The sequence below is a fragment of the Cetorhinus maximus genome, chromosome 2 (genome assembly GCF_964194155.1).
Source record: "Cetorhinus maximus chromosome 2, sCetMax3.hap1.1, whole genome shotgun sequence".
Taxonomy (NCBI): domain Eukaryota; kingdom Metazoa; phylum Chordata; class Chondrichthyes; order Lamniformes; family Cetorhinidae; genus Cetorhinus; species Cetorhinus maximus.
This window is the reverse complement of record NC_135880.1, coordinates 105309837-105381925: the sequence shown is the minus strand read 5'-3', so window position 1 is coordinate 105381925 and position 72089 is coordinate 105309837. Positions and strand designations below refer to the sequence as shown.

The window sequence follows — 72089 nt, the reverse complement described above, 5'->3', positions numbered from 1 at the left end:
CTTCTCTCTCCCCTTGTCCAGTCCCTTCCCACCTACATCCATGATTCCTCTGACACCTTACGTCACATCAACAATTTCCAGTTCCCTGGCCCCAACCGCCTCCTCTTCACCATGGACGTCCAATCCCTCTACACCTCCATCCCCCACCGGGATGGTCTGAGGGCTCTCAGCTTCTTCCTCGAACAGAGGCCCGAACAATCCCCATCCACCACTACTCTCCTGCATCTGGCTGAACTTGTTCTCACACTGAACAATTTCTCCTTTAACTCCTCTCACTTCCTCCAAATAAAAGGTGTGGCTATGGGTACCCGCATGGGCCCCAGCTATGCCTGTCTCTTTATGGGGTATGTGGAACATTCCTTGTTCCAATCTTACTCCAGCCCCCTCCCACAACTCTTTCTCCGGTGATTACTTCGGTGCTGCTTCATGCTCTCATCGGGACCTGGAAAAATTTATTAATTTTGCTTCAAATCTCCATCCCGCCATCATTTTCACATGGTCCATCTCTGACACTTCTCTTCCCTTCCTTTACTTGACTTCTCTGTCTCAATTTCTGGTGATAGACTGTCCACCAATATCCATTACAAGCCTACCGATTCCCACAGCTACCTCGACTACAGCTCCTCACACTCCGCTTCCTGTAAGGACTCCATCCCATTCTCTCAGTTCCTTCGCCTCCATTATTAAATCATAATGTGGTCAAGCAGAGTCAATATGTCTTTGTGAAAGGGAAATCATGTTTAACTAATTTATTACAGTTTTGAAGAAGTAACAAGCGAAGTGAATAAAGGGGAGCCTGCAGATGTGGCATACACGGATTTCCAAAAGCATTCAAAAAGGTGCCACATCACAGGTTACTGCACTCGTGGTGTAGGGGGTAATGATATTAACATGGATAGAGAATTGGTTAGCTAACAGAGAGAAAGGATAAATGGGTCATTTTTGGGTTGCAAACTATTACTTTTGGAGTACCACAATGATCTTTGCTGGGTCCTCAGCTATTTACAATCTATATTAATTACTTGGATGAAGGGGCTGAAGGTATGGTAGCTAAATTTGCTGATGACACAAAGATAGGTAGGAAAGTGAGCCGTCAAGAGGACATAAAGAGTTAACAAAGGAATTTAGATAGGTTAAGTGAGCAGGCAAAATATTGGTAGATGGAGTATAATGTGGGAAAATGTGAAATTGTTCACTTTGGTAGGAAAAATAGGAAAGCAGTGTTTTACTGGAATGGAAAGATACTGCAGAACTCAATGATACAGTGGCATTTGGGTGTCCTGGTGAAATACAAAAGTTGGTATGCAGCCACAGCAAATGATTAGGTAGGCAAATGGAATATTAGTGTTTAATGCAAGGGGAATCAAGAATAAAATTAGGGGATTTATGCTACATTTGTACAGGATGCTGGTGATACCACATCTGGAGTACTATGTATAGTTTTGGTCTCCTTACTTAAGAAACTGCATTAGCAGTTCAGAGAAGGTTCCCTTGACTGATTCCTGGGATGCATGTGTTATCTTATTAGAAAACTTTGAGTGGGTTAGGCCTATACCCATTGAAGTTTAGAAGAATGAGGTGATCTTATCGCAACATAAAAGATCCTAAGAGGACCTGACAGGGTGGATACTCTGAGAATGTTTCCCCTTGTGGTGGAGTCTAGAACCAAAGGACACAGTTTTAAAACAATTTTAAAACATTTAAGACTGAGATAAGGAGAAATATTTTCTCTGAGGTTCATTAGTCTGTAGAATTCTCTTCCCCAGAGAGCAGTGAGGTTAGGTCATTGAATATGCTCAAGACGGAGTTAGATAGACTTTTGCTCAGCAAGGGAGTTAAGGGTTATGGGGAGCAGACAAAAGTGGAGTGGAGGCCATGATCAGATCAGACATGACCTTATAAAATGGCAGAGCAGGCTAGAGGAGCCAATTGCCTACTCCTGCTCTTAATTCTTCTTTTCTTTATGTTCTTGCGAAAACTCAAAACACATATTCCATAAAAGTTGCATGCCTGTTGGTTTCCACTAGGTATGGTAATTACACTGCAAGTATAGTGACATCATTGAGCTAAGTCAAATAAGAACTTCTCTTTCTCTACCACACACACGATCAGAATAGCAGCCAACCCCATTCACATCATCGGCCTCTCAAGCACGCTGAGAATTTTAAAATGTAAGAAATCATCCTTTAGACTTTCCTCCCTTGTTTTTCTCTTGAGACATGCCTAGTAATAACAAGTGACAATCAGCTATTATGCATATGAGAATTTAACAGTTCCTACTGTTCTAACTTTCAGCTTCAGCTCACATTTCAATAGCCACTGTTACTGGGAAGTATTGTGAAATTATTTATCTCAGCTCAGCCTGCCACCTTAAAATACTGATTAAGCTACACTCAATCATTTCTGTAGGAGTGTTTTTATTGAAGCCACATTGGTTCTAGCTATATATTGCTGGTGGGTCCTGCTTAGGGTCTGTGCATTATTTGTTCCTGTATTTCTAGAAAATGTACCTTTATCATACAAATGTGTCAAATTAATTTGTTTTGTAATTTCAATATGTGTGTTTTTTATGATAATGTGCTGCATATATTTGTTTATTTTCTCTTGTTTTGCACACCTGCACCCATTGAAGGTGCCAATCCCTGCTGAGGTACAATTCGAACCCACCTAATATCTCACCCAAATCTACTATTAAACATCTAAACATGGACTGCAGGAGCCTGGAGTGGAAATCCTTGCCAAGTTCTGCCCTCACTAGTCCATTGGGTCCAAAGTTATCCTGGTGAAATCACCTAACTCAGCACAGATCAGGATTATACCTTAAAGCTTCCTGACCTGTATGGCCCTATGTAGGTGATTTTACCTCTTTCTTAGATTCAGAAACAATTGTCACAATCCCATACTAATCCAACATTTTTATTGACAATTCTAAAAAAAACCATTTCAATTAAATCATACAGTTACCCCTCAGTGGTCAATCTGAGAGGACTGTAGTTGTTCCTTGAACAGGAGCCCAAACAATCCCTATCCATCACCACTCTCCTCCACCTGGCTTAACTTGTTCTCTCACTGAACAATTTCTCCTTACATTTGTCTCACTTCCTCCAAATAAAAGGTTTGGCTATGGGTACCTGCCTGGGTCCCAGTGATGCCTGTCTCTTTATGGGATATGTGGAACATTCCTTGTTCCAGTCCTACTCAAGCCCCCTCCCGCAACACTTTCTTCTTACATCAAAGACTATTTTGGTGCCGCATCATGCTCTCACCTGGGCCTGGAAAAATTTAACAATTTTGCTTCAAGTTTCCATCCCTCTATCACCTTCACGTGACCCATCTCCGACACTTCCCTTCCCTTCCTTCTCCTCTCTGTCTCAATTTCTGGTGATAGACTGTCCACCAATATTCATCACAAGCCCACCAACTCTCACAGCTACCTCGACTCCAGCTCCTCACACCCCGCTTCCTGTAAGGACTCCATCCCATTCTCTCAGTTCATTTGCCTCCGTCGCATCTGTTCCAATGATACCACTTTCCAAAACAGCGCTTCTGACATTTCTTCCTTAACCGAGGCTTCCCATTCACTGTGCTGACAAGTCCCTTAACCGTGTCTGACCCATCTCCACGCCGCTTCCCTCACACCTTCCCCTCCCTCCCTCCCAGAGCCATGTTAGGGTTTGCACTTGCACCTCCTTCAATTTGGTCTACTGCATTTGCTGCTCCCAATACAGTCTCCTCTACATTGGGGACGCCAAATGCAGACTGCTTTGCAGAACACCTTCGGTCAGTCTACAAGCATGACCCAGACCTCCCTGTCGCTTGCCATTTCAACACAACATCCTGCTGTCATGCCCACATGTCCATCCTTGGCCTGCTGCAATATTCCAATGAAGCCCAACGCAAACTCATCTTGCAATTAGGAACTTCACAGCCTTCTGGACTTAGCATAGAGTTCAACAACTTCAGACCATGAATTCTCTCCTCTATCTTCACCCCTTTTTAAATCTTTATTTCTATCCACTTATTTTCATTTTTATTCATTGTTTTATCCTTTTTTATCCTTACCGCCCCCCCCAACCACTGCCCCCACCCCATCCCAAAAGGGTCATCTGTTACTTGTTCCATGTTATTCTTTCACAGAGTGCTTAGCCTTGTTCTGCTATTAACACATTCTGCTTTCTTACCTTTTTACCACTATCAACACCTCCTTCAGCCCTTACCACTACCATTAACACTCCCTTTGTCTTTTTGTCCACGACATCTTTGTCAACCTCTCCTTAGCCCCCACCCATCACTGGCCTTCTATCCAGCTTCACCTACTCCACCCCCCTCCCTTCAGCTCTGAAGAAGGGTCATACAGACTCAAAACATTAACTCTGTTTCTCTCTCCAGAGATGTTGTCAGACCTGTTGAGTTTTTCCAGCATTTTCTGTTTTTATTCACTTAGGAGTGATGTTTGACTGAAATCTTCCTGCTTGGTTCACCAAGGCTCTTCCCTTCAACTCATTTCTTCTGTCTTCTTTCTACAGCTGCTCACCTTGGGTGCATTTTTCAGGTGTTTATAGGCAGAATAGTTTTAGAAAAACTCATACACAATATCTTCTGCGTGGGATTGGTTAGTTGGATGCAAGATCGGCTGTTGGTTGGTTAGCACATTTCCAAGTTAATTTCTATTGGCTCAGCCATGTAAGGACTTCTTCCTGTTCCACTGTGATTACCTGTCTGGCTTCGATCAGTTTGCTGTGATTATCTCAATGTAAATTGTCCTATTCTCTTCAGCATTGTCACTGCCATTAATAAGCATCAACGTAATTAGCAAGTATTGCACCCATCTAATTTAAGTCAGTTTGCTGTGATGGTCTGTGCTATTTCAATGTGAATGATTCTATTCCATTCAGTAGTATCACTCACATTAACAGATATCAATGTAATTAGCACCTTTTGCACCCACCCCATTTCCATTGCTCTGAACTCATTAACCCTTTCCTTTTAACACTTATCACCCAACCAGCCTCCGCATTCAAAGGATCATCCTCCGCCATTTCTGCCAACTCCAGCATGATGCCACCACCAAACACATCTTCCCTTCACCCTCCCTGGTGGCATTCCGTAGGGATCGTTCCCTCCGTGACACCCTGGTCCACTCCTCCATCACCCCTACTCCTCAACCCCCACCTATGGCACCACCCCATGCAAACGCAAAATATGCAACACCTGCCCCTTCACTTCCTCTCTCCTCACCGTCCAAGGGCCCAAACACTCCTTTCAAGTGAAGCAGCATTTCACTTGCATTTCCCCCAACTTAGTCTACTGCATTCATTGCTCCCAATGCGGTTTCCTCTACATTGGAGAGACCAAACGCAGACTGGGCGACCGCTTTGCAGAACATCTTCGGTCTGTCCGCAAGAATGACCCAGACCTCCCTGTCGTTTGCCATTTCAACACTGCACCCTGCTTTCTGGCCCACATGTCTGTCCTTGGCTTGCTGCATTGTTTCAGTGAAGCTCAATGCAAACTGGAGGAAGAGCACCTCATCTTCCGACTAGGCACTTTACAGCCTTCTGGACTGAATATTGAATTCAACAACTTTAGATCTTGAACTCCCTCCTCCATCCCCACCCTCTTTCCGTTTCTTCCCCCTCCCTTTTGTTTTTTCCAATAATTTATATAGATTTTTCTTTTCCCACCTATTTCCATTATTTTTAAGTGTATTCCACCCATGGTTTATTTCACCCCACCCCCACTAGAGCTACCTTGCTTGTCCTGCTCTCCAATCTTAATTAGCACATTCTTTTAGATAATATCACCACCTTCAACACCTCTTTGTTCTTTTGTCTGTGACATATTTTGGTTATCTGCTCCTATCACTGCTTGCTTGTCCCAACAAACCCCCCCCACCTTCTTCTCCCCCCCTCCCCGCTCCCCCTTAAATCAGCTTATATTTCACCCCTTTCCTATTTCTACTTAGTTCTATTGAAGGGTCATGAGGACTCGAAGACAACTTTGTTCTTCTCCGCCGATGCTGCCAGACCTGCTGAGTTTTTCCAGGTATTTCTATTTTTGTTTTGGATTTCCAGCATCCGCAGTTTTTTGTTTTTAACCCTTTCCTTACATCTGTTTCACATTGGGCAGTGCTTTTACAAACTGAACCATAAGGCTTTTATATTTTTCAACTTCCTTCTCAAAGATAACAGAATAATTTTTTGGAAATTTAGTAAGGAAGAGAACACTATAAATAAGCAAAAGTGTAAAAGAAAGTATTAAATCATCTCACAAACACCATTATAAAAGGTTTATATTATTTATTTCTTCGATTTTATCTCAGAAGTATTATAATTAAATTAATGAAGGTTACTAATATTAAAAAAGATGACCACAGTACTAAATATGAAATCCTGAATTTTTCCCTCTAATTTTCTGCCAATTTTCTCCCACTCTCTCTTCTCTTGAAAATATTCACCGCTTATAGGATGTGATCCCATGAGTACAGGTCATCCTGCAACATTTCACCCAAGCAGCCATCATTCTATTTTGATCCTAAGGAGCGAGTACAAATAGGCAATTCAATCACTCAGTCTTCACTGTTAAGTAGAATCCTGTCTTTCCCCTTACATCATACTTGTGCATTGCCTCAAAGGATTGCTGTCCAGCAATCAAGGAGGAGGAATCTGAATTGATATTTTTCTTCCCTGACATCTGAGGTCATTGGTGACACTAACTTCTACCCTAAACTGTGCTGAAATCAGCTACCTCAGAATTCAGGCACTTCAATCTGTGCTGAAATTGAGCTTTAAACTCCTTCAAGGGTTTAGTGTATAATTGATAATGTGGAGTAATTGTCACCTATGTAAACCAGAAGGTTCCAGCTTCAATTCCTGGATTGTGCTATGTTAGCTGATCTGAACTACAGCAGCATTATTGATACTGCGGTTGACCTTGATTCACCAAGGGTTGGGTGGGGAAAAACACAGCAAGTGACGGCACACAAAAAATAAACATAAAAAAACTGCAGCCCCTTTAAAAGCACCTTAATGTATATTTATGCCTTCTGCAACTGGAAATGCAGAGCAAAACTGTGAATCTCTCCTGTTCCAACAAAATTCAGGTCTGCCCTAATTAATCTCTATGATCAAATTCCCCAATGGTCTCTCCCATAAATGAACCAATGTCTCTTATGATAAGAAGTGTACTTAATTTCTAGATGCAGAATAGCATGACTCAATAGTATGAGATCCACTTGCTAGATACCACTTGGTAGTAGTAAGAGCTAGATACCATAATCATCCAAACATGTATGTACTTCTTCAGTCAGTGAGTGAATGTACCGAGTAAAAGTTACAGAAAGTTTCAACATTCATCAACTTATTTTCAGTCGCTCCTCATAATGAAGATGATAAATCATGTCATGCTGTCCCTTTAACAAGCTAAGTAACACTTTCTTTTGCTCAACCATATCATAGAATAAGACCAAAACTCTCTTCTAAAGGACAACCCCTTACCTGTCTCTTGGCAGAATTTATGGATTGACATCTAACAAGTGTCTCCCCAGCTTGTTTGTATTCTCCCGAGACAGGAAGTTGAGGGCTTGCTATTTGTTTCATTAACTATCCATGGGTTGGCTGGTAAAGTAGTCAATCAACCTGTCCACCACCCATCCAAGTTGAAGGCCTCTAGCACTCCTGAAGTTATTTAAAATTAATAGAACTAATGCAAAGCAATATGTCTGGCTGATTCACAAAGAAGACTTAAAAATCCTTATTTGCTCAGAAGGGAGCCCAGCCCCTCTGGTTTTAATACATATCAACCACCATCCCACACCCCTCTACAAGTTCAAATTAAAAGTAACACCAACTTGAATAATACCTATATCTTTGTTAAAATGGTTGAATATCCTGAAATATAACATCTATATTTATATTTTAATGTTTAAATAGAGCACTTTAAGTGAACCTAAAACGCCAACTTTAAAATTACATGCTGTGGTCAGCGAGCCGGGATCTGAAAAATGGGATTCTCTATCTGATTCCCTAGTATTCACTTGTACTTTTGTATGCTGCAGACTTAAAACTGCTGGCCAGAAATTCTTTTATTAAAAGAACAGTCAAACTGTTAAGTGAAAGTAAAATGAGAGTAATCTGTGAATCATTGTTACCGGTAGAAAGATTAATTAATTATATCACAAAATTGTGGTAAAGAAGCAATCATCTTAGGACATTAACAAGAGCCAAGCAACAAGACATGTATACAGCAGAAATATGCTAACATACCACAGACACGTGACATTCACAAAGCTCATTTGTCCACATCCCTTATTTGCAAACTGCACCTCATCCTGGAGCTTACTTCATAGGTAACAATATCTTGTTCTCAATGTTTCCATCTTGGTTTCCCGAGCTTTAAGCCACTCCTCACAACAACAAGGGGAAAAGAAAATGAGTGTCACTTGAAATGGGGCTAGAAGCATTTTGACTGAAATAAAGGGATCACCAAAAAGGTCTCAACTGACAAAGATGTTGGAAATATCACAATATCAGACTGGAAATGGACTGTTTCAGGAGAAAAAAAACTCAAGAAAATAATGAAAGAAAATCTGTCCTCTAAACATAACTAGTCTATCTCAGAAAATACTTTCCAACAAGTCATGTGTAGTGTCAACCATCCCAGAGTGTAAATGAAGCAAGCAATCTACACAATTCTTCCATTACTGGTAATCATCAAGCCCATTCAGTCCTCTGTTTTAAGAATTTTAATTTCAACCCCATTCCTATTCAAGGAAGGTTTAATCTAGTGCTGAGATGAACATCATGTTATGGAACACATTGTTTTTGAGTTGGTACAGCTCGCAAAATATCAGTCGCAACAGTAGAATCTCCCCTGGTATAGTCAGCTTCTTCATGATTGGAGTCATATCTAGCACAAAGGAAGATGGTTGTGATTGTTGGAGGTCAATCATCTCAGTTCCAGGACATCACTGCAAGAGTTCCCCAGGGTAGTGTCCAAGGCTCAACGATCTTCAGCTGCTTCATCAATGACTTTCCTTCCATCATAAGGTCAGAAGTGGGGATGTTCGCTGATGATTGCACAATGTTCAGCACCATTCACGACTCCTCAGATACTGGAGCAGTCCATGTCCAAATGCAGCAAGACCTGGGCAATATTCAGGCTTGGGCTAACAAGTGGCAAAAAATATTCACACCACACAAGTACCAGACAATGACTAGTTCCAACAAGAGAGAATCTAACAATTGCCCCTTGACATTCAATGGCACTACCATCACTGAATTCCCCACTATAAACATCCTAGACCAGAAACTGAACTGGACCAGCCATATAAATACTGTAGCTACAAGAGAAGGTCAGAGGCTTGGAATCCTGCATTGAGTAATTCACCTCCTGACTCCCCAAAGCCTGTCCACCATCTTCAAGGCACAAGTCAGGAGTGTGATGGAATACTCTCCACTTGCCTGGATGAGTGCAGCTCCAACAACACTCAAGAAGCTTGACACCTTCCAGGTCAATGCAGCCAGCCCACTAGATTGGCAGCCCTTCCACAAACATTCATTCCTTCCAGGGTTGGTGGGGAGGGACTTGGGGGGTCAGGGGGTGGGGGCAGTTGGGGGATCTGGAGAGATCTGAGGGTGGGGGGGCGTGTGGGGGTCTGGAGGTCGGGGGTGGGGGGAGATGATGGGGGTCGGGAGATCTGGGGGGGAGGAGCAGAGGTCGGGGGTCCGGAGGTCAGGGTGTCCGGATGTCGGGGTGAGGGGGGTTGGGGGTTGAACGGGGGGGTCCAGAGGTCAGGGGTGGGGTGTCCGGAAATCGGGGTGGGGGGGTTCACAGGTCGGGGGTGGGGGGAGTCCACAGGTTGGGAGTTCTGAGGTTGTGGTGGGGGGGTCTGGAGGTCGTCGGGGAAGTCTGGAGGTTGAGGGGGGTGTGGGGGTCCAGAGGCCGGGGGGGTGTTCCGGAGGTCGGGAGTCTGAGTTCTGGGGGGAGTGGTCCGAGGTCGAGGGGCTGGGGAGGTCCAAGGTCACGGGGGGAGAGGGGGGGGGGCGTTCGAGGTCCAGGATGGGGGGTCCGAGGTCAGGTGAGGGGTCGGGTCCGAGGTCGGTGGAGCAGAGGTAGGGTTGTCGGAAGTCGAGGGGGATGGGGGGAGTCCCGTGGGGTCAATCTAGGTCTTTACAATAATTACCAAGAATTTACAGGTCTATGGGAAACTAATGGAATATTTTGTTCAAAGAGCAAACACAGGCAGGAGGAGTCAAATAACCTCCTTCTCTGCTGTACAATTCAATGAATGGTACTGAATTTCGGGACTACTAATTAAGTTTTCTTAAGTCCGGTTTTCTTTGGTAGGACAATCACTTACCTTAACAAAAGCTCTATCATGAGTACAGGATAGTCTTAGGAATAAGCAGGGTATAAGAGTAAAAATAAAATACTGCGGATGACGGAAATCTGAAACAAAAACAGAAAATGCTGGAAAAACCCAGCAGGTCTAACCACATCTGTGGAGAAAAAAAAGAGCTAACGTTTCAAGTCCACATGACTCTTCTGTTTTTTTTCTGAGCATCTGAAGAAGAGACATAAGGACTTGAAATGTTAACTCTGTTTTTTACTTTCTGCACAGTCAGCATTTTCTGTTTATGTTTCAGGGTATAAGTGTGATTGGCATAAAACTGGCAGAGGCAAGAAAAAACAAGGCATCAGCCAAAGTGGCATCAATCATGTAGGATGAGAAGAATTAACATAGGACTTGTAGTCAGGAACAAAACTGAATGAACCCAAAAGAAATCAAGTTCTGAGTAAAACATACTGCAAGACACCATCAAAGTTAGAAACGCTAGAGGATCTCCTAATAAATAACACAGGCCAGAATGTCACAGGTTTTATTCTTAGTCTGTGTTAAATCAGCTAATAATAGCCAGAACAATAGTTGAGCACCACAATAGACTTAACAACCCTAAAGTAAAGGGAGAAAATTAACCAAAGTTCCTCTCCTAACCATTATTCAGTAAATATTGCAGATAGTGCATTGTGTGGATGCCAGGAGAGAATTGATTCAAGCTTTGCCTTTATGATCTCTTAAAATGAAAGATAAAAGCAAAAAACATACGGACTTGAAACATTAACTGTGTTCCTCTCCGCAGATGCTGCCAGACTTGCTGAGTTTTTCCAGGTATTTTTATTTTTGTCTTAAAATCAAACCCCATTCTCGTACTCAATGTCTAGACTCACATGAAGAATGGCCTCTCAGCTGAGGTACAGGGATTACTGAAACGCACAGAGCCAGAATGGGTTATTTTGATGAAAGGGCAGATACAGGCATTAAATGGGTGCAGTGCTAATCACAGCAGTTTAAAAGTCTGATATTAGCATGCAATTTTGGTCCTAATTGATGATTACCATAATTTGAACTTGCCTGGTGCTACTGAATTAAAAATGGGCAGTTTTCACACTCAAATACTGATTAGGTACACACGTCGCCACTGATATGAAAGGTGTGAAATGGGGTGGCTGTGGGACCAGGTGAGAGGGTGCACAGGTTCTTTGATGTAGCACTGAAAATCCTGGTGGAAGAGGTCCACAGGAGGGATGGCCTGTACCCACAGGAAGTAGCGGGGTGGGGTAAGATGTCCAGCTTGCTCTCATGTCTCTCTTCTGCAGTAACTAGTGTTTCACTGTCTGGTCTCATGTCCTCCTCCCATTCCTCCTGCAGACCAAGGAGGGCCCCTAGCATGATACTGATGACCAATCTCTCCCTTTCTCTTGGTAACTCTTAGAGGGTCTTCAATAAGATATAGTTGCATAGCACTCACCTATTTTAGGTGAAGTTCTCAGAGAATTTTCAGAATGAATGACAGTGTGTTGGTGAAGTCTTGACAAAGTGCCCCATTGTTTTCAAAAGCACACTTCAAACCTCCAGCAGTAAACAAACAGTAAGAGGTGATATGCCATGAAGTAGTGCGCAAAATCCTCTGCAATAACATGTTTACTCTCAATCAACTGGTCCCTTTTAGAAGAGGGTGTCTGGTCAAGCACTATCTTAACACATACTCTGCAGCCCCCTTAATATCACTAGCAGGCAATTTAAGTAGCAGTCATTATCTTGACAATCCTCCTGGTGCAAGCTTCAATTCCTTGAACAAAATGGTGTCTTATGTTAAATGCAAGCTCAAACCCCAATGTGACCACCTGGCAGGCTCTTTAGCACCTAAAATATCCAGGGGAAATTGCCCCCAGTATCTCTAAACAGGTGAAAAATTAGAAGGGCCACAAAATGATTTTGCAAGAAGGTGTTGGGGTTATAAAGTCTCCAAATTGTAAAAAGGAGGGAAGACTACTATACTATAATTGTGCCCAAACATGCTGCTCCTCCAAACCCACCATCTTTAGAACCGTCAACCACACCTAATCACCTTTAATTATTCAGTTCTCTTCTTACTAACCTCTCAAGCACCTGTTGTGAAACCATGCTTTTATCAAAAATGACTTTATTTATTGAGTGCACTAAAACCATAGGATAAGTTTTTAAAATACTGACAACAGTACTTTTAAGTGGCCTAAACAGGCAGTTCTTAAAGTGGCGAACATATACACGACTTCGCCTTGCAAATTACAAAGCTACCAGAAATGAGATGTGCTGTCTGGAAGTGCACCACCAGAACAATCAGCTTAAACAAGGGTGAATGGCCCATCCCCTGAAATACTCATAGACATTCAGACAAGATCTGTTTATTTAGATGGGTATGAACCGATCAGTTAAACTCATCGCTTTAGACAATGGACCCTGACTGAGGAGGGTCTCCAGCTCAGAGCATTCAGACAACCCACTACCATAAACAATTGACACATAAACGATGGACCTGAACGAGGGTCTCCCAGCTTGCTGTGACCATATTTAGTAGCTAGCTAGATTGTGAAGAGATCACATGTTAGCAAGCTACCCCTTTGTGTTAAAAAGAAACAGCTTTTCCAAAGTGAGTCAGTCACAGACAGTGGGTTAGTGGGTAACAATGAGAAGAGAACTCGTGGTCCCCCCCTCTCTCTCCAGCCTTCAGCAAGCGTATCTGACCAGCTAAACTCCACAGGCAGCATCTTCAATGTAAACCAAATAGTTGCTGACTTCAGAGCAAAAGACAAAGGTTGTCCATCAAGACTTTAAATTGTCTCTACGCAAAACCCAGGAAAAATCACTGAACAGGACCTAAAACCATCCAACATCAACCTACAAGATCCGTACATGATTGACTTTCTTTTGGGCACTCTTAAACAATTTAAACTACCCTCCCTCCTTGTAAGCTACTTCTGCCTGTGTGGAAGTCCCTTGGGTGCATGTGTGAGTGTGAAGTTGGGCATTTATATTATTTTTTATTTTTTGGGTATTGAGAACAATAAACACTATTTCCTTTTCTTTTAAAACTTACAGGAAAACCTGTCTGTGTGTCTTTTACAGTCACAGCACTTAAACAGTTAAATATTCACCAAATTGACAAGAAAATTCTTTTAAAAATACTGTTGCAGTCAACAAAGAGGTGGAAAGGGAGGGGATCCATTCTGACACTTCTCATCTGGCTGTAATACACCATCTTATGCAGGGTCTTGCTGGTTACAAGTTATTGCCATGTTTCCCAATATAACAAATGAGTAACTTCAACATACTTCATTGACTATCAAGTGTTTTACATCATGCTGAGGTTATGAATGGCACTATATAAAGGCAAGTTCTTTCTTACTTGTATCCACTTCATAGAGTTCACATACGTAACAATAGAAGGCACTATGAATGAGAAAGGATTCATAGCAGCACCACTAAATCAAATCCTCAATAACCCCATGAATATAGTTTTCACTTAAGTCAGTATTTAGAATACATTTTATCATTTTACTTAACGAATATGGTATAAACAGAGCACTCATTACCTAACAGGATATGACATATATTTCATCTGTGGTATTTACCAAAAGTCACAAAGCTTTATTGCTTGCAGAATATATGTTAATTGGGACTACTGTTTAAGACTGATGGCATTAATCTGTGCTGAATAAATGTTCATTATCTTTTTCCATTGCAACAAACAATTGATATAAATTGAATTAATCAATGCCTATTGTTCAATGATAGTTCAATGATATTTAATAATTTCTTTAGAAAGGATTTTGATAGATTATCTTACACTGTACCTAATTTTCCAAAGAATGCATCAGTAATTTCTGATAAACATCTTTGCCTGTGAAGGCCTTGATTTTTGTCATGTCATGCTGCTGTTGCTACTTGTAGCTACTCCTATCAGGGGGTCTGCTTCCATGGAATGTCACGCTCGCCTGACTTGCACCAGCCTCACACATGCACTGTAGCTCATCTGAAACCGCTCTGTGACATATATCATCCAACTATGCCTAGGTCAACCCCTCTTTCTGCTGTCCTCCACTTTGCCCTCCAGAAGACATCTCTTTAGGTATTTAATCATTTATTTAAATTTGTATTTCTGGATGTCACTTTTTAAGTGTTCTTTATCTTCTTACAACTTCAAGCACCCCTTCCGGGTCTTATGGCCTGTTATGGATTTTTTTGCATACGTCTAAGCACCCACATTTCAAAGGCCTCTATTTTCTTCCACAGATCTTTATTTATTGTCCAGCTTTCTGAGGCATACAGGAAAGTGGATAGAATGTAGCATCTTATGAGTTTTTTCCTTGTTACAAGCTTGAGTTTTCTTGTTGTAAACACATTCTTCATCACAAAATCACTTTTGGCTAACTCTATCCTCCTAATTTTGTCATCGCATCTGCTATTGTCTGTTATCACTTGTCCTAAGAAGACAAACAGTGTAACACAATCCACTTCAATTTTCATTCTAGTTTCTTCTAATATATTCCTTCTGACTATGATTGTTTTTGTCCTTTTGATGTTCATACTCAATCCATATTCTAAACTTCTAGATTTTACTTGATCTACAATATCGTATAGGACCTCTTCTGCTACTGCAAGTAGCGCTGCGTCGTCAGCAAGTTTGTTGTCTTCTTGCCTCCAATTTTTATACTTGGAAGTACATCTAATTCTCTGAATATTTGTTCTGTATACAGATTGAATAATTTTGGTGACAATACACAGCCGTGTTGTACTCCTCTCTTCTCTTGAAACATGTCGTCATATAAAGGCTGAAAGTCATAATTCATAATCAGTGTACAAATTTTGAAATAAAATTGAATGATACTACTCGGTGGAGCAAACCATCGGGAAGCTGAAGATGAGGTTCCAGTGCCTAGATCGGTCTGGTGGAGCCCTGCAATATAGCCCACAGAGGGTGTCACGCATCGTCGTCGCCTTTACAACCTGGTGCTGCAACGGGAAGAGGAGCTGGCTGAGGAGGAGCTGGAGGTTTGCTCCGATGAGGAGGACATTGATGGGGATGAGGGTGAGGAGATCCTCAAAGGCGAGGATGACCTCGATGAAGTCATCGCACTGGCCAGACAAGGCAGGCAAATTCGGGAAGTCCTCGTAAGTTCTAGATTTGTGGAGGACGATCACGACATGCAGTGAGGAGACCCCATAGATCCTCACATTGCATCTGTGAACATTTGGCTCCAGTCTGGCTTATGGCAGCACACATATCCTCTGTGATAAGGCTCCAGTCATGGGGATGCAGCGGAGGCCCTAATAGGTACTCGATTCCAGGAGAATGATGACAACATGCAGTGAGGACACTCCATAGATCTTCACATAGCCTGTCTGAATGTCTGACTCCTGTCTGGCCGAGGGCAACTCACTTGCGCTCTGTGATCAGGGTCATATCATAGAGATGCAGCCGTGAAACTTTAAATGTCCCTGATCCTTTGTCAGCCTTCAGCACCTGACCTCTTCAGGAGCACAGCGTCATTGGTCACAGATGCTGAAGAGATGGGGGCCAGCCCCACCTCAAAGGTGCTGAAAGCACACAGAGAGAATGATGGAACTCTATGACGCCTGCCCACGACATTCAGGCAGCAATGACAAGCACCACTGAGGTGCAGACATCACTAATGTGCCCAGGGAGTGTGAGGCTGGACCATCACTTTAGTCTGAAGGCTGCAGAAAGCACAGGGAAGAGGCCCTGGACTGAGACACCTGTCTTTATCTTATGCAAGAACCAAGGTTTCATATCTGAGTGACACGAACACTGCTCATCATAACAAGGAGTCGTAGGCAGGGAGACATTCCTGGGAGTTTATTTACACTATTGAACATTAAGTACAAGCGATTAGCACCCATGCCCAGGCTGTGTAACTAAATCTTCTTAACTTTCCTAACTCTGCCGCTATGTCTTGGTGCTCCTCGGACATCCACAGCGAAGCTGGAGGCAGCCTGCTGACTGTGATAACCTTGGCAGGGGTCCTTTGGAAGGCCGAGACCTGGAGGACCCTGGACTGCTTTCAGGGTACTGCTGTGTGGCGGTGGCACCTTCCTCGGCCTGTGAAGCTGGAGCTGCTGGGGTCACAGGAAGAGTGGATTTGGATGGGCCACACACTCCCGGAGTCATCTGGGTGGATAGCCTCGGGATGGGCACCTGATGATCCTCCTCCCTATGGGTGCCCATGGGCCCTGGCTGACACCTTGAGGAGAGATGGCATGGTGGCGCTATCTCCTCAGACTGAAGGCATACGGACTCCTCCATCATGTCTTGCAATCTGAGGAGTGCAGCGGAATCACTTCCTGATGTTCCTGAGCTTGCCTTGGAGCTATAAAGGCAAGTCCAGAGGTTTGACATATGACTCGGACTCAGCAAGGTTCTGGCCTCCATAATCCTCCGACTTCTAGAGGCCTGGGAAGTCCCTGTCGCCCCCTGCTGTGGATCAGACAGTGCAATGTGTTCACCAGATTGTGATCCAGAGGCTACGCTAAAGCTAGGTCTCACCAAGGTGTGTGTCTCTGCGCTGGTGGAGGGTATGGGTGAGCGCTGTGACGGGACTTCAATGAAGGTGCCTTCAGATTCCTCTTCAGAGTTTTCTTCGGGGCTGGATTGGAGGCCCTGGGCCATGGACTCCATCGTTTGTTTCCAAAATGTGCCTGCAAAAGCACGGAGAGTTAATTAGTGATGGCAGGGGACCGCGGAACAGGACATGTCACTCACAGCGTGGTTGTCTAGTGGATGTTGCACTGCTGGATCCACACTTGGCTGAGCACCACTGACCTCACCATCAGCACAGGACCAGTCCAGATCCTCACCAGCCAGCTAGATGGTTCTATTTTCAAAGTCCATGACGACCCTGATTTCAGGCATTCCTTCACCGGTCTGCAACCTCTCCCTCTTGTTTTGTGCCAGCTTGTCCTACATGAATAGAGATGGAGAGAGTGTAAACAGGACGCTTGCCAGGCCAGATGATAAATGTGCCTGGCATGTGTGAGTGGTGAGTGGTCCGAGGGACAGGATGAGGACAATGAAGGTGTGTGTGAGAGAGTGAATGGTAATGTCCCTTGAACTGGCAATGAGTGAGATCCCTGTGAATGTGTGATGGGTTTGTAAGTGTGTGAGTTGAGAGTGATAAGAAGAATGACTTACCCTGGTGGAACCAAGGAGATCATTCCTCCTCTTGCAGCATTGGGTGGCTGTCCTCTTTTGTAGGGCGTTGACACTGACCACCATTGCCACCACCTCCCATGCTGGATTAGTGATGTTGCTGCCCCTCCTGTGGCCAGACTGGGGGTACAGGACATCGCGGTGGGCCTCCACTGTGTCCAAAAGGCACTCGAGGGATGCATCATTAAACCGGAGGGCTGCAGTCCTCTTGCTTTTCGTGGCCATGTCTTCTTTGCGGCAGTCCTGGGCTGGAAGCATTGAGAGGTGTGCGCACGGCTGCACTTTAAATATGGCGCCTGGTGTGATGAAATGAGGTGATGGCATGGCAACCAAATGAGAACCTGCACGTTATCAAAATGGCGTGTTTCCCAGGAATGCATAATTAATGAGGTGGGAATGGGACATTATGGTGTGAAAAGCCGCCAATGCAGCCGGTGGGTGAAACTTCCTTTTTCCCACCCACTACTTTACTTAGTGCAAATCTGGGACAATTACACCCACTGAATGTTCAGCTGGTGTGAAACCACCACAAAACGCATCCTACAGGTCTGCACACGATTCCCATGGAGCGTCCACAACTCCTACATCCTTAGCAGGTCTCAGATCCCTAACAGATTCCAGGATCCAGAGGGGCTGCAGAGTTGGCTCCTCAAGGACAAGGGCTACCCACAGAGGGTGTGGCTGATGATGCCCGTGTGGCGACCTCAGACTGCAGCAGAGAGACGCTATAACGAGGCTCATGCCACGACCTGGACTTTGTTAGAGCAAATGATAGGCAGCTTGGAAATGTGGTTCCCGTACCTCGAAAGGTCAGGTGGAGCACTGCGATAGAGTGGTTGACAGGGCCCTTAACCGTGTCCGGCCCATCTCCCGCGCATCCACCCTCACACCTTCTTCTCCCTCCCAGAAACATGATAGGGTCCTCACTTATCACCCCACCAGCCTCCGCATTCAAAGGATCATCCTCCGCCATTTCCGCCTACTCCAGCATGATGCCACCACCAAATACATCTTCCCTTCACCCCCCATAGTGGTATTCTGTAGGGATCGTTCCCTCCGGGACACCCTGGTCCACTCCTCCATCACCCCCTACACCTCAACCCCCTCTCACAGCACCTTCCCATGCAACCGCAGAAGGTGCAAAACCTGCCCCTTTACTTCCCCTCCCCTCACTGCCAAGGGCCCAAACACTCCTTTCAAGTGAAGCAGCATTTCACTTGCACTTCCCTCAATTTAGTCTACTGCATTCGTTGCTCCCAATGCGGTTTCCTCTGCATTGGAGAGGCCAAACGCAGACTGGGTGACTGCTTTGCAGAACACCGTCGGTCTGTCCACAAGTATGACCCAGACCTCCCTGTCGCTTCAACACTCCACCCTGCTCTCTTGCCCACATGTCTGTCCTTGGCTTGCTGCATTTTTCCAGTGAAGCTCAACGCAAACTGGAGGAACAGCACCTCATCTTCCGACTAGGCACTTTACAGCCTTCCGGACTGAATATTGAGTTCAACAATTTTAGATCATGAACTCTCTCCTTCATCCCCACCCCCTTTCTGATTCCACCACCCCCCCCCAGCCTTTTTTTCTTTTTTTAATTTTTTTTTTCCAATAATTTATATTGATTTTTCTTTTCCCACCTATTTCCATTATTTTTAAATGTATTTCCATCTATTGTTTTATCTCTACCTTTTAGCCTTTTTTGATTCCTTCCCCCCACCACACCCCACCCCCACTAGGGCTCTCTGTACATTGCTTGTCCTGCTTTCTATCCTTAATTAGCACATTCCTTAGATAATATCACCAACTTCAACACCTCTTTGTCCTATTGTCTGTGACATCTTTTGGTTATCTCCACCTATCACTGGCCCTCTATCCAGTTCTACTTGTCCCACCACCCCCCCCTTAAACTAGCTTATATTTCACCTTTCTTCTATTTTTACTTAGTTCTGTTGAAGGGTCATTCGGACTCGAAACGTTAAGTGTATTCCTCTCCATAGATACTGCCAGACCTGCTGAGTTTTTCCAGGTATTTTTGTTTTTGCTACCACACTTAACCTGGGATGATTCCACCCTAACAGAGACCTAACCAGTGTTTTGTAAAGGTTTAACTTAACTTCCTTACTTTTATAAAGAATTGGAAAATGTTGAAAATACTAAGCAAGTCAGGCAGCATCTGTGTAAAGAGAAACAGAGTTAACATTTTGGGTTGCTGACCTTTCATCAGAACTGGGAAAAGTTAGAAATATTATTTGTTTGAAGCAAATGAAAGGGAAAGAGTGTGATAGGATGGAAGACAGGAGAGATGAAATGACAAAAATTTTTATGGCTGTAAGTCATAATGGAGTGGTAATGGGATAAGTAACGAAAGATGTCTCTAGAGGAAGTGTGAATGGCAGAAGGATGAACAGCTGCCATCCTAAAGCAAAACTAGGGGAAAAAATGAAAGCAAAGCCAGGCTGAATTTTCCCAGAAATGCACTAAGTGCGGTAGTGGGCAGGTAAAATGGAGCCCTACCCACCGATGAAAATGGCGGGTTTTCATGCTGGATCTTCCCAAGCCCACCTCATTATATATTCACTCCCGCGAGACACACCGTTTCCATGGCAGGCGGGCTCGCATTCACCCGCTCGCCATCACCCGCTGTTTCATCACGTTGGCCGCCATCTTTAAAAGGCAGCTGCCAGCAAAGTGCTCATCACCACCAGCTCACCACCGCTGCCTAGGAAACATAGCCAGCAAAGGCAAAAAGACTGCAACCCCCCCCCCCCCCCCGCTTCAACGACGGGTCCCTTGAGTGACTGCTGGATGCCGTGGAAGCCCGCCGGGATGTGCTCTACCCGCAGGATGGGTAGCAATGTCACCAACCCGGCTTGGGAGGCGATGGCAGCGGTGGTCAGCGCCAACTCCCTTCAGAAGAGGGCAACCACCCAGTGCCACAAAAGGATGAATGATCTCCTCCGTTCTGCCAGGGTAAGTCACTCTTTTCATCACTCCCAACTCACACACTCGCAAACCCATGACACATCCACAGGGCCCTCACTCACTGCCAGTGCAAGGGACACCACTATTCACACTCTCACACTCACCATCCTTGTCCTCATCCCGTCTATGGGACCACTCACCACACACACAGGACAGGCGTACTTATCATCTGGCCTGGCAGGGGTCCTGATACACTCTCCCCATCTCTATCCATGCAGGACAAACTGGCTCACAACAGGAGGGAAAGGTCACAGACAGGCGTAGGGATGCCGGAATTCAAAGTTCTCACAGAATTTGAAAACAGAGCCATCCAGCTGGCCTGCGATGACCGGGACTGGTCCTGTGCTGACAGTGAGGTCGACGCCGCTCTACCAAGGGAGGATCCAGCAGTGCAACATCCATCAGATAACCATGCCTTGATTGATGTGTCCTGTTTCACAGGTCACTGCCATGCACTAATTATCTCCCCTTGCAGGCACATCCAGGAAGCAGTAGATGGAGTACGTGACCCAGAGCCTCCAAGCAAGCTCCAAAGAAACCTCCAAAGAGGAATCTGAAGGCACCCTCCCTGAAGCCCCGTCACAGTGCTCACCCACACCCTCCATCAGCACAGAGACGCACACCTCGGTGGGACCTAGCTTTAGAGTAACCTCGGGACCACGATCTGGTGAGCACTTTTTGATCCGCAGCGGGCGGAGGCAGGGACTTCCCAAGTCCCCGGCACTTGGAGGACTGCTGGAGGCCAGAACGTTGCTGAGTCCGAGTCAGATGACGAGCCTCTGGATTCAGTCATGTCATAGTTGCTGGAGCTGCAAAGGGAGCTCAGGAACATCAGGGAGGGATGTCTACTGCACTCCTCAGATTGCAAGGCATGATGAAGGAGTTTGTCTGTCTTCAGGCTGAGATGATAGTGCCGGCATTGCAACGCACCGAGGTCAACACTGGCAGGGTGGCTGCTGCCATGGAGACCTTGGTCCAGGATGTTACTCCTGCACTGCTACACAAACTCAACCCCATCCCTGATGCCATAGTTGGCCTCCAACAGTGTGTGCGCAAGAGGGGTGCTGGGCAGCTCGATCTCACTCCAGCTACCCCTTCCGCTCACAGAGTCAGCCAGGGCCCCTCAGGGACCCACAGGGAGGAGGATCAGCAGGTGCATCCACCCAGGTGACTCTGGGAGTTACCGGCCCATCTGACTCCCCTCTTCATGTGACATCCACAGATCCAGCTTCACAGGCTGAGGAAGGTGCCACTGCCACACAGCAGGACCCTGAAAGCAGGCCGGGGCCCTCCAAACCTCAGCCCTCCAGAGGACGCCTGCCAAAGTCATCACAGACAGAGCATCACAGTCAGCAGGCTGCCTCCACCTCCGCTGTGGATGTCCAGGGAGCACCAAGACGTAGCGGCAGGGTTAGGACAGTTAAGGAGAATTAGTTGCACAGCCTGGGCACAGGTGTTAATCACTTGTACATAATGTTCACTGTTGTCAATAAACTCCCAAAAATGTCTCCCTGCCTATGGCTCTTTGTTCTGATAAGCAGTGTTCTTGTCACTCAGATGTGAAACCTTTCTGCAAAAAATAAAAGGCAGATGTCTCAGTCCAGGACCTTTTCCCTGTGCTCTATACAGCCTTCAGACCACAGTGACGGTCCAGCCTCATACTCCCTGGAAACATTACTGATTCCGGCACCTCGGCAGTGCTGGTCATTGCTGCCAGAATGTAATGGGCAGGCGCCACAGGGTTCTCTCATACTCTCTCTGTGTGCTCTCAGGACCTTTAAGGTGGGGCGGGCCCCCATCACACCAGCAGAGGGAACGGTCCCTCCGGAATGCTGGAAGGGGGGTGGAAGACGTGTTTGGTGATGCAACATGCTGGAGGTGGCTGAAATTATAGCAGATGATCCATTTCATGCAGAGGTTGATAGGGTGGAAGGATAAGGGAATTCTATTGTGATTCTGAGGGAGGGGAAAGGGTGAGGGCAAAAGTGCTGGAAATGGGATGGACATGGTCAAGGGCCCTGTCAACTAGGGTGGGGGTGGGGAATCCTCAATTGAGGAAAAAGGAAAAAATATCTGAAACACTGGTGTGGATGGTTGCATCGTCATAACAGATGAGATAGCAAAACTGACAGAATGGAATGCAGTCCTTACAGGAAGCAGAGTGTGAGGTTGCACATTCATTGCTTTTAAACTTTGTTCCTCAACTAATATAGCCAAGGATCCCATATGCTTCAACAGGCTTCTCAACTTTTCCTGTCAACATCAAAGATGTGTGTCCATACAGCCTAGGTCTCTCTTCCTATACCCCTTTAAAATTGGAGTTCATATGGCTTCTCCTTACTATTCCTAATAAAATTGAACACTTCACACTTCTCCAAGTTAAATTTCATCCACCACGTCTGCCCATTTATATTCTTCTGTAGTCTGTTACTATTATTTCTGAATTTTTGAACGCCTGCAAACTCTGAAATTATGTCCTCGAATGGCCGCCTTCTGCGCTGTAACAATTCTGTGATTCTGTGACTTCAATTTTGCTAGGGCTCCTTGATACCACAGTCAAATGCTGCCTTAATGTCAAGGCCAAACATTCTCACCTCACCTCTTGAGTACAGTCATATCTTTTGTCCATGTTTGGATCAAGGCTATAGTGAAGTCAGAAGCTGATGGCTCTGACAGAACCCAAATTAAGTGTCAGTGAGTAGGTAATTGTTGTGTAGATGCTGCTCGTAGACTGATGGGCTGGCAATTGGTGGTTTTGTCTTGCCTTTTTGTGCACAGGACATCTTTGGGCAATCTTCTACATTGTCACGTAGATGCCAGTGTTGTAGCTTCGCACCCTGGATCTTTGAAGCACAAACCCAGCCTTTCCAGGTCCCACTCCTGTCTGTCTTTTGCTGCCCATTTTATGCCACAACTCGATGCCAGGCCTAGGTGAAACTTATAACACACAGGGGCAGGTTTAACATGACATCATACAAATGAGGGAAATGCATCAACAACTACATCATTGGGTCAAAATCCTGGAACTCCCTCCCTAATAGCACATTGGGTGGACCTACATCACATAGACTGCAGTGTTTCAAGAAAGCAGCTCACCACCACCTTCTCAAGGGCAATTAGGTATAGGCAATAAATGCTGGCCTAGCCAGCGATGCCCACATCCCATGAATGAATTTTAAAAAACTACTGCCTGCCATGCTCCAGTCTGGAAGAAAGAGGGAATTTAAAATGTAAAATGTTTATTTTGGAATCATTGTATTGTGAAACTATCAATTGCATTATAAAGACTCAATCAATATGAAACTGACAATTAACCAGTACAGCCCACTCGCCCTGCAACAGAAGAACACAACAATTCCACCCCGACTCAATAACTTGTCAGACATCCCAGCAGTACTGCAAATAGCCCCCGTATCTTCCTGAAATATTTAAATAACCTAACTCCAGGAAATGGGTCAGTCCATGTCCAAATGCAGCAAGACCTGGACAATATCCAGACTTGGGCTGACAAGCGGCAAGTAACATTCGTGCCATACAAGTGCCAGGCAATGACCATCTCCAACAAGAGAGAATCTAACCATCGCCTTTGACATTCAATGGCATTACCATCACTGAGACCCCACTATCAACATCCTGGGAGTTACCATTGACCAGAAACTGAACCGGACTAGCCATAAAAATACTGTAGCGTCAAGAGCAGATTAGAGACTAGGAATCCTGCTTGTCAACATCCAGGACAAAGCAGCCTGCTTGATTGGCACCACATCCACAAACATTCACTCCATCCACCACTGACACACAATAGCAGCAGTGTGTACCATCTACAAGATGCAATGCAGGAATTTACCAAGGCTCCTTAGACAGCACCTTCTAAAACCACAATCACTGCCACCTAGAAGGACAACGGCAGCAGGTAGATTGGAACACGACCACCTGGAAGTTCCCCTCTCATCATCCTGACTTGGAAATATATTGCCATTCCTTCACTGTCACTGGGTCAAAATCCTGGAACTCCCTTCCTAACAGCACTGTGGGAGTACCTACACCACATGGACTGCAGCAGTTCAAGAAGGCAGCTCACTACCACATTCTCAAGGGCAACTAAGGATGGGCATTAATTGCGGGCCCAGCCATAAAACCCACATCCCGTGAATGAATTTTTAAAAAACTACAGGTAGGGAGCAAATGGAAGCCCACTCACCTTCTCTTCCCATCAAGCAGACTTGCTGCAATTGTAGCAGTTGGGTCCACTGTATCTAATTTTGGGCACCCCTCCCTTTGGGAAGGCTGGCAAGGTTATGCAAAGGATATAAAACAGACATGGTAAGAAAATACCAGTGAGGAGAGGCTAGAAAAATTAGATGCTTTCCATTAGAAGCTATGTTAAAAGGAGATTTGATTGAGGTGACTAGGGAAACAGGGTAAATCTAACTCCACTGGTTAGTGAATGGATAACTGAAGAGCCTGAATTTAAGATCACCAAAAGAATAAAAAGAAAGATAAGGAGAATTTTGAGAGGGAATGCCCAATCAAAATAATAGCTTTAAAGAGGTTAATAATAGATGTTATTGTTTAAAAAAAAGGATAGGGTAAGGGCGAGGAAATAGGTTTAAATAGATAGATCAATCACTCAGAGTCTGCATAGGTACAACAGGCAAAATGCTAAATTATATGATTCTAGTGCCCTCATGTCTGTTGAGTCGTTAAAAGAATCTCATACCTACAGGATGAATTCTAGCCTGTTTGAAATTTAACAATGAAAAAATTAGAAACATTTAAAAAGTTGTTTATTTTTAAGAAGTCAAATTTCATAAGTTAAAGTCAGCATGTATTTTTAATATGATTAAAATCACCTTCCAAATCTGTAATGCAAGGGCACATGCCAAAAGTCTCAAACTCCACTTGCTTAATTATTTAAGCACAGTCCTTTTGTCACGTACACGACGTTCTAAATGCTGAAGATCTTCTAGACTTACTTCGTGGAGAGCCAGAACTCTAGCGGTAGTTACGTTTGGGTTAAATTCAATAGTCATTAGACAACAGAGGTCTACCAACTCCCGTTGGCATTTTTGCAACCCTGAAGTTACCTTTTGCTGTTGGTTTGGACATTTTATTGAAAGTCTCATTTCAGCCACTGAGAAGCCAATTAAGCTTCTCAAAATATCATCGCCAAGTTCTACATCCATGTAGGCAGTACCATCTGATATTCTAACTTTAATACTCCACAGACCACCATCACTTGTGAGTTTATTTAGTAAAGTAACAATGAAGCCTTTGATTTGTACCACAGTTATTACATCAGGTTTCTCATCTAAAAGAATATTTAGGTACGTAAATGGTGCAGAGTTCAATCTTACAGATCCACTGTTGGACTTTCTTCCATTCATACTGCTTCTTCTGACACAGTCTTGATGAAAACTGCCAACATTGCTGGAGGAACCTGAAATTACCTCAGACATGGTGCACAGATTTTCAGGATTAGTATCATGCTTCAGTCTACTGTCAAAGGACAGTACTGAAGATTTAAGCTGCTTATTTTCCAGTTCCAGACTGAGAATGTTTGTATTATTTCTTCTTTCCACGGGGCTGATGCCTTTCTTTTTCAGGTAATTGAGAGATTCTTGAACATTTGGGTAACTTTGCATGGAACTTGGCCCAGTATTTTCAGTATATATGCCACTTCCAAGAAGTTTAACTTGGCTTTGTAATCTATAGCCAGCAGTATTATCAGCAGTTTTTACATTTTGCTCTTGACATGGATTGGATCTACTGGTTGTCGATTCTGCATCTTGCTTTGTATTACTTCCCTGCAGTTCCTCTAAGGATTTGAGAGATTTTGGGGACTGGATCATTGCTCCATCAGGCTCAATTTCTGCATTCATTTCACCCTGCAAGAACAAATCATCATCCAGTTCATCCAAGGGAAACTCGTCAAAGTCCTCATCTTTATAATCGAATAATTCTCTATTTTCACTTTGAAATTCTCTAGAAATTTCTGGAGTCTGGGGCTCCATACTTTGCCATCTGCTATCTAATGCACTTGTTGGAGGCTGTGTGTAATTTGAAATACTGAGCGAAGTGCCAGTTTTACTACAATACCCGCTTTCAGAATCCATCCCGGACTCTAAAACTAGATCATCTTCATCAAAACCAGCCAGCAGCTCATCATCTGAAGGTCCCAAAAGCTGGGGCATTCCATCAGCCCTTTCAACTCCATTTTGATTATTATTATTCACTCTAGTTACAGCAGTTTCATATGGTTCCCCAATTAACCTTGCAAGTATTCGCTCTTGGGAGTTTTCTTCGACGAGAGACTCCACTTCACCTCCCAGCAACCTCACATTTTCAGGTTTAAGAAGCAGAAGTCCTAATCGGCAGGTGATATTACCCAGCAACAAGACTTTTGTGCCTGGTGAAAGGCTGCTATTGAGAGCAGGAATAGACTGGTACTCCATACCTTGGAGCTCCTGAACTCCATCTGTTAATTGTAGCATCAACATTCGGGTTGGTTTTGCTTCCCAAGATCTCTGGGATATCTGTGTTGATGTCACTTGTTCATTAGTGGTGTCCTTCTCCCTGATTTTTTGCAGCTGGCTGTATGCAGCTTGACTGACATCAACTAAGGAATCAATCTGCAAGCAGTGAAATCCACTGAGCTCACATTTCTGCATTTCCGAGATTCCATCTGGTAAAACGGGGTGCTCCAGATCTCGGAGATCAGTAAGAAGCCATTGCTCAAAAACTTGTTTGTTGATTTGGGCCTGTGTTAAAGCGGCACCTTGGTTCTCCTGTTGAATCCACTCTACACATGCTTGAAGCCAATGTGAAGGAACTTTGAGGTGCCATGTTGCTTCTAGCCAAGTTTCAATTCTTGAAGAAATCATTTTAGTTTTCTAAATTTCATTTAATGGTCTTAAATTCCATAATGAAACCTAAAAAATAAAATCACAAAACAAGATATTTGCACTTATTTTTAATTATTAGTTGCTGCATTTTACTGTCCTATTGTAGCTACTTGGTCGTTAATCTAGCACTCAACAACATCTTCCAAACCCGTGACCTGACCTCTACTGCCCAGAATAAGGGCAGCAGCTGCAAGGACAGAAGGCACAGCTCCGCCTGCAACTTCCCCTCCAAGTCACACATATATTACCATTCCTTAATCATTGCTGGGTCAAAACCCTGGAATTCTCACCTTACAGTGCTGTGGGTGTAACCTAACCCACACAGATAGCAATGATTCAAGAGGCAGCTCACCACCAATTTCTCAAGGGCAATTAGGGAAGTGTAATACATATGATCATGCCAGTAACATCCAATCCCATGAAAAAATAAAAAAACTGCTTTCTAAAGCCAATGCTCATATTCGCCGAGAGAGCCCCATACCTTGCAATAACATCTATTTGGCAGCATGAAATAGAGACACACTCAAAATTCAGCAGTCCATATCCTGTATCCATACTAAACATTACACTTCAAAAGCAATTAATTGGCTATTAAGGATTTTGGGCCATCCGAAAAACAAGAGAAGGTGCTATATAAATGCAAGTACTTTTTCTCTTTTAAATTTAATTTGCACCATCCTTGTTTAATTATTATAGTTATATGTTCCCACCACATTGAGTTTAAATGCTTTGGCCTCACTCAAACCATTCCAATTTCGCACCATAAGCTTTGTAATTTCTCCAAGTTAAAAATCTCATCCTTTTAAATTAAGTTTTCAGACACCTCTCCCTCTGTGTCCCTTTATTGTATTTTGTCATTTTATTTTCTTATATTTTTCTTGTAAGGCACCTTCGGATATTTTCTGTACATCTTGTGTTACAGGTGTGCTAATTATAAATAAACTTTTGCCAGCTTCACACCAAAACTTTACAATGATGAGATATTCCCAACTTTAACATATCCAGTGTCGTGATGGGCCACTACAGAATAATTCTGCTGCACATATTCTGACCCATCCCACATTAAGTACCAGTCACCCACTACTCTTGCCCTTACTAGCCTGAGATATATTTTCCTTTTTTGTTAACTCTTTGGGCATTAAGCATTGCCTGGGCAGAAAGGAAAATCTCATGGGTGATGGCAGGAACACACATTCCTTTCAGAACCTATTCAAATTTCAAATTAAGGAAAACCAAATATTACCAAACTACAATGCCCCTGGCATGAATTTCCCTTCAGCTTTCTGAATATGCAGTACTTGATGTAAGGCAGTAAAGATGAACTGTAACCCATGGCACCTCCGAGTCCTTTGTTGCACTCAATTCAAAATTCCTATACTCCAGTCTAAGACCCTCCATGATCTTGTCCCACATCTGATGCTGCAAACTTCTCCAGATTCATACGACCTCCAGCTGTGACCAGTGACATTTAAATTGACAACCAACACTTGGAAAAGTTCAGGTTGTGTACTTTTTTGAAGCAAGTTGATTAACCATTTCACATGAAGCAAAAATATTATTTATAAATATTTATAAAACAGGCAAATCTTGATAAACATTATAAAACGTACCGTTACGAGAAGGAATGAAAGCAAAACACTGCAGATGCTGGAAACTTGAAGTGAATACAGAAAAGGCTGGAAATACTCAGCAAGTCAGGCAGCATCTGTGGAGAGAGAAACAAAATTAACATTTCAGGCTAAAACTTTCTCTCTCCACAGATGTTGTCTGACGTGCTTAGTGTTTCTTGCATTTTCTGTTTTTACTTCAGGAAGCTCGGTTCAGACAGAAGATAATTAAGAAAATGCACTTTTTAAAAGATGTGGTAGTAGTTGATAACCGTATAATAAAGTGAGTAATATGCTGCATGTTTAGAATCACTGGCACTATTAATGTGTTGAAACCCACAATGTGAGCTAATCGACTGGAACTCAAATCCATTAAAGGCCCACTGAGTGAAGCTTCCAGTACATAATCAACAGGTCCAACGTACACCCCAACGAGCTTTCTTTGCTAATTCCATCCCCCCAAACAATTAAGGACTAGAACACTCTTCCAAAAACCTTAAACTCCGTGCCCTCTAAGGACTCATTTAAGGAAAAACTTTGAACTTTTTAAATTAATGTGATCATGGGCTGCACTCCCTGTCCATGTAAAAATTCCCAGGCGGAAAACTACAGAAACCTTACCAAGCATTATAGCAAAACCACAGTTGCGCAGTATGTTCCCACCCTGCTTTAACAATCAATATTAAACATATACTAAGATCTCCACAATATAAGTGAGTGTACATTACATTACACGGTTCGCCGTCCCCAGTTGCAGCATCTACATTTTTCCAGAAGCTGAGGAATTTGCCCGCCACCCGCCCGCGCAGCCAAATATCGCGACATCTCACGGTTCTTCACCGTTTGGTCGTCGTTTAATTGTTTGTTCACCACAAAAAAAATATAAAATAAAAACTACTAGGAGACGATATTTCTTAATGCGGCCATGATAATATACAGTTTTAAAGAGTAATCACTCAAAGAGTCTCAGTAGGAACCATGTATATTATGTATTTGATTTAATTTCATAAGAAGACGGACGAAAGGGCGGCCTCTGACGTATTGATTGACAGGCGTATTGACCAATCGTAATGAGACGTGTCTTAGCTTACGTCACCGGTTTGCTGGACGGTGTTGGTTCTGCGCCAATCAACGCAGGGTCTGGGGGAGTTAGGCGGGGTCTGCACACGCTGGTGCTTGTGGGTAAAGCAGTCGCTGCCACACCAGAGCGATCCATTTTGCTTCGCTTGTCTTGAAAGCTAAGCTCGGATCCTTTTCGCAGCCATTAGCTTCGGTAAGGAATTAGCCTTGTGGCATACTGTACTCAAATTGTTTCTGTTTTTAAAAATATATTGTGCGTTTGCGAAAGGAGAGGGGGAAGACTAGGTTTTTTTTTTAATGCTATTATTGAGAGGCGCACGTTTCGTCGTTAGTGTGGAAGTTGGGGGTGGATGAGGAAGACATTTTACTCGGTCGACCTCTTGTTTTTTCGGATATTTACAAGGTCGTATGATAATAAAAATGTTTTTTTTTCTAACTAAATCGAATTAACCCCTGTTCTTGATCTCCGACCAACACAATAAGCACCACCCGGCAATGCGGGCCTAGTTGATGTCGACTGGGTGATTGTGGCCTTGCTCTAAAATCCTGGTGTCGTCGTTTGTACACTCTTGATTCTTTGTCGAGTCACGAGATAAATGGCGGCGGGTTTTATCCGCCCTCCCCTCCCCCCCCGGACTGCAAAAGGAAGAGGCAATCGATCGCGAGTCTACTGGCGTGCGAACCGCGCCGCCGCCATTTTAGAGACGGTTGTTGTCCGAATGGCGGCTGGATTCTGGAAGTGCTTCAGTTCCTTCCTCTTCCCACCGAGGGAGGGAGAGAGTGGGGGAACCGGAGCGGCAGGCAGGGGAAGGCGGCTCGGGCCGCAGCGGATGTTAATCTCCCTCTTCGGCACGTTTCGCTGTCTCATTGCATCGGCCATTTTAAGGTGCTCTATTGCAGTCGGCAGCAGTGGGGTTATTTAGCGCATATTCGCAAACGCCGTTCACCCGCTTCCAGCCCGACACAGGGCCCGAAATGGCGGAGGCGCAGCATCTCCCTGTGGCATTTTTTCGTCAGCCTCGTGCTAAAGTGCCTTTCTCGCTGGGGTCGTTAATTTGCCGCTGTTCTGATTAATAATTGCGATCATTATATGTTACAGGTTCTGAGGTATTCCCGCTCCATTTGCTTCATGGTGGCGCTCCAGTGGCCGGGTTTCATCCGACACGCGCTTCTCGCTTTTTGTTTCGCCCACGTGTTGCTTTGTGTTTCGGGGGAGGGGGGGTTCGAATTTACCTCGATCTCTTAATACCCATTATGACCAATACATCTGATATATTTTGGAGATGCTGAAATACAGCTCTAAGGCGCACATTATCCAAAGAGCGAATTTAGCACCAGAGGTTTAGTGACACCCGGTGTTAGCTCTTAGCTGAGCTTCTGGATGTTACCTAAGCCCCTTCGTTTTTATTTTTAAGTGTCCCAATCCTTTGAAGGTAAACTGGATGCTAAGCCAAAGGAAGAAATTTTAAGAGGAAAGGGATTGAGTGGCGGCGAAGCAAACTGGGTTATGCAAGTAATTAGTCTGGTCTCAGAAGCTACCTGATATGACTTAACCTGTAGACGTCGTCTCAAACGGAAATTATACTAAAAACTAAATATGAAAACATCCTAGCTGTATCACTATTTATAATCGGTAGGCTTTTTTGATCAAATCAGCACACGAGTAAGGGAGTGAAAATACAAGGGGTAGTATCAATAGAATCACCAGTAATCTATTTAATGTTTGAGAAAAAATCACCTGGATGGAAGCAGTAAATGACATTGGTAACATGAATTGCTATGACAGCCTCAGTTGAAACCTGTCATAAAAGCATCCACTGGCTTTTAAACGCAACACTTGTGTTGAAAGTTTCTATCCCTGAGGTGGTTGTGCTTCCACTTGCTGCTTTTGAGTGGGGATGGTGTTTCAACCAGAGAATTGCACTGTAAATGTAATTTCACTGCAAATTGTAAAGCAAGTGAATTGCTTGCGCTTTTGTGTGCAGTTAGATATGTAGACAAGTGGAAAATCACTGAGCGGTGATAGGGACTAATTATAGTTTAAGATTCAGCTGATATTTGCTGGGAATGAGTTAAGGCTGAGGGTTTGAACAGGATATGCCCTGCTTTCATTGCCCATAGGTGTGTGTGGCTGTGCTAGATAAATGCAAAACCTCCACAGTTGAGGTTATTGGAACAAAAATATTTGATATAGGAAATGCTTCAGGAGAGTCCCCTGTTGTACTTGTGGCATTGCCACCTCATTCTTCTAAACAAATTTTAGTTTGCCAGTTAATGACTGAATAAAATGCATGCTGCAATATTTTAGACTTTCATCTTGTTCTTAATGCCTCTGTCCTCAATCAGCATGGTTTGAGGGCCCTCCACTACTCCCTTGAACAGTTGCCCAGTCCCCATCCACCACCCTCTGCTTGGCTGAACTTGTTCTGAGTTTTCTCTCAAGTTCTCATTTCGTGGGGGTGGGCACAAAGTGCTGCCATGGGTAACCACATGGGACCTAGTTGTCTTTTTTGTTGGGTGTGTGGAACATTCCATGTTCCAGTCCTAAGTACCCATTCTTGCAACTCTTTCTAGTATTCTGGTGACTGTATCAGTGCTGTACCACCTTTCTCTCACCTTCAGAATGTCCACCTGACACTTCCTTCCTCTACTTCTGTCTGCATTTCTAGGGGTGAGCTGTTCAATAACCATTATAGCCTGACTCCCACAAACGTTGATTGTACGCCCTCACACTCTGCATCCTGTATGGACTCCCATTTTCTCCATTCTGATGATGCAACCCTCCACAATAATGCTTTGTCTACCTTTTTCTTCTGTTAGACCCTCTGTGGTTGACAGCTCTCCAGTGTGTCAAATCCATTTCCTACATTTCTGCTGTTGCCCCTTTTCACTTCACTGGCCTCTACGTTCAAAGGATCAGACTCTGCCACCTCCTGCACGATGCCACCAATCTTACCCATTTCTCTCTCTTCTCCACCCCCCCAAGCATTTCAGAGGCCATTCCTCCATGATACCCTGGTCCACTCCTCATCCCAATGCCTTGTCCCCTTTCTGCAGTACTTTTCCATGCAATCACAGGAGGTATAGCACCTCCCTTTCACCTCACTGTCCCAAGGCCCCAACCCGGTTGAAGCAGTGTACTTGTACTACTTGCTCCATTTTGCTTTTTTGCCATGTGCTTGTTTAAATCTCAATCTCTACCCTAGCCCAGATTACCCTTTTGTTCTTCCTCCCTCTCCCCTGTTTTGCTGGCAAATAAGCCATCTTCTAATTCTGAAGTCATTCAACTTGAGACTTTCTCCAGATCAACTGAGTTTTTCCAGTATTTGTTTCTTTCATGTCTATTGCCAATCGTTAAACTTAGATGCAAGTGTATTTAATTTGCACAAATTATCCAATAACAGTACTTTGGGTGTGACTGCAGCAGTTGAAGGCAGCTCACTGCCACCTTCTCAAGGGCGGTTAGGGAATGGAAATAAATGCAGGCCTAGCCAGCGATGCCCACATTGCATAAATGAATAAAATAAATTAAGCAACTGAAGTTGAAGCAGGACTCAATTGCTAAAGTGAATAACACAAATTGAGCATCTTAAATTCTGCCATTGGCCAGATGTTTATAACAAATGTACAGTGGCAGAAATTGTATTTCTCAAGTTGCTGGAGCATTAGCGCAGATGGCTATTGCCACATACAATGATTGAACTCCTAGTTTACTTCAGCTCATGCCACTTATCATTGATATTAGTTAGGGCTCAGCTGTGTTTTTAAGCAGTTTCAGTGAAATTGGTACTTGAAGATTGGGTATCTTGCAAATGGAGGAACAAATGATTTGGACTGATGGAGCTAATATTTTCACTCTCCCTTGTAAAAGACTGGTTTGAATTGAGCGTCTTAATTCATACTGAATATGCTACCTAACCTGCATGTGGAGTACAAATTTTTAACAATTTATTACTGAATTGCAATTAAGACCAATGAATACATTTTATGTAAATTGCCACAAATTAGTCAATATTAATTGAGTGGCTGTATTAAGGGCACAAGCGTACTTATTGGGGGATTAACCCACCAGGTTTATATCAAGTGAGTATTTAATAATTTGAAAAAAAACTACTTCTGTCTTACAGACTAGCTGCATAACAAGTTTTGCATATTCGCCATTCTTGACACCTAAAATGGAGACTGATCAGCAAGACATCAAATATAACAGCCCAGAGACCAACGGTAGTAGTCTTAGCCCTGGTTCTTGTATGTTTTGCTTTTTTTTTGCATTTCTTGTATTGTGATATGTAACTGCCACAGAGTATTAGTTTTCTAGCAGCCCTCTTGTTTTGTTTCCTCAGAAATTATAATGCCATGAACTGTGATCTCCAGATTTCTTTTTTAATTGTGTTTTTTTCCTTCAGAATCAGTGTTTTACAGAACAGTCTTGACTGAAAACACTTAACTGGTTTGTCAACAAAGGCTGGGAATATTGCCTCCATGCTCCATGTGTATAGGAGAGAAAATTGGGTAGTGCAAACCTTTTATTGGATGGGCTAGAGACCAGCGCATGGTAACAAGTTGTTTTCCTCATAGTCACTAGAGGCCATTTCATCTCCCCCTTTCACTTTAGCTTCTTACCTCATGTCATTGCTAACTATCCATCTTGTCTCCAAGGCCCTCAACTGTATATCTCCCAGGTCTATAGCCTTCTATCCTGCAACTCCTTTTGCATCCTCCAATAAATTTTCTGCTCCCCTGGCAGCAGCAAATTATCAAGGTTGACTATCCTGTTGCCCTCTGCAACCCCCACTCCATGAATTTTCTTCACTTGATTTGACCAGTCTACCAGTTGTAACTAGAATATATTTTTCATGCACACTATAGTTTTCTGAAATCCAAGTTTCCATATATTTACATTAGTAATGTTATCTAAAGGCATGTGGTTTAAGATCTCCTATGTCTGCTCCATTTGTCACTGACATCTTTGTCTTTAAATTCCATCCCATCCAAGTAGCCATCTCCCTGTCTTCAAATCATCCTAGGATTGCTGATCCTCTTAAGAAGTAGAAAGTTTTTAGCCAGCTCTCCTTTGGTTGATCATTTTCAAGGTTAAACTGTTTAGTCTTGTGTGGTTTTAAGTGAAATACTGCAGATGTGGCACCAGTGAATACAACAGCCCATTTAATTTCTTGTACATAAGGTTATGCATTCAAAATATAACTTCTGTTCTATCCTCAACCAGATAACTGGTGTCCAGTGTTTTCTGTTGTTTTACACTATAAAATCTGAATTATCCAATAGCTAAAACTGCATGTAAATAAATGTGGAAACTTTAGCCTTTAAAATAACCAGTAAAGCTTAAAGCAACTTTGCCTAGTTTCAAGGGAGAATTTGGTAACAATTGTAAGCAGTAAGAACAAATTGCATGTGGTGCTGGATATGCATTCCTCAGATTGGATTATTGAACATAGTTTTTATGATGCACAGAAGGTAAGTGGGGGTAAGAAGAGTTGCTTGAATAGTTACTGTAAATTTTGTCTTGAGTTGCTTTTAATTAAATGTTACCAGATTTTGCCAACCAGGGTATGAATGAAGCCCTGAATTGTCAACTGTTGCTCTAGGGAGAATATTCTGAAAGTAGACTTAGTGTGCCAAAAGTATATATGAAGCTTGATATTTTAAAAAAAACACGCAAAACTTTCAGGCAAACGTCCTGCTGAGGACCATGATGGAGAACAAGCCTTTAAGAGGTCTCGGAATAACGACCAGTGTGTGGAACTACGGCTTCTGTTGCAGAGTAAGGTGAGAATCCTTTTCCTCATCTCAAATAATGGGTGACTAGAATCAGACTTAAAAGGGGTACATTCTATTTTTGCTTGGAAATGCATTTGTAAAAATCTGAATATGATTTAGTGAAGGTTGCTTAGAGATTGACTTTATGATTTGTTTTTAAGAATGCTGGTGCAGTAATTGGAAAAGGTGGCAAAAATATCAAGTCATTGCGTACAGACGTGAGTATACATCTATAGTGTAGGTTAAGATTTATTTAGATCTAGCACTTTGTTCAGTAAGTTGGTAATTGTCATGTTAACGAAGTCTACAAAATTCCAGTAATGTTGTGAATGTTTTGCTAGATAGTCAGTGAAACTGGACATATTTTAAAATTAGTTAATTATACTGTTCTGGGAGGACAGAGCCATTTGTAATATTGTGTAATCTATTTTTCTACCATTTATGACTGGGCTGGATCTGAGGAGATGTCATTAAACACTTTTAAACTAGGATTCAGTTTTAAATTTATCATAGTTGAGTGTCTTTGTAAGGTGTCCATAACTGTAACAATCCTTAATTGCAGCATATCCTATTTTGTGAACTACAATATTAAATGGAGAAACATTGCAGGTGGCTAGTGTAATCCAGAGTTTCCCAGAGTAGAACTTAATTTTTTTTTTTTAAAGATGTCCATCTGTTCTTACTTCAACAGCTATACAGATGTACGTGAAGGACAAAGACTGCTTTATGTAAAGAAGAATGCTTGATATGAAATTGGGTATAGAACAGTGTTAACTATGTTTCCATAGATGGGAGGCAATGTTTTGAGAAAAATAAAGCTGAAGATAATTGTAATTTTTATATTAGCCAGCATAAATAGATGCCCTGTAGCAGTTTAGGTTAATGTTAATATCATTTAGAAGTGATTATTTGTAGTTATTTCCCTTGTTATAAGGTGAAATACTGTTTTAAATTAACTACTGTTGTTTGTTCTAAAAATGTAGTTATGAAGTGCCTCCATTGTTGTATAGAGTCTTCAGAAGTCTTTACAGAGGATATATAGAGTGATGAGAATAGATTTTATAATATCATTCAATTAAAATTTACTCCTTTTCCCCCCTCTTCCCTCTCCTTGTTTTTTTGGCCATTTATCTCCGTTGCCCTTGTACTGGATCGACATGTTCCCTGCGTTGCCCATCATGACGTTGACCCATCTGCCCCTTGAACGCCCATCTGAATACCCTGGTTGGCTATGCCCATAATGTGCTCAAATGCCAATGGGCACCAATACCTGAACTTCACTGAATGCCCTTGCCCAATGCCAACAACCACGAACGCCTTTGTGACCAATGCAGTACAATGCCAGTGTATCAGTCCCAGACAGCAGTGGCCCCGAGCGGTATGTCCCAACAGTTTATGACTCACTGCCTGATTAGAACGAGGAATTGTATCTATATAACCTGAATTTGTTGTTATTAATTAGTCCCTTATAGAAAGTGTACTGTTTTCAAGTTATTTTCTGTCTATTTTCCCCATTAAGTCTTTTGTGGCTGGTCTTTATTATGTGAGTTGCCCACCCAGAGCAATCCACTAATTCATTTTAATGGAAGGAGCACAGCTTCAAGTGTTGCATATTTGCTGCATTTTAAATCATTTGTTAAATCTGTCTTTCTTGCACTATCCTTGTGGCCCACCTTGCTCCCCACATTTGCCTATTCATAGTCTTACAAGCTAACTTTTTGTCACCCTTCACTTTCATTTGTTCTGTCTCATTGTTTTTTTTTCCTTTTTGTTTTGTATTTGGTTTCCTGCAGGGGCATAGTAGTGCTGTTTCCACAACTAGTTTCTTAACCTTTCTCCAAATTTGTCAACACCTTTTTTAATACTATTCTCCATGATACTCACATACTTCTGCTTTTGCCTATGAGAAGGTGTGCCAAAATTGCTAATATATTTCCAGGGGTTTCTCAAATTACTGGTGGTGGGGACGAATGATTTTTCCACTTTTCTGCTCTCAGCTGTACGTCGTTTTTCTTGCCCACTTAATCTGAGCCCTTCCAGTTACCCATTTTTCCAGAGCTGTCTTAATTTGAAATGTTAATTCGTTAAATTGCATGTTTATTAGTAAATTTTTATAATGGGGGTTTACTAAATACTTGTGTAAAATTTAATTTTAAAATGTATGTACTGAGTTGATGCTTTGTTTCAAAATGCTATGAATGGCTTACTCACTGATTTTTGTTTCCTTTCTCCTTTAAATTGTCAATGGTTTAAAAAAAATTGGCAGCATATTGAGTATAAATGCGGATATTGAAACAATTGGTGATATATTATCGAAGATCATCCCAACTTTGGAAGAGGTGAGTTGTGTTCTTTTTTCAATTTGGTTGCAATACTCTGCATGAGGTGTGGCCTTGTGAACACTTGAGCTTTATAACCAGCCTATAACTCAACATTTTCTTCCAAGTTATATAGGAAATAAGTGATGCAGTTCAAGAATTTTATGCTTCTGTTGTTCAACTTTTGACCTTACAGTATCAACACTATAAAGGAAAGGATTTTGATTGTGAACTGAGAATGCTGGTTCATCAGAGCCAGGCTGGAAGCATCATTGGTGTCAAGGGAGTAAAGATAAAGGAGCTGAGAGAAGTAAGTTCAATTTGCCTGTCTTGCGTGAAAATTTGGTTCTAATTACTCCAGTGAAGTGAATATTTCGTAACTGGTCAGATTATTCGATCCATGTTCACCTGGAACCCACTGCTGTTTAAAACATAATTAAATCCCTGTCTGGAGTGCATCCTCCTGGGTTCACTGAAATACGCATTGGTTTTAAAGCTCCCTTGGTAAGGGTGATGGCTTGGTGGTATTGTCACTGGAATGGTAATCCAGAGACCCAGGGTTGAATCCCACCACAGCAGGTGGTGGCATTTGAATTCAATAAAGACCTGGAATTAAGTCTCTAATGATGACTATGAAACCATTCTCAAATGTCTTTTTTTTAAATGCCGTCCCCACCTGGTCTAGCCTACATGGGACTCCAAATCTGCAGTAATGTGGTTGGCTGAAATGACCTAGCAAGCTACTCAGTTAATTCAAACCACTAAAAAGGAATGAGACCCAAACAGCCCACCCAGCATCTGCCTAGGCACCAGAAATGACAACTGTACACCCAGTCCTGTCGACCCTGGAAAGTGCTGCTTGCTAACATCTGGGAGTTTGTGCCAAAATTGGGAGAGCTGTCTCAGACTAGTCGAGCAACAGTCTGACATAGTAGTACTCATGGAATCATACCTTGCACATCATGTCCCAGACACCACCATCCCTTGGTATGTCCTGTCCCACCCACAGTGGTACACAGTGGAAATGGAGTTGTTCTGGGAGTCCTCAACATCAACTGTCCCCCATGAAGACTCAGGCGTCAGGTTAAACATGCTGATGACTATATACTGCTTTTTCTCCCTCTCTTCTCCCCCCCCCCCCCCTTTCAGTATTCCAAGTTAAACACCACTTGGAGGAAGCAGAAGGTGGCAAAGACACAAAGTACCCTGGGTGGGGGACTTCAATGTCCATCACCGAGTGGCTCGGTAGCACCACCACAGATGGGGCATAACTGCTAGATTAGGTCTGCAGCAGGTGGCGGGGGAACCAACAAGGGAAAAACATGCTTGACCTCATCCTCACCAACCTGCCTACTGTGGGTGCATCTGTCCATCACAGCATCAGGAGTGACCATTGCGCAGCCTTGTCTTCACATTGAGGATGTCCTCCATTATGTTGTGTGACACTACCAATGTACTAGATGGGATAGATCTAGCAACTTAAGACTGGGCCTCCATGAGGCGCTGTGGGCCATCAGCAGCAGAACTGTGCTCAACTACAATCTGTAAGCTCATGGCCTGGCATATCCCCCATTCTGTCACTATCAAACCAGGGCATCAATCCTGGCTCAATGAAGATTGCAGGAGTGGCTCAATGAAGATTGCAGGAGTGCATGCCAGGACCAGCATCAGGCATACCTAAAAATGAGGTTTCAACCTGGTGAAGCCAACACAGGACTACTTGCATGATAAACAGCATAAGCAGCAAGTGATAGAGCTAAGCAATTCCACAACCAACAGATCAGGTCTAAGCTCTATAGTCCTGCCACATTCACTCATGAATGGAGGTGGCTCCTCAAATGTCTCCATCCTCAATAGAGGCCCAGCACATCAGTACAAAAGATAAGGCTGAAGCATTCACAACAATCTTCAGCCAGAAGTACTGAGTTAAAGTCCCCAGCATCAGATGGCAGTCTTCAGCCAATTTGATTCACTCCACATGATATCAAGAAATGGCTGAATGCACTGGACACTGCAAAGGCTATGGACCCTGACAACATTCTGGCAATAGTACTGCAAGACTTGTGATGCAGAACTTGCTGTGCCCCTAGCTGAGCTCTTGCAGTACAGTTACAATACTGGCACCTACTTGCCAATGTGGAACATTGCCCAGGTATGTCCATTAAACAGCAGGACAAATCCAACCTGGCCGATTACTGCCCCGTCAGTCTACAATCTCCGTCAGTGTAGTGATTGGAAGGGGTCACCAACAGTGCTGTTGTGTGGCACTTGCTTAGCAATAACATGTTCGCTGATGCAAAGTTTGGGTTCCACCAGGGTCACTCAAGCTTGTGACCTCACTTGGTTCAAACTCTCCTTGATATCAAGGAGCCCTGTCAAACCTGGAGTAAGTGGCAATTGCAGGGGAGAAAGCTCTCTGGTTGGAGTCATACCTAGCACAAGGAGGTTGTTGGAGGCCAATCACCTCAGTTCCAGGACATCACTAGGAGTTCCTCAGGGTAGTGTCCTAGGCCCAACCATCTTCAGCTGCTTCATCAGTGACCTTCCTTACATCATAAGGTCAGAAATGGGGATGTTTGCTGATTGCATGTTGTTCACCCTTCATGGCTCCTCAGATACTGAAGTGGTCCATGTCCAAATGCAGCAGGACCTGGACAGTACCCAGACTTGGGTTGACAAGTGGTAAGTAACATTCACACCCCACAAGTGTCAGGCAATGACCATCTCCAACAAGAGAATCCAACCATCACCCCATGACATTTAGTAGCATTACCATTCCTGAATTCCCCCACTATCAACATTCTCGGGGTTACCATAGATCAGAAACAACTGGTCTAGATATATAAAATACTATGGCTACAAGAGCAGGTCAGAGGCTAGGAATCCTGCAGTGAGTAACACTCCTGACTCCCCAAAGCTTGTCCACCAGCTACAAGGAGTGTGATGGAATGCTCCTCTCATGCCTGGGTGAGTGCAGCTCCAACAACGCAAGAAGCTTGACATCATCCAGAACACAGCAGCCTGCTTGATTGGCACCCTTTCCACAAACATTCACTCCCTCCACTGCTGGCAAACTGGCAGAAATGTGTAGTGTCTACAAGATGCACTGCAGAAACTCACCAAGCCTCCTTGAGAAAGCAGCTTCCAAACCCATGACTCCTACCATCTAGAAGGACAAGGGGCCGCAGCCACGTGAGAGCACCCAACACCTGGAAGTTACCCTCCAAGCCATTCTCCATCCTGACCTGGAAATATATAGCCATACCTTCACTGTCAAAATCCTGGAACACACTCCCTGACAGCACTGTGTGTGTACTTATGCCACGTGAACTGCTGCAATTCACTAAGGCAGCTCACCACCACCTTGAGGGTGATTAGCAATGGGTGATTAATTGCTAGCCTAGCCTGCACACCACATCCATAAATGAATAAAAAGTCTCTGATCCTTTAGTTGTCATGAGTGCTAGCTAACTTTCTCTATGGTTAGACATAGAATTAATGGGTATTGCTTTATTTCTAGTTCTCCAATTTTCTGAAATTCTGCCATGCGTAAAGTAGTAAGCAAATTAATACCCAACTGTCTAAAGCTTTGTTTTCAAAAGTAATTTTGGTATTGATGAAAAGTAGAGTAAATTAATCGTTTCCTCCTTGATTCCAGAGCACACAAACAACTATTAAGCTGTTCCAGGAATGTTGTCCTCATTCAACTGATAGAGTAGTTCTGCTTGGTGGTAAGCCTGACCGGGTGGTTGAGTGCATCAAGATTATCCTAGGACTATTGGCAGAGGTTAGTACTATTTATCCTTCAAGTGTCACTGGCCTTTAGTGTACCTGAAGCTTGAAATGAGGGAAGATTTTGGCTCTTTGAGTTAATTTCTGATATATGGGGCTTGGCTGCTTACTAAGGGCTTTATTGACTTTGCTTGCTTGGATCAGAAACTGTTCATTTTAAGGTCAACATCAAAGGCTATCTTGAGTTTTACTAACAACTTGAGTAACAATGTATCTTTTTTGTCTTAAGTCTCCTGTCAAAGGACGTGCACAGCCCTATGACCCAAATTTCTATGATGAAACCTACGATTATGGTGGCTTTACAATGATGTTTGATGATAGAGGAAGACGTCCTGTTCCCTTTCAAATGCGTGGCAGAGGTGGACCCCATCCTCCATCACCTGGATATGAGCGCAGGGGTCCCATGGGAATTTCAGGCAGAGGCCGTCCCATGCCCCCACCCAGAAGAGATGCTTATGATGACATGAGCCCACCAACCCGTAGGGGTCCACCTCCTCTGCCTCGTGCTGGAAGAGGTGGCAGAGGCCGTATCCTCCCTCCCCCACCTCCACCCAGAGGGTGAGTTTACTGAAGTGTTGCAATCGATAACAATCTGAGAAGCAGCCCTTCAGGATTAAGATCCATGTATTTACTAGTGTATTATGGTATTCTATCAATTATTAATGGTTCTAATAATTTAAATTTGTAATTGTCTTTGTACTTTGTGAATTATTTGGATATTCATGGTTTTAAATGTACAATTCAAAGCAGTAGTACAAAGGGCTTCTGTACAAAGTAGAATTGCAATTAACAAACAGTGTTAAAAGGATGCATTGTATCACTTGATACAGTATCAGTATGCTCTAGAATCTTTGTCCAGAACAAAAGTGTGACTGGGAGGGGTTGAATTTAAATGGATAGAATTGCTTATCTTTCTCTCTGGTTTAGCTTCAAGAGTTAAGTTTTACTCAAACATTTAGTAAGGATAATTGACTGGAAGGAATTTAAATTAGAAGTAAAATTAGTCCATAATCTTTGCTGTATTATTTGGACAACAGGCTGTACCATCCTGACTTGCCAAAGTAGTCTGGATTTGGGGCAGTTGCTGTGTTTACAAATAGCTCCTATTTCATTGTAGTGACCGTACTCTCTATGGCAGGAACAGAATGAATGACCGCTATGATGGAATGGTAAGTCTGATTACAGTTTTCCTTTAAACATTTTTTCCTTACTAACCTTAAGTGCACCAGTTCATATACTTTCCATGTTGGGAGAGGGTGGAAATTTTAAACCTGAGATGGTTATTCCAATGTGCAAGTAGCTGTAGAATTAGGATCCATCACATTTGAGAAACTTTTCTGGGAAGTGGGAAGTGCAATTGGACTGCTAGAAGCTGCCTTTCTTTCTTCAAATGTGCTATCTAAACTAACCATGCAAGTAAATGGAGTGCTGCCTTATCTTGATGCTTTATCATCTTCGCTGCTTTATTGACATTCTTGTACCTTGTGATTTGGAAGGCTTGATATCCTGTTTGATTATATAATTAGACTGAGGTGATAAGCTGATGATTCAAGATTTTTGTTCTAACATTAACATCTGCTTTCTTTTGTCCTTTCCTCCCCACCCCCAACACTTGTGAGCAGGGTGCATCTGGATATGGTAAGTTTGTCTTGTTCAGTTCTTGAAGTAATCCAGTTAAGAAAATTAGCGAAGCTACTTATTGAGTAAGTTGTATATTTTGGTTTTCAGGCAGCCGTGGTGGATATGGAGATTTGGGAGGCCCAATCATTACTACACAAGTCACAATCCCCAAAGATGTAAGCTTGTTTTGTTGTTTTTTTGGTCTAATATTTAAACTACCCAAAAGCATGGTATTGAGATTCTGCCTAGACTAAATAAATTCCCAGTATTAGGTAGAATTGTAATTTTAATGTGTCAGTCTCACTTGAATTGATTTTTATCGGAAGTACTAATTTATTCTTCCGTACATGCTGACATGGAAATTCTGGTTATATATCCCTCTCTGCTAGGTAGTTCTTGCATCTCCTAAGAGCACAGGAAGTTGTTCAAGGGCATTCCACCATGGGAATGCACTTAAAGTTGGGCAAAGGTTTCTTCCATTGTATTTCTTTTTAACCGGCATCATTTGGCTTGGTCATTACACAAGATCAGTTCTGGGTCATGTCTGTAGCACTCCTTTTCAGTACTTTATGCTGGCTTTGTAAATCTAAGTGCTGGTCCAAGTCATTTTAGATCAATATTGGATTATGCTGTGCTAATTGAGAAATGAGTTTCACATTGCACTACATGCATCAACCTTAGTTTATTTTTTACAACAGCTGGCTGGTTCTATAATTGGTAAAGGAGGTCAGAGAATTAAGCAAATCCGCCATGAATCTGGAGCGTCCATTAAGATTGATGAACCCCTTGAAGGCTCTGAGGATCGTATAATCACCATTACAGGCACACAGGACCAGATCCAGAATGCACAGTATCTGCTGCAGAACAGGCAAGTAGTAATAATGGATGTTTCAACCTGTTTGTATAGCAACTAAACTGACTTTCCTCTTTCTTGTCCTTCTATCTGCTGGACTGTGATAAGATTAAGCATCCTTCATTTAAATTTTCAAATGTTCTGAAATTAGATTTTTAATGTAATTAAACTTTGTTCCTCTGGCAACTAATTCCACAAATGGTATCTGCTGTTTAAATGTTTGTTTAAAAAATGCACTTCATGAATAATAACTGATTTTGCTTGTACAATAAAACTTCATTAATTCTAATGTTAATGTGAAGTATAGAAGATCTGTCAACTTGGATTGTGGTCTGGTTCTGTGTGGAAGACTAGTGATTTTGTTGTTTTTGACAGTTGGATTGACAACAAATCACAGTCTGCCATATAGCGCAGATCATATCTCTCCCGAAAGTTCTGTTCAATCTTTCAATAAAATTTTTAATCTCCAAGTTCTGCAACAGCAAACTACCATTCTGTTACCTTTAAAATACAATTCTGTGCTGTCTGTTGTATACACAAGTTTTGGTTAATTTGAAATTTTAGTGCTGGGTCGAATTGATCTGCACTCGCACCCGAACATTCATTTGAAAAAAAAAATGTTTGGTCAAATTAGTTTATTTTTTTTTACCTGGTTTCTCCCCAGTGCAGCTACAGCAGCCGCTTTGCGCCCTTAAGCTGACCCGTGCGTTCAGATACCGCAGCTCCACACGAGAAAAGGTCAGTTTGGTAGTGGGAACGTTTTTGTTTTGGTGGTGGAAAGGGTCAGTGGGGAATTGAATTTATACACAATTGGGTGTGCAATATCGCTGATAACTTCTGAAGGCAAAGATTTCCTTTAGACGTTCAGAATATCAAACTTTCGACCCAGCACTAGTGAATTGCTCTAATTGCATGTATTGAAAGCACAGTTTTTTATATATATATATTAAATGGTGTTGGAAAATGTTCATACCAAATCTAGGTAACCAGAACTAATATATTTTGCAAACCTGTTGCAGTAAAATTCTTCAGTTTGTAAAACGTAAACTTAAGGGTTGGAGGCTTGATTTTTTTTTGGTACATTATTAATCAGGAAGTGGTTTGGGTCAAAGTAAGCGGAGGGACTTATTTTATTGTCTGCTGTTTTTTTTTAAATGTGCCTTAGGTTTTCAAAAAAAATCTTAATTCTTTGCTTTCCTTTCACAGTGTGAGGCAGTACTCTGGGCACTTCTTGTAAAACAAAAAAGCGGAGAAGATTGAAGGAATACATCAATGCTTTTTTGTCACTGCTTTTGTTTGAAGAGCCAACATTCCTCTGCTTACATAGATCACACTGGGAGCATAGATCATATTCTGCTTTTCATCATTTGTCATGTTTTAATTAGTGAACCTTAGCACAGCTTAGACAGTTTAAAATTTTCCAACAGTGACAGTGGATTCTGGGTTTTATGTTTTGTTCTAAATGTTTCAGTGGTTTATTGTATTTTCCTGTAATATGGTAACATTAAGATGTACACTGTTTATGGACAATAGTACTGGTAGTTTAAATGTGCCAGATCCATTCAGTAAATGTGCAGAATGCAATCTTGTTTTGTAAGGAACATTTTATGGTTTTTAAAATAAACTAGGTAAACTAAACTTGTGTATTTGCTTGAGGATCACTTGTTCCTCATACTTTTGCTAGCTGAGAAGAACAACAGTGAGCAAAAGTTGACTCAGCAACACAACTGGATGGATCCCTTTTCCCTACTTAGCCATTTTTTATTTGGAATGATAGCTAGAATTGCTTCTGCTCACAAGAATTGTCTTCCACTCATTGCTCTAATATTAAATGTTATCCTAGTTTGCTCAGAACTATTAAAATGTCTCCACTGAGATCCTTTAAGCATTTCACTGTCTAGAGTAATTGAATAGCTGAACCTTCAAGTGAATTAGATTGATCTAATACAGAAACTTAGTCCAGTGTTGTGATTGATTAAACTTTCAGGTGTAAAGTGGGATTTGTAACTTTTAAGTCACTTGTATTAATGAAGGTAAAATCCTGATAGTTGTAATTAAAGGGAATGTACGAGGGCTGCAGCTGTCCCAAAGAGAGATCTCTTTGGATCTTGACCCTGGATCTATACCAATGACCCTTTGTTCAATTTGAAATTTAGCACAATTTAAACTAGGGTTGAAACAGTGTGTACACCCTCAAAGTTGACCATCTGGGCATTAATTCCTTGCCCAGGAAGGATTTTTGATACCAGGAACATGGAATACCTGCCGAAGTGCCAGAACATCTTTGCCATGAATACATCAACCTCTGGAGTGTCTTGCACCCTCACCAGAACCACCACCTGCCAATAGTGGGAAGAGAATCTAGAAGGATACTCCAAGCTGAAAGCTGCCTGCCTCAGGTGGGTGTGTGGGAGGGATAACCTGTGAAGCAAAGGCCTAGGTTTTCTACTGGGCTTGGGGAAAAACTAACATTATGAAATGCACACTCCCATGTGTGACTGCCTGGGATTTTTTGTCTTCACATGGGTTGAAAGTAGTGGGCTGGTTTAAAAAGCCCACCTTAGTTCTCCAGCTCCCTAAACTTTTATCCCCATGCCAGCTCTCATGTCCCCTTAACCATTCCCATGCCACTTCAGATTGCCTATGTTCCCACCTAAACCCCCCTGTAGTTTCCCCACACCTCCATGTATCTTCCAAAGCCACTTGCCCTGTACCCACCATGTACAGCCCTTATGAGCCATGCAATAGCAGTGGGAATTTTTTTTAAAACACCAATTTCAAAAACACATTGATACTGGCCAGGAAAAAAAATGTTTTTTTTTAAAAAAACCTTTAAGTGCTTATGTTTGTAAACAAGAATCCACATCAGAGATATTCTTACAATAGTGTCAACTGTTCTAGAATCAATAAACTGAAGCCATTAGTAGCTTTTGAAATAGCTATGCATTCATAATGGGCATAGCCAAAACTTCCAGCTACAAACCCCAAAACCTAACATCACAGAATAGTGTCCAATTTCAAAGCAGTGCACCGGTCACTTAATGGAGGAGAACAGGTGCAGAGATTTTCAACTTTCAAAAGCCATTTTTTGAAATAGCCAGAGCTGTCACTCCATTCAAATCACAGCATAAAACATGATATAGAGCCTGATGGGACATTTTTTAAAATTTAATTCATTGTGGCACTTGATAATTGTAAAGTACTGCAAGGGATGATGACAATTATACAATGGTCAATGTTAGAGTCAACTTGCCTTTCTAGGACAAATCCCTGCATTAAAGCACAACTACATTACAATGTGGCATCTATTAGTGACATTTGAAGCTGTGAAAACATTTCACACTTGTTAATGTTCCTGACTTCTCAGCAGGCTTCCTCCCCCAGTGATCTAAACCCCTCAAGGTTTTTTTTTTCAGGGCTTCCAAAAACCTGTACACATCTTGAAAATGGTTTGGAAAGAAATAACATTTTCCTGAGATCCTCATTGGGGATCCCACGGTCAAGAGTGTGTTTTGTACACCAGGCCTTTCCAACCCACAAAGAAGCCAAACAAAAATGACATGGTGTGGGTTTGGGAATGCAGAGGAAATTTTTCCTCTGAAAAGGATCAAAGTACAGTGTTTTGTACTCTCATATCAGCCAAGAAGAGCTATAAGAATTGCAGAAAACAAGCAAAGAGGACCTTCACAAAGGTAATTATATTCTATAATATCACTCTGCTTACATGATTATGGCCTGGCTCAACCATATGGTGCAACTACAACAATCCTCTACTGCTTTCCAAACTTCCAATATGGCACTATTTTAAGGCTTGAAAGTTAAAATGGCCACTGGCACCAGCATAATAAAAACAGCAATAAAGCACTAACATTCACTATACAATTATTGAAGTTCACATATTATAGATAACATAAATATCTAATATAAATATAAATCTTTTTCATGTACTTTGTAAAATGTTATTTTATGTACTCACCATCCCATCTTGGGACCTTGGCCAGGAAGCAGTGGACAATATTGATCACATTTGCATTCAGAATTACTAATCTATAGTAACATCACACCAATGTTCCCAAAAGGCCATCCTGACATATTGATTTTAATGAGATATTTTGAATAAATTTAATTTTCTTTTCAGGATTTCAAATGACACCAAATGTTTGTTGCCCATGAGGCTGCAGTTTCACTGGATTCTGCTACACAAAATGTAGCTTTAAAATAAAATGAGATTTAACTTATCTGAATTGGGGGGGCTGTGCTCCTCCCAACCTAGGGAAGGTGGAATTATTCTGGGACATACATTTAATATAATGTGCGACATACTGGGCACAAGTTTCACCCAAGTTCTCATTTTCCTCAGCAACAACAGTGAAGATCCCATCCCTACACCCCCTCTCACTACCACACCCCCCCTCTGCCCCACAGACTAATCAGCCCCTCTACCATCCCCCCCAACCCTGCTCACCCACATAAGCACAGGTCAGTCAGATAGTGGTGGCCACAGGGAGATGCAGCAGCTCTGACAGCCTGAGCCCAGGTGTATGGCTGGGGCCGTACAGGTGCCATTTTAAATGGTCTTGAGAAAAAATAAAAAATACCAACACCAAGAGATGCCTGGGCCCCAGTGCAGATCGCGACCCACAGCTTGGGAATAGCCACACTAAACCCTCTTAGTCTGCTTACTTGATACTGGATTATATTACACATTGCAGAGATTTGAAACACTAGAGCAGACCCGGTCAAATTACATGTTCCAGATAAACTGGTGTGTCTTGTCGTCCTAGGGAATCAACCAGAAATCTGCTGTAACCCACTTATATTGCAAATAAACGACCAAAAAAAATTAATATTGTTTTATGGATGATGTCCCATTTACAAGTTCAATATGCAGGTGAGCCAGGTATCTGGATGTTATCATGTGACCAGGAGCCATGGTGTTTCTGCATTGTAGTACCCTAGACCAGGATGTGTCTAGAGATTGCTCTACTGCTTGTACCGATTTAGCTGTAAATAAACCTCAGAAGAGATCCTCAAGCAAACAGAATCCACGTACCTCATTTGTGTTATACATAGATAGCACAAGGATATCACCACATGGTGTACAGCGATGATTATTCTCTTTGAAATGAAAAAGCAGAACAAAGGGTACAAGCTGGAAGACCAAGGGAAGAAACAGCAGACAAAGTTAAAAAGCACTGCAGAAATTCCCACAGTACAGAAAACAGACAAAAACAAGCACCGAAAACAGAAGAAACAAGGCTCACTTCACAAACCGTGAGCACCTTTGGACTGGGAAAATCCAGACAGCTATTTTAGGATCGTGCTACTTAAAGTAAAGGGCAGTCAGAAAGGAGCTGAGGGCACAGAGTTAAATACAAAACACAATATAGAAATGGCACACCAAATACAGTGCCAAAGGCACACAAGTAATGCAAAAAATAAATTATAAAGCTAGAGAAAAAGCACAGCAGGAACATTACTGGAGGCACATACAACGTTCTTGCACATCAATGGTGTCTGAAAAGGCTAAATAACAGCAGAAGGATGGATACCAAACCCCCCCAGCATGAATTGGAAGGCCACCAATGTCCTATCGAAATTCAAACTTTTTGAACAAGGAATGCAGCTGTGCTTCATGGATGGAGCAGTTGCAGAACCGGATAAAAAAGCCATGAAAATACTTAGCGCAATTGGTAATGAGGGATTATACAGAGTCAAGATCCACAAAGATATGGAAAGTGCTAGAGAATCAGCTTCCGGTAAGAGTAAATTTTAGAATTCATCGCCTAGAATTGATGTCCTACAGGCAACAGCCACAGGAATCAATAGACCAATTCATCAGCAGATGCCATAGCAAGGGCAACGAATGCAACTTTTCAGAGACCAAATTGTCAGAGTGAATAAAGGAGCTCTTGGAAAAAAAGAAAGGCCACAGCATTGATGCGCTGCTAGAAGATGACAGGAAATATTAAGTCAGTGGAGCCGGACAACAGCTTCTGCAAGCACTAGGTGCAGCTAACAGTATTGGCACAATAGACAGGCCACAAAAAGCAAGCAGGCTCTGTGGTAAGTGTGTTTTGTTGCACTCACCGTGAAGCTGCCGTGCATTCCAAGATCTGTGCAAGGTGTGCAGTGCAAAAGGACAATGGGCCCACCTATGCAAGAAATTTGGCTCCAGAAATACAGCCAGTGGGCACAATAGGACACAAGCAAACAGAAGACAGGCACAGCAGCATGGCAACAGCAGCAAGGAGAGCACTAGAGGCCTGCACAAACGCAAGTTGATACACAAAGTTCAAAGCAAGACAGATCCAAGTCAAGACCCAGAGTGGAACAGCTTTTGACCAGAGGACAAACAGACTTTCCACATTGTGAATGTAACACATTGCATGGGTGAAGTCAGGCTACTGGGAGCTTTTGCCGCTTTCAATGGCATATGCCCAAAGAAAGTTGGCAAACATAAACTCAAGACCAAGATTGACACGGGAGCTGGTGCAAATATCCCACCAGTCTGAATCCTGAAGAACATGTACCTGGACCGTTGGAAATCAATGGTGCAACCGACACTTGCTACATTGACTGTTTGCAATGGCTCACCAATATCCTGCATTGGTTCGCTAAAAATGCAATGCAGTTATGGCAATTTGTCATAAATATTTTACCGGGTAAACACGAGCGGACCAGTAGTGGCAGACTACCAGCATGTATGGATCCCAACATTGTCACAATCCACAAGAGTACCCTCAAGTATTCCATGAGTCCATCTGAGAAACAGTGCCAGAGTCATTGATTGTTTCATGGATCAGTGCTGAGAAACCAACTGTATGAACCGGACACCATTTCAAGAACTCCACCATCTATCCTTTGCCTCTGAACTATTGACATTTAACCTTTGGCTGAATTCCTCCATTTCTACTGTGTGTGTGAATTAGGATATCTCGAAAGAGTATTTAGTATAATTTCATATTCCATACTGTCTGTTGATAAGCTTTGCCTTTCTACTTGACAAGACTGGTTTTGTAATAAACTAATAAGTTTGTTGTTTATTGAAAGAAGCCTGGTTAAAGTCTCTTTACTTCTGAGTACCAGTAGTGAAGGTAAACATTTGGCCACATTGGTGAGTAACTTAAAGTTTTAAACTAATGGTACGACCTGTGGAGTAGTGGGGCTAGATCAACTGCACACTCCTCCCATCCCATTCATAACATAGTTTAGGGGCTGTTGCAGGATTTGAAAAGCGGACACTGGGTGATTGGATGCAGAATAATAATAATTGGAAGGATAAGAGGACGGAGACCAGGTTCCTTATACATTAGTAAACTTTAGCTTTGGAAGTTGCTAAGACTTTTCAAGAGATAGAGGATTTAACCCTGACTGGTTTACATAAAGTAACCAAGGCTAAGCTAATGGAATTGGCGGATAAGCATGAATTAGAATTAACCATAGAGGTGAGGAAAGTGGACGTAGTTGAGGTCATAGTGCAGCATTTGGACATGTCAGGAAAAATCCATCCCGGCCAATTACTGACCCATCAGTCTACCCTTGTTCATCAGTAAAGTGATGGAAGGGGTCACCAACAGTGCTATCAGGTGGCACTTGCTTAACCATAACCTGCTCACTGACACTCAGTTTGGGTTCCGCCTGGGTCACTCAGCTCCTAACCTCATTACAGCCTTCGTTCAAACATGGACGAAAGAGCTGAACTCCAGAGGTGAGGTGAGAATGACTGCCCTTGACATCAAGGCCGGATTTGACCGAGTGTGGCCTCAAGGAGCCCTAGCAAAACTGGAGTCAATGGGAATTAGGTGAAAATTCTCCACTGGTTGGAGTCACACCTAGCACAAAGGAAGATGGTTGTGGTTGTTGGAGGTCAATCATCTCAGTTCCAGGACATCACTGCAGGAGTTCCTCAGGGTATTGTTCTCGGCCCAACCATCTTCAGCTGCTCCATCAATGACCTTCCTTCCATCATAAGGTCAGAAGTGGGGATGTTCGCTGATGATTGCACAATGTTCAGCTCCATTCACGATTCCTCAGATACTGAAGCAGTCCACATCCAAATGCAGCAAGACCTGGACAATATCCAGGCTTGAGTTGACAAGTGGCAAGTAACATTCGTGCCACACAAGTGCCAGGCAATGACCATCTCCAATGAGAGGGAATCTAACCATCACCCCTTGACATTCAATGGCATTACCACTGCTGAATCTCCCACTATCTACATCCTGGGGTTACCATGACCACAAACTGAACTGGACTAACCAGATACAAGAGCAGGTCAGATGCTAGGAATAATGCAGCAAGTAACTCACCTCCTTACTCCCCAAAGCCTGTCCACCATCTATAAGGCACAAGTCAGGAGTGTGATGGAATACTCTCCACTTGTCTGGATGAGTGCAGCTCCAGCAACACTCATGAAGCTTGACACCATCCAGGACAAAGCAACGTACTTTATTGGCACCCAATCCACAAACATCCACTCCCTCCACCACCGATGCACATTGGCAGCAGTGTGTACCATCCACAAGATGCACTGCAGGAACTCACCAAGGCTCCTCACACAGCACCTTCTAAACCCACAACTGTTACCATCTAGAGGGACAAGTGTAGCAGACACATGGGAGCACCACCACCTGGATGTTCCCCTCCAAGCCACTCACCATCCTGACTTGGAAGTATATCACCGTTCTTTCACTGTTGCTGGGTTGAAATCCTGGAACTCCCTCCCTAATAGCACCTGTGGGTGTACCTACACCACAGGGACTGCAACAGTTCAAGAAAGCAACTCCCCATCACCTTCTCAAGGGCAATTAGGGATGGGTAAAAATGCTGGCCTAGCCAGCGATGCCCATATCCCATGAATGAATAAAAGAAAATTGAAATTGGAAGGGATACAATAGAGACCACATTCTCCAAGGGGTGAGTCAATTGAGTTAGCAAGGATTCAGTTGCAAATGAAGCAGCTTGAACAGGAAAAGGAACTGAAAAAACTTGAATTGGAGGCAAAATACAAAGAAAAGAAAAAAGAAAGAGATGAAAATATTTAAATTTAAAAAGGGAAGAGAATTGGAGATGATAAAACTTGACCTCCAGAAAGAGAAGTTAACAAGGGAGGAAAGAGAGATGAAATGAGACAGGGAATTCCAGCTTAAAAGACTTGAATTAAAAAGCGAGGTCTCAGATGCTGAGGTAGGTTCTGATGATGAAAAAGCCATCTCCAAACCAAAGCCCAGTGGGGAGATGTTTAAATTTGTACAAGCCTTCCCGAAGTTTGAGGAAAGGGATGTAGAGGAATTCTTTATTTCGTTTGAAAATACTCGTCTTCAGAGCACTGAAGAAGAGTCATACAGACTCGAAATGTTACCTCTGTTTCTCTCTCCACAGATGCTACCAGACCTGCTGAGTTTTTCCAGCATTTTCTGTTTTTATTTCAGATTTCCAGCATCCGCGGTATTTTGCTTTAATCTTAGACCTAATTTGAATTTGAGAGGGTAAAGCAAAGTAATTTTGACCATTGGATACGGGCATTAAAGGTAGAGACAACGTATGAAGCTCTTAGGGAAATAATTCTCCTGGAAGAATTTAAAAATGTACTTCCTCCAGCTGTTAGAACCCATGTTGAAGACCAAAGGGTTGCAGCAGCTAGACAGGCAGCGAAGATGGCTGACAATAATGAGCCCGCCCATAAATCTAAACCCTTTCTCTGTTCCCCCACAAACCCGAGAAGGATAGAAGGTGGGAAAGTGAAAGGAAAGCGAGTAGTCATGGAAGAGAAAGGACAGCTGGGAATAACCGAGAAACCTCTACTCTGTCCAGAAAGGAAGGTGCTGAGGGTGGAAGTGATGTTCAAAGGCCCAAGTGTTTTCATTGTAACAAAGTGGGTCATGTTCATGCAGATTGCTGGAAGCTGTGCAGAAATCCATGGGACTTATTGGGGTACATAAGGGTGATTCAGGAAAAGGAGCCCTGACTGAAAATACAACAGATCAAGTTGTAAAGTTAACTACAGTGGTGAAACCAAGTGTGAACACTGCTGTGAGTTCAGGAGAAGTGAATGAAATACATGAGAATTATGAAGAATTCTTATTGAGAGGAAAAGTAACCCCTTATCCCTCAAATGAGACAGCTAAACTTAAAATCATATTGAGAGATACAGGAGCCACTCAAACACTTTTGCTGGGGAATGGCATAAATTTTCCCCCAGAAAGCGCATTAAAAGACAAAGTTTTAATAAATGGCATTGGTAGGGAGTATATACCCGTACCTTTGTACCAGGTGCACCTGGAATGTGACCTAATGTCTTGGACAGTGACATTAGGGGTTGTTCAGTTGTTACTCGTAGAAGGAGTTGATTTACCCTTGGGAAATGATTTAGCTGGAGAGAAGGTAGTAGATTTTCCCATAACTACAGAAAGCCCAAGTGAGGATAAAGAGATGGAGCAGTTACAGGAAAAGGTTCCTGGAAATTTTCCTTTGTGTGTGATGACCTGAGCAATGGCTAAGCAAAGTCCATCATCGGAAATCAAAGTGATACCACAGAGAGATATTTGGCTCGCTGAAACTTTCTTTGAAGACTTAGATAATCCAAAATAGATGTTTAATAAATCTCTAGTTGACACTCCGGAGTCAAGTAAGATAGCACAATCAGCCCAAACTGAAGCTGAGGCTGAGAAAGTTCCAGAATGTTATTATGTTAAAAATGGAATCCTAATGAGGAAGTGGACACCTCCTCCTCACAGACCTGCAGATGAAGAGTGGATGCTTGTTCATCAGGTAGTGGTGCCACCCAAATATCATAAAGAGATATTACAGATAGCACATGAAATTCCTATGGCAGGACTTGTAGGGATATGGAAAACTCAAAAGCGGATAAACCAGCAGTTTTACTGGCCAGGTCTTCACAAAGACGTGGTACAGTTTTGAAAAATGTGCCATATGTGTCTGATGGTGGGCAAACCAAAACATGCAATCAAACTGGCACCCTTGATTCTCGTACCAGTTTTTGAGGAACCATTTAATAGGGTGTTACTAGACTGTGTAGGGCTGTTACCAAAAATAAAAGCAGGACACCAGTATATCCTCACCATTATGGATGTGATAACTCGATTTCCGGAGACCATCCCTTTAAGAACAATTACAGCTAAAGTAGTAATAGAGAATGTAACCCAATTTTTTCACTCGATGTGGATTACCAGTGAGGGTCCATTTGAACCATGGTTCCAATTTTATGCCTAAAATTTTTCAAACCATGATGAGTAGTTTGGATATAAAATAGTTAGAGTTCACTGCATTTCATCCACAAACACAGGGAGCTTTAGAGAGGTACCAACAAACTCTCAAAACAATGATTAAAGCATATTGACATGAACATCCCCATGATTGGGGCAAAGGACTGGATTTTCCTTTATTTGCTAACCGGGATTCACTGAATGAATCTACTGATCTTAGTCCTTTTGAATTAATTTACAGACATGAGGTAAGAGGTCCTCTGAAATTAATCAAAGAAAAGTTTTTAGGGCAAAAGGCGAATCCACTATGTTAGATTATGTGTCCGGGTTTCAGAAACGACTCACAGGAGTCTGTAAATTAGCTCAAGAACACCTTAAAGTTTTACAAACAAAGATGAAGGAATGGGCTGATAAGCAAGCTGTGACCCAAACCTTACAACCAGGGGATGAAGTGCTAGTGTTAGTGCCATTACAGGGGAACCTCTGAAAGCACAGTTCAGTGGTCCATACAAAGTAATTAAGAGGATTGGTAAAGTAAATTATTGGGTTGACATCTCAGATCATAGGAAAAAGAATCAGCTGTATCATATCAATATGTTGAAACAATACCTTTGTAGGGAGGAGGATAAGAAGGAGCAGGTATGTCAAGTAGTAAGCACAGTGGAGGATGGAAGAGACAGTGGAAGGGAGGCAAAAGGAGATTTAGGCAGTTCCCAAAATGAACTTCCTACTATCCGGTTAGCTAACATTGAAATATTAGGACAGTTTGACACCATATTTTCATACTTAGAGGCAGGACAACGAGAGGAACTAGTGAGGTTACTTACAGAATTTAAGGAATTTGTAGGGACAAACCAGGATGTACAACCTTAGCCATACATAGTGTGGATGTAGGAGAATCCCCCCCTATAAAACTGCATCCTTATTGCTTAGGGCCAGAGAAACAGGCTCTGGTGAAAGCAGAGATCCAATGTATGTTAGAAAAACACCTAATTGAACCCAGCCAAAACAGATGGAGCCCCCCCCTTGTTGTGTAGTGCCTAAACCAGATGGTTTGACCAGACTGTACAGAATACAGAAAGGTCAGTGCAGTAACAAAGCGGATTCCTACTCAATTCCTCGCTTGGAAGACTGTATTGACAGAGTTGGCAGTGCTATGTTTCTTACCAAAATAGATCTGTTAAAGAGATATAGGGAGGTTCGTTTAACACCCCTAGCTGAAGAAATATCGGCCTTTGTTACACCAGACGGTCTTATCCATTGCCGAGTGATGCCATTCGGGCTAAAAAACGCCCCAGCAACTTTTCAGAGGCTAATGAACCAAATGGTGGCTGATGTTCCTAACTGTGTGATTTATCTTGATGATGTACTGATATATAGTAACACTTGGAAACACCACCTGAAACAGCTAGAAGCCCTGTTTAAAAAACACAGTCAGCTGATTTGGTAAAAAATCTTGCCAAAAGTGAATTCACGAAAGCGCGGATAACTTATCTAGGACATATCGTAGGGCAAGGACATTTGTTGCCAAGAACAGTGAAAGTACAGGTATTGGTGGAGTTCCCTGCCCCTAAAACTAAACGGGAGATCATGAGGTTTTTGGGGACGTGTGGGTTTTACTGAAAATTTGTACCACATTTCAGTATTATAGCTGCTCCACTGATGGACTTGTTACAAAAGAAAGCCATGGTAGTGTGGATGAGGGAGTGCCAAAAACCTTTTGAAAGGCCGCAATTAAGTTTGATATATGAAGCAGTGCTGACTGCTCCAAATTTCACTAAACCCTTCAAAGTAGCAATTGGTGCTAGTGACCTGGGGGTAGTGCAGTCCTGTTACAAGAAGATGAAATGGGCATAGAAAGCCCAGGGATACTTTTCCAAAAAGCTGAATCAACACCAAAAAAGATACCCTACAGTGGAGAAGGAAACCCTGTGCTTGCCCTTAGCTCTTAAACATTTTGATGCGTATGTTCATCATGGATACAGGGAGATACTGGTATATACTGATCATAACCCGTTAGCCTTGGTGGACAAATTTAAAAACCAGAATTCCAGACTATTTGATGGAGTTTATATTACATCTTTATCACTTAGAGATTGAGCACATTGAGGGGAAAAACAATGTAATTGCTAATGCTTTGTCTAGAATTTAACTTTGCCTTAAATTTGCTGAAGGCCAAAATATACAAAGAGTAACTGTATGAGCTTTGTATAAAAAGTAAACGAATGAGATAGTGGGTGTGTTTTAGTATCTTTTGTTTATATTTTATTGCATTTTGTAATGAAACGCATATAAATGAGGTGTTTCATTTCTCCAAGGCAGTAAGTGTCACGAACACTCTAATCACAGAAAATGGTTCATTTTCAAGGACTAAGGACATTCTGGAAGAATTTGAGTTTTAAAGGACACTGTCCCTTAAAGAGTTAATACAGGACTCTGACTGCTATTCCTAGAAAAAGCATTCTTTTACAAGGGTAATTAAGCAGTTGAAAAAGCTCTCAACCTCCTGGGTGAACTGTGTAGGAAGGGTTTTATGGCTCTGAAAAGAAAAATCATGCCTGGAAGACTATGTTTTAAAAGTGGATTTTGGTTTCACTTTGAGAAGAGAAGGACCAACTGCTTGAGAGGGAAGACAGCAGCCTTTTGCAGTCCAGAGCCAGTCCACAGCGAAAGTGAATATAAGCTGCACCTGAGATGCTCCACATGCTGGAATAGAGTACCCTCAAGTATTCCATGAGTCCGCCTGAAAAATAGTGCCAGAGTCATTGGTTGTTTCATGGGTCAATGCTGAGAAATCAACCGTATGACCCAGACACCATTTCAAGAACTCCACCATCTATCCTTTGCCTTTGAACTATTGACTTTTAACCTTTGGCTGAATTCCTTCATTTCTATTTTTATTTCATTATTGAGTCTTAGGGTATCTTGAAAGAGTAATTAGTATAATTTCATATTCCATACTGTATGTTGATAAGCTTTGCCTTTCTATTTGACAAGACTGGTTTTATAATAAACTAATAAGTTTGTTGTTTATTGAAATAAGCCAGGTTAAAGTCTCCTTTATTCTGGGTACCAGCAGTGAAGGTAAACAATTGGCCACCTTGGTGAGAAACTTAAAATTTTAAACTAATGGTACAACCTGTGGAGTAGTGGGGTTAGATCAACTGCACACTCCTCCCATCCCAGTCAAAACATGGTAGTGAGTTCCACATTCTCATCATTCTCTGGGTAAGGAAATTTCTTCTTAATTCTCTATTTGATTTCTCAGTAACTATCCTATATTGCTAACCTGTAATCTACTCTTCCCCTCACTTTTTCTATGTTAGTCTAGCAACTTCAGTAGTTGTAGCTGCACCAGGTTGACACCCCATTTCCAGACATGACTGATGTTGCTTCCAACGTGCACTTCCACATACCTTATTGAACCAGGGTCAATGGTTGATGGTGATGCAGGGATGAGGGATGTGCTGTGCCATTTGATTACAAATTGTGGTACAATATAATTCTGCTGCTGCTGATGGCCCAGTGCACCATGTTGATGCTCAGTTTCAAACTGCTGGATCTGTTTTTAATCTTCCCATTTAGCACAGTGGTACTGCCACACAACACAATGGAGGGTGTCCTCACTGTTAAAACAGGACTATGTGGTGGTCACTCCAACTGCTGGAGTCATGGACAGATGTATCTGCAGCTGCTAGATTGATGAGGACAAGATTAAGTAGATTATTTTCTCATGTTTATTCTCTCAGCATCTGCCACAAGCCAAGTCCTTCAGGACTCAGCCAGCTTGGTCAGTGACACTACCAAGTCACATTGAAATCCCCCAGCCAGAATACATTCTGTGCCCTTGCTTCCTCCAACTGGTTTTCAACATGGAAGAGTATTGTTTCTTCAGCTAAGGGGTGGTAGATAGTAATCTGCAGAAACACAACCTGTAACCATGAGATTTTTTGGCATCAGGAATCAATGTTAGAACTCCCAGTGCCATTTACACCCGACTGTACATCACTGCACCCCCAGTTCTATTCCACCGGCAGGGCAGATGATGTTGGAGTTTTGAAAAATTAGCTGATAGGTATGATTCTGTGAGTATAACTTTCAAGCTGTTGCTTGACTAGTCTGTTGAACAGCTCTCACGTGTTAGTGAGGATTGGGAGGTAAAATACTGCGTGGATTGAAAACAGATCTGAAAGCAGAGAGTGGGAATAAACGGGTCATTCTCAGGATGGCAGGCTGTTACTAGTGGGGTACCACAAGGATCAGTGCTTGGCCCACAGGTCTTCACAATCCATATCAATGATTTGGATGTGAGGGCCAAATGTAATATTTCCAAGTTATATTATGACACAAAACTAGGTGGGAATGTGAGTTTTGAGGAGTATGCAAAGAGGCTTTGAGAGGATTTAAATAGGCTAAGTGAGTGGGCGAGAATATGGCAGATGAATTTCAATGTGGAAAAATGTGAAGTTGTCCACTTTGGTAGGAAAACAGAAATGTTGAGCATTTCTTCAAAGATGAGAGATTGGGAAATGTTGATGGCATAAGGGACCTGGGTGCCCTTGTTCATGAGTCACTGAAAGCTAACATGCAGATGTAGCAAGTAATTAGGAAGGCAAATGGTATGTTGGCCTTTATTGCAAGAGGATTTGAGTATGGGAGTAAAGATATCTTGCTGCAATTGTATAAAGCCTTGGTGAGACTGCAGCTGGAGTATTGTGTACAGTTTTGTCTCCTTACGTAAGGAAGGATGTACTTGCCATAGAGGGAATGCAACGAAGGTTCACCAGACTAATCCCTGGGATGGCGGGATTGTTCTATGAGAAGAGATTCACAGAATCACACAGTGCAGAAGAGACCCTTCGGCCCATCGAGTCTGCACCGACATGTGAAAACCACCTGACCTACCTGCCTAATCCTATTTACCAGCACTTGGCCCATAGCCTTGAATGTTATGACATGCCAAGTGCTCATCCAGATTGAGGAGACTGGGCCTGTGTTCTCTAGGGCTTGGAAGAATGAGAGGTGATCTCATTGAAACATACAAAATTCTGATATGTCTCAACAGGGTAGATGAAGGAAGTATGTTTCCCCTGGCAGGGGGTTCCAGAATCAATGGATACAGTCTCAGAAAAATGGGATAGGCCATTTAGGACTGAGATGAGGAGGAATTTCTTCACTCAAAGAGTGGTGAATCTTTGGAATTCCGTACCCCAGAGGGCTCTGGAGGCTCAGTCATTGGGTATGCCCAAGACAGAAATTGATAGATTTTTTGATATTAAAGATATCAAGGGATATGGGGACAGTGCGGGAAAATGGCATTGAGGTAAAAGATCAGCCATGATCCAGTTGAATGGCGGAGCAGGCTTTAGTTGCCAAATGGCCTACTCCTGCTCCTATTTCCTGTATTGCTAGGAGGACATTGAGTTGACTGGGTTAAGTGTGGCTTTCTTTGTGTCCTCGATCTCAGCTAACTGGTCCATCAGTCTTACCTCTTTTTAGCGGTAGGGCAGTTAAGAGTCAACCATGATGATGTGGGGCTGAAGTCACATGTGGACAAGCTTAGGATAGGACACAGGTTTCCTTCCCTAAAGTAAATGTATTACCCACAACTTCATGGTCATTTACTTTTATCATTTGAACTTCTTTATATTTAAACTGAATTCAAATTCATAAACTCCCATGATGGGATTTGAACTCACAATCTCTGGGGCATGGACTTTCAATTCTTGGTTGAAAATCTGATATCCAGATAATTTCCAGGTCTTGACATCTGATACTGACGTGATTTTCAAACACAAAGTTCTAATTTGCCTGGGGCAAGTTTGGTGCCCGATTAGCAGCATTGGGAACAGCCTGGAGGTGAGGCTTACATCCAGAGAACATGGGGCCAGTGTCATCTGAGATTCAACGACCTGTTAATATCTGGAAGGGTGAGTGGCAAGTGACACCTGGGTGAGGGGCCTCTAATTCTGCCTGCACATGAGGGGAACAGACTTGAATGTCCATGATTCTCCCTTACATTGTCAGAGCAAGTGGCCAGTTGCTTCACTGAGATACCAGGCACCCTCAAATATGGGACATGATGCAGCAGGGGGCATCACTGAGGAATGCAACAGATCATGTCCATGTCCTGATGGAATAGGTGAGGTAGGCCAGGATGCTCATACATCATTCTTTCCTCATCCTGCATGAAAAGCATGGTATGCACAAGATATCTCAAATGGGCTGTGGTGCAGTGAACCTTCACAACCTGACACCGATGGAGGAGGCTGCATTGGATATTGCGAGGGTACCATTGTGTCAGACAGTCAGCGATGTTGAGATGGGAGGCTGTGAAGAGCAAGGCTATTTGATAGGTCATTTGATAGCTCCATCCTTAGGTAAAGGGCATGGAGAAATCTCCTGCCCATTGTGCTCTGTGACGCTTTGACCACTGTCATTTATTGGGCGGGTTGTGCTGAGGCACCTGCTGAGTAACTAAAGTTCTCACCATCACCTTCTTGTGTTTTCCACAGGGCCTGTAACTGTGGAGGGCACTGAGTGTCCCAGCCTAGTCATCGCTGGCCTTCTCAGCGGAGGGAGACTCCACAGAGCCTGCACGATCACATCATACCTATACACTACAGCAGTGCAGACACACTCACCTCAGTCGGACATGAATCAAAATTAGAGCGGGGAGCACTGGGTGAACCACACATCACAAGTGAGCAGAAGGATGAGAGTGAGACAGAGTCAGCTGTAGACAGTCCCCTTTGGCAAATAGAGGAGATAGACACAGCCATGCTCCACTGGGCGAAGATGCTGGGCTTCAGGTGTTATGCACAAGGAGGGTCTTCCTGGATCATCAGAGGGAGATGAGTTCCCGAATATTGGAGCTTTCTGAAGCATTGTGGAGCTATGGGCAGACAATGGAGGAGTCCATGCAGAGTTTATGCTCCATTATGAGTCAGGGATTTGAGAGCATGAGCTCCTCCACTGAGTTGCCACCCTCATGGAGAGACATATACGGCATCACTCACAGTGTGCTGATGTGCACAGAAAGAGTGAGACTCTCTGAAGCTTGGATTGCTCAGTGTCATTGATGTTGAGATAAATGGAGTGGATGCCAGCTGCTTCCCAGCTGCTGCCTCATCCAGCATTGAAGGACACCATGAAAGGGCTGAGGCAATCAAAGAGGCTGATGATGGGGCCACCCCTCAGGGGATACAGGCATTATCCCTTACCTCCTTCCTCATTCACCACCCCCCTCTTCCCTCGACTCAGCGCTCATCCATGCTCATCCCTGGGACAGAGGCTGCCCCCTGCAAGGAGGCAGGCGCAGCAGCCTGCGGACGAGTCCCTATAGGCACCTCCGCAATGAACTCCAAACCCTCTCTCCCCTTCCAAAAGCTGGAAGGTCATGAGCCCAATGCCCCTGGTTAAAAGCATGGGTTTGACTTGCTTGGTAGGTTTCTTCCTTTCTCCTGGCTTGATTATGGTCTTCCACCGTAACATTTGGTAGCAACATGTGGGGAAGGAAATAAAGTTGTGTCATTAGCCTGTGGCCCATCGGAAGCTTACATGGGGCAAACACATTATGCAGTGGTGTGGAGCAACAACTAAGCAGAGCAAGCTCAATGATATCATTCTTCTTTTGTAGGTCTTTCATAGTGTGTACTCCTTGCTCAGCTTCTCCATTAGACTGAGGGTGCTTTGGTGAACTTGTGACATATACAAATCCAGATGACGCTGTGAAGGATTAGGAACACTCATTGATGAAATGCAGTCCATTATCAGAGATGACAATGTCCAGAATGCCATGTGTAGAGAAATTTTCCTCAAGGAGTTAATAATGGCTTCAGAGGTGTAGCTATGTAGCTTTTGCGCCTCCAGTGGGAATATTAGTCCACCACTAAAAGAAATATTTTCCCCTTATAGTCAAACAATTCCAGGCCAGGGTATTCCCAAGGCCTTGATGGGAAGGAGAAGGGCAGTTGTGCTCTTTCTGCTGCTGTCTGTGAATGGCTTCAACCACGTGAATGATTGGCTTCTCTTCTTATTCATTGGCTTCATCAGCTTTTATGAGCAGTAACATGTCAGTAAGATGTGAAATAAATCATAAGCTGTGTAAATCATTCTTTTCTCTAATTTAGAATTGGACTATGCTGAACCAAAAGAAGGCTGCGACATGTCACATGACTAACAAGATTAGCCATAGTTTCTGGAAATTTCCAACAGCAGTTACAAGGACAAAAAAGTTCCACCCTCATCCTTGTGGAATCTCACACCTCATTGTGAGGACCTATTATGATCCACGAAACCAGAGAATATAAGAAAGAGAGAGACATTGAAACTGATTATACCTGCAGAGGTGCTAACAGCCCCCATCTCACACCTAGGACTGTCAAGGTCCATTTCAAAAAGGAAGTGAGATGGAGGGGAAAAGGATGTCATTTGCATCTTTATAAGCTTTCCCCACTAGCAGAGTCTGAGGGTCTACCAAGACAAAAGCTATCTGGAACAGGGCCATTAGTATGGATAATGGCTCTTACAGAGACTAATGACTGGGACATTATAAACCATAAAACAAAAGCTATGTCCAGCCACAAGATAAACATCCCTTTATGAAATCATTGTGGAGGAAAGAGGTCACATGACTCGTGACCATTTTGAAATCTCTATAGTCATTTGAGAACTCATGAAAGAAGCAGTCTGCTGAGCTACCTCTAACCTGCAAGACCAACAGCAGGACTCCAGGTTGACGAGGTGACCTGCAACCAATCTCAGCCCCTTGAAGCCTGTTTATCTGGAAGCCTCAGATTATCGCCTGACAAGCAGACCAAGTCTGAACAGCAACCTCATCTCATTCCATCACCATCCACTTTAAAGAAATGCTACACTACTGTCTTCAGCCAGGAACCCACCGGAACTGGAACTTCTCCCTGAAGGAATGCTCTCCTCTGGACTTTCACTTCCTGGACTCTGGAAATCACATAAACTATATTTATTTCTGTGATTCTTTTACTGTTAAAGTTATTCATAGGTGTACATCTCCTCTTTTCTATCCCACTTACTGTATACTTGTGTGTGTGATTGCGATCATCACTCCCCCCACTACCCCCCACCCCACCCCGGGTTTGAATGCGTGAATGAACTAACCTTCCAATTTAATCATAACTAAAGTTTGCTGCAAGTCACTTTAAAAATTGGACTTCATAAACTGAGGGTTTGTGGAAACATGCCACAGCCTATTTTTTAAACAATTAAAACACCTCTGCTTACGGACAGACGGTGAGAGGATAAAGAAGTTAACTTTTCCTCTCTCTCCTGTCCATAACAGCAGGCTGGCTTCAACTTCCTCAGTGACTGCTTTTTCTTCCTGTGTTTTGACTTCACCAACTTTTAGAAGCAACTTTAGAGCTATGCAGGCTTTTCTGCTCACCAAAGAGCAATCTTGATTCTTGATAATGTACAATGTTTCAAAAATTTCTTTATTTTTGTATTTTAGTGTTGTATCATGTTTGACAAACCTGTTGGAGTTTTTTGAGGATGTTACTAACAGAATTGATAAAGGGAGTCGGTGGGCATAATATACTTGGATTTTCAGAAGTCTTTAATAAAGTACCCCACAGGAGGTTAGTAAATAAAATTAAAGCACATGAGATAGGATTAAGGATTGGTTAACAGACAGAAAACAGAGAGTAGGAATAAATGGGTCATTCTCACATTTGCAGGCTGTGGCTAATGGGGTACCACAAGGATCAGTACTTGGCCATATCAATGATTTGGATGTGGGGACCAAATGCAATATTTCCAAGTTCACGGATCACACAAAGCTAGGTGGGAACATGTGTTATGAGGAAAATGCAAAGCGTCTTCAAGGGGATTTGAACATAAGAACATAAGAAATAGGAACAGGAGTAGACCATTCAGCCCCTCGAGCCTGCTCCACCATTCAATAAGATCATGGCTGATCTTCTTGTGTTTCAATTTCCACATTCCCATCTGCCCCCAATAACCTTTGATTCCCTTGCCTAAGAATCTGTCTACCTCTGCCTTAAAAATATTCAATGACCCCGCCTCCACCGCCTTCTGAGGCAGAGATTTCCAAAGTTGCACAACCCTCTGAGAGAAAAAAATTCTCCTCATCTCTGTCCTAAAAGGACACCCCCTAATTTTAGAACAGTGCCCCTTCGTTCTGGACTCACCCACAAGAGGAAACATCCTTTCGACATCCACTTGTCAAGGCCGTTCAGGATCTTGTGTACTTCAATCAAATTACCCCTCACTCTTCTAAACTCCAGTGGAAACAAGCCCAGTCTGTCCAACCTTTTCTCACAAGACAACCCACTAATTCTAGGTATCAATCTAGTAAACCTACTCTGAACCGCCGCCAATGCATTTACATCCTTTCTTAAATAAGGAGTCCAAAACTGCACACAGTATTCAAGGTGGGGGGGGGGGTGGGGGTGGGGTCTCACCAATGCCCTGTATAACTGAAGCATAACATCCTTATTTTTATGTTCAACCCCCCTTGTAATAAAGAATAGCACTCCATTACCCTTCTTAATTACTTGCTGTACCTACATACTAACTTTTTGTAACTCATGTACTAGAACACCCAGATCCCTCTGTACTTCAGAATTATGCAGCCTTTCTCCATTTAAGTAATACTCTGCTTTTTTGTTCTTCCTGCCAAAGTGAACAACTTCACATTTTCCCACATTAAACTCTATTTGCCAGATCTTTGCCCACTCACTCAACCTATCTATATCCATCTGGAACCTCCTCATGTCCTCTTCACAACATACTTTCCTACCTTTGTGTCACCTACAAATTTAGCTACTATGTCTTCGCTCCCCTCATCTAAGTCATTGGCATAAATTGTAAAAAGTTGAGGTCCAAGCACAGCCCCTGTGGTACTCCACTCATCACACCCTGCCAATCAGAAAAAGACCCATTTATGTATACTCTGCTTTCTGCCAGCCAGCCAATCTTCTATCCATGCTAATATGTTACCCCTTACACCATGCGCTTTTATTTTCTGTAATAACTTGATGTGGCACCTTATCAAATGCCTTCTGGAAATCCAAGTACAGTATGTCTACAGGCTCCCCTTTATCCACCCTGCATTTTACTCCTTCAAAAAACTCCAATAAATTGGTTAAACATGATTCTCCTTTCACAAAACCATGCTGACTCTTCCCAATTGCCTTGAGTTCTTCTAAGTGCCCAGCTATAATGTCCTTAGTGTTAGATTCTAACAACTTTCTCACGACAGACGTCAAGCTAACTGGCCTATAGTTTCCTGTTTTCCACCTCCCTCCCTTCTTGAATGGAGGGGTTATATTTGCTACTTTCCAGTCTGATGGAACCTTTACAGAGTCTAGCAAATTTTGGAAAATTAACACCAGCGCATCGACTACCTCATTAGCCACCTCTTTTAAGACCCGAGGATGTAGTCCATCGGGACCCGAAGACTTGCCAGATCGCAGCTCCATCAATTTGTTCAGTACCATTTCCCTAGTGATTTCAATTTCACCAAGTTCCTCTCTCCCTTCCACCTCCTGATTTGCAGCTATTACTGGAATGTTTTTTGTATCCTCTATAGTGAACACAGAAGCAAAATATTTGTTCATTTCTTCCACCATTTCCTTATTATCTACTATTAACTCCCCACTGTCACTCCCTAGAGGACCAACACTCACTTTACTTACTCTTTTCCTTTTTTAAATACCTGTAGAAACTCTTGCTATCCATTTTTACATTTCTAGCTAGCTTCCTCTCATACTCTAATTTCTTTCTCCTGGTTTACCTTTTAGTCATTCTCTGCCATTCTGTATATTCTGACTAATCTTCTGTCCTGCCACTCATCTTTGATGCTTTCCTTAACTTCTTTAGTTGACCATGGACGGTGGGTCCTCCCCTTAAAATTTTTCTTTCTAATAGGAATAATAGACTTAGTAAGTGCACAAGAACATGGCAGATGGAATATAATGTGGAAAAATGTGAGGTTATCCACTTTGGTAGGAGGAACTGATGTGCAGGGTATTTCTTAAATGTTAAGAGGAGATTAGAAAGTGTAGAAAGGGACCTGGGTGTCCTTGTCAATAAGTGCAGCAAGTAACTAGGAAGGCTAATGGTATGTTCACCTTTATCACAAGAGGATTTGAGTACAGGAGTAGCAAAGTCTTGCCTCAATTCTGTAGAACCTTGGTGACCACACCTGGAGTACGATGTGCAGTTTTGGTCTCCTTCCGTTAAGGAGGATATTATTGCCACAGATCAAGTACAATGAAGCTTCACCAGACTTGTTTCCGTGATGGTGTGACTGTCCTATAGAGAGATTGGGGAAACTGGGACTGTGTTCTGTAGAGTTTTGAAGAATGAGAGGTGATCTCATTGAAACCTACAAAATACTTAAAGGAATAGACAGGTGCATCCCCTGGTTGGGGAGTCTAGAGCCAGGGAACAAATTTCAAAATCAGGGGGAAGCCACTTAGGACTGAGATGAGATGATTTTTTTTACTCAGAGGGTTGTGAATCTTTGGAATTCTCTACCCCAGAGGGCTGTGGAAGCTCAGTCATTGAGTATGTTTAAAGCAGAGATTGACAGATTTCTAAATACCAATGGCATAAAGGGACATTGGGATAGTGTGGGAAAAAGGCATTGAAGTAGATGATCAACCATGATCATATCAAATGGCTGAGCAGGCTCAATGGGCTGAATGGCCTACTCCTGTTCCTATGTTCCTACGTATCAAACTTACCTTGAACATTTAGATTGATCCTTCCAGGACTTTGGAGTTAAATACAGGGCAATTGCAATCACTTTATTCAGCCATGAAACTCTATCAGATAACAAAGGTGCCAGCTTCTGCGTTTAGCTTGAATTCGGTAGGATGCCCATTTACGTCAATGTCATCGATGCTGACTTTTATTTTCCCTTATTTCTCCTAGAAATGTTGTCGAGGTCTTGAATGCAGATTTCTTTTTTAGCAGATTCTTCCTTTTCTCTGGTAGACACAGATTTCCTGGAACAGCAGGCCATTTTTTAATGGCTTAACCTGCAACACCCATGACACAGTACAATTCGGGCAGGGCATTCTTCCCAGCTGTGGACCTTCATCCCACCACAGCAGGGACATTGGAAAATGGTGGCTTGTGCCTCTTCAGGGCATTTCCCTGGTCTTGCTATACTTTCAGTTTCATGACCCACAAATAGAACGACTCCATTTGGGCTGCTCTTGGGGGTTTCTCTCGCATCTCTGACAAAAGTCTTATTCTGCCTCCGTTCTTCAGCTTGTCTGGCCAGTTGTACAGATTTACTTAAATTTAAATCTTCCCGAGATTGTGAAAAGTCAGAGAGATTTTCATCTAAAACGTCAATGATTATTCTATTCTGATCAGGCTGTCCTTTAGTGTTCCATACTCGCAATTTTCAGTTAGGCAGTACAATTCATTAATGAATGAGTCAATTCCTTCAAATTGTTTTTGACTGCGCCAATTAAATTCCACCCTCTCTATCACAATATTTTTACGAAGACTGAAGTATGAGTCAAAGGCTCTGATGACATCCTCGTAGGAGGCTGTCTCTTTTTTCACCCGTCTGGCCAGCACGTCGCCTGCTATGCTCTCAACAGCATATAACAAAGTGCTAACTTGATCTTTATTCTCTTTACTCGCAAAATCTGAGGTGTTGCGATACCAGGTAAAATGTCTTCGTCAATTTTGCCATTGCTCAGCCTGTCTGGTGCCCTCTATATTTTGTAATGATTCTGGTAGGGGCAAACTATTAGCCATTTCTCACTGTAGTTCTAGGTTGTTTTTTTGCCACACTACTTGTCTTGCTGTGCTGCCCTCATTATTTTGTTGACTCCGGTGTGGTTGCTGGGTTGGCCTCGAAGTCCTTCACCCCCAGCTCTGCACTGTTGCTGGGTTTCACTTGAAGTTTTTCCTGCTGCTTTCTACTGTTTCTCTGTGGGTGTAGTCATTGCTGCCACCATCTGTTAAAATGGTTTATCTCGTGATTCGTTACTCGAGAAGAGATGTTGCTGGAGGCTGTGGTCTTTTGTTCAAAAATCTTTAATTACAGGCTAACTATTTATAAAGGTTAAATAAGATTGAGATATAGCTGGAGCTACTCTCTGAGATGTTTCTCACTCATCTTCTCTCAGTGAGTGACATCATTATGACATAGCTCCTCACGCACATGTTCAGTAGTTATTATTAGAGTTAACCCTTTACTCTAAACTGGGAGCAGTTTGTGCTGAACAAACTTCCAAGAATGGACCCTCCGGTGTTTGATATTTCTTCAGTTTCAGGAAAAAGCCTAGTTGGTTAGGACCTGTTCCATGTATGCTTCAACCATATTAGTTTTGGGAAAGATTGCACTTTGTCCTTTTCAGCTAACCTAAACCCTTATAAGACTATGATCACTGCTCCCTAAATGTTCTCCACTGATACCTGTTCCACTTGACCCACCTTATTCCCTAGAGCCAGGTCCAGCAATGCGTCTTTCCTCATGGGACTGGAACATACAGATCAAGAACATTCTTTTGAACTCACTTAAGAAACTCTACCCCCTCTCTGTCCTTTACACTATTGCTATCCCAAACTATATTGGAATAACTAAAGTCCCCAATTTTCACTACTCTAAATGATCAGTTTTCACTCAATTTTTATTACTCTACCAGAAACTGAACTGGACTAGCCATATAAATACAGTGGCTAAAAGAGCAGGTCAGAGGATAGGAATCCTGGAACGAGTAACTCGCCTCCTGACTCCCCAAAGCCTGTCCACCATCTACAAGGCACAAGTCAGGAGTGTGATGGAATACTCCCCATTTGCCAGGATGAGTGCAGCTCCAACAGCACTCAAGAAGCTTGGCAACATCCAGGACAAAGCAGCCCACTTGATTGGCACCCCATCTACAAACATTCACTCCCTCCACCACCAACGCGCAGTGACAGCAGTGTGTACTATCTATAAGATGCACTGCAGGAACTCACCAAGGCTCCTTAGTTAGCACCTTCCAAACCCACAACCATTACCATCTAGAAGGACAAGGGCAGCAGATGCATGAGAACACCACCACCTGGACGTTCCCCTCCTAGCCACACACTATCCTGTCTTGGAAATATATTGCTGTTCCTTCACTGTCGCTGGGTCAAAATCCTGGAACACCCTTCCTAACAGCACTGTGGGTGTACCTACACCACATGGACTGCAGTGGTTCAAGAAGGCAACTCACCACCACCTTCTCTAGGGCCATTAGGGGCGGGCAATAAATGCTGGCTGAGCTAATGGTGTCCACATCCCATTAATAAATAAATAAATTTTAAAAATAGTTTTTGCACCTCTCTGTAATTTCCCTGCAAATTTACTCTTCTATATCTTTCTGTATCTTTCTATATCTTCTATATATTCTATATCTTTCTGTAGAATACACCCAGTAGTGTAATGGTACCTCTATTGTTTCTTAACTCTAACTAAATAGATTCTGTTCTTGACCTTTCCAGGACATACACTCTCTCCAGAACTATAATGTTCTCTTCAATCAATGCTGCCACCTCCCCCACCGGCCTTTCTTTATTTCCCTACATTTCTGGAACACCTTGTATCCAGGTATTACTTAGTACACAGTCCTACCCTTTTTCAGCCAGGTCTCTGTTATTGCCACAATATTATTTGGCTCTCTGTGTCTGCAGCTCACCAAACTTATTTACCATGCTTCTTATGTTTAAATAAATGCATTGTAAACCTAATCTAGTCTTTATAAATTCCCTTTCAGTCTGACTCAATTTACTCCTTTTTACACTCATGCCATCTGTCCCTCCCAATCTTTTGTGCACCATGTTTCTCCTCTCTAATTTGTTCTGGTCCTTGGCCAGACCCCAGATTGTGGGGGAGATCAGCATAGGGCCCAATAATGTTTTGATTAAAGTCGGCAAAGTTTGAGATTTAAGATACTTACTGATTGAAGAATGCCACAAGTTTCCATGTGTTTGAACAAACAAAAATAAGCTTTACTATACAAGTTCAGAAAGATAAAACAATTTACAATATCTATCTTATACTCTAACATTCAGGGTAAATATGGGGTACATGTGAATTAACTGGCAAACTGTGACTGAACACACCACACTACAGAATAAATGACAAATGTGACCAAATACAATTCCATGGATTTCTCAACAACTGTAGTGATTGTAGGTATAACCTTTCTGAATGCCTTTAGGAGTCACATGATTGTACTGACAATTGAGCCCTAAGCTCAGGTAATCTTAGGGACGGAACTTTCTAGTCGTGCACCTGGGTTCCAGCATGTAGTTTCTAAACGAGCTCTGTAATAAAGTTATCTGTTTCAAGTAAGCAACCTGTCCGGTACATCAAGTTCA

The 72089-nt window shown here is 42.7% G+C and overlaps 2 protein-coding genes across 18 annotated transcripts; one reads left to right on the top strand and one right to left on the bottom strand.

Annotated features, from left to right (window-relative positions):
• Positions 1-25298: 25298 nt before the first annotated feature.
• Positions 25299-30069, bottom strand: rmi1 (RMI1, RecQ mediated genome instability 1, homolog (S. cerevisiae)). 7 transcript variants are annotated; one of them, XM_078567688.1, is made up of 3 exons: positions 29881-30069; positions 29044-29138; positions 25299-27460 (listed from the first exon to the last, which is right to left on the bottom strand). In XM_078567688.1, the coding sequence occupies exon 3, from the start codon at positions 27410-27412 to the stop codon at positions 25439-25441; it is 1974 nt and encodes a 657-aa protein (XP_078423814.1). In that variant the 5' UTR covers positions 27413-27460; positions 29044-29138; positions 29881-30069; the 3' UTR covers positions 25299-25438. The 7 variants fall into 7 exon arrangements, with proteins under 7 accessions (XP_078423814.1, XP_078423806.1, XP_078423834.1 ...); XM_078567680.1 differs by lacking the exon at positions 29881-30069 and adding an exon at positions 29769-29839; XM_078567708.1 differs by lacking the exon at positions 29881-30069 and adding an exon at positions 29536-29555.
• A 103-nt stretch (positions 30070-30172) lies between these two features.
• On the top strand, positions 30173-46371 carry hnrnpk (heterogeneous nuclear ribonucleoprotein K). Of its 11 annotated transcripts, none has more exons than XM_078567852.1 (15): positions 30173-30313; positions 34248-34344; positions 35810-35907; positions 36060-36116; positions 37233-37276; positions 38165-38237; positions 38413-38526; positions 41875-42003; positions 42238-42566; positions 43147-43177; positions 43631-43646; positions 43737-43804; positions 44327-44496; positions 45146-45219; positions 45688-46371. In XM_078567852.1, exons 2-14 carry the CDS (start codon positions 34296-34298, stop codon positions 45174-45176), a joined length of 1209 nt encoding a protein of 402 aa, XP_078423978.1. In that variant the 5' UTR covers positions 30173-30313; positions 34248-34295; the 3' UTR covers positions 45177-45219; positions 45688-46371. The 11 variants fall into 11 exon arrangements, with proteins under 11 accessions (XP_078423978.1, XP_078423970.1, XP_078423957.1 ...); XM_078567844.1 differs by having other exon boundaries at positions 43126-43177; XM_078567831.1 differs by having other exon boundaries at positions 38404-38526; positions 43126-43177.
• The last annotated feature ends 25718 nt before the right edge of the window (positions 46372-72089 follow it).

Bases quoted from the DNA above. Each gene is read 5' to 3' on its own strand.
- rmi1 (XM_078567699.1), bottom strand. From the start codon at position 27,412: ATGATTTCTTCAAGAATTGAAACTTGGCTAGAAGCAACATGGCACCTC.
- hnrnpk (XM_078567804.1), top strand. From the start codon at position 34,296: ATGGAGACTGATCAGCAAGACATCAAATATAACAGCCCAGAGACCAAC. The intron at 36,117-37,232 runs GTGAGTATACAT...TGACCAATGCAG, and splicing joins TCAAGTCATTGCGTACAGAC to TACAATGCCAGTGTATCAGT. The intron at 37,277-38,164 runs GTATGTCCCAAC...AAAAATTGGCAG, and splicing joins GACAGCAGTGGCCCCGAGCG to CATATTGAGTATAAATGCGG.